This window comes from Antechinus flavipes, chromosome 1 (assembly GCF_016432865.1).
Source record: "Antechinus flavipes isolate AdamAnt ecotype Samford, QLD, Australia chromosome 1, AdamAnt_v2, whole genome shotgun sequence".
Classification (NCBI taxonomy): Eukaryota; Metazoa; Chordata; class Mammalia; order Dasyuromorphia; family Dasyuridae; genus Antechinus; species Antechinus flavipes.
Genome location: NC_067398.1, coordinates 673,184,119 through 673,243,984, shown reverse-complemented (window position 1 = coordinate 673,243,984; position 59,866 = coordinate 673,184,119). Strand labels below are relative to the sequence as shown.

Below are 59,866 nucleotides of genomic sequence, written 5' to 3'. Positions count from 1 at the left end.
TAAATCCAGGACTTATGCTCCCACCCTTGCAGCCTGTCCTCCAAACCAGAGAACGTGGGCATATTCCAGGGAGGGCCACAAGGTGTCGCCGCTACCACCAACTCTAAATCCAGGACTGATCCTCCCACCCTTGCAGCCTGTCCTCCAAACCAGATATAGAGAGCATGAACAAATGAAGGGAGAAGGCCACAAGGTGTCGCCGCTACCACCAGCTCCAAATCCAGGACTGATCCTCCCACCCTTGCAGCCTGTCCTCCAAACCAGATATAGAGAGCATGAACAAATGAGGGGAGAAGGCCACAAGGTGTCGCCACTGCCACCAGCTCCAAATCCAGGACCCTGGGATCCTCCCACCCTACTAGGCTGTCCTCCCCAGACCCGAAACGCAGAGATCAGGAACAAGTGCCGGGGGAAGGCCACGGGGTGTCGCCACTGCCAAATTTCCCGCGGCGGGCCATTTGGAAGAAAAGGAAAAATGAAGGCAGTAGGTGGGTCTCGGGCTGCGGTCCCAAGAGAGACTCCATTGCTGCCTTCCACCTTATTCACCAAACACTGGGCGGGCTTGTCGTGCGCAGAGCCCAAAGTGCGGGGCTGCGCAACTTGCCAAGTCCGGGCTAGGAGCTGGGGGCGCAAACGCCAAAGGAAGCTAGTCCCTGCCTTCAAGGGCCGCCGCAAGGGAGAAGGCCGCGTGGAGAGGGCGCTGGCTCTCGGAGGTCGGGGGTCTGAGTTTAAATCCCACCAGGCGCCCTTGCGCATTTGACACTTAAGCACTCCCCGACCCAGCGATTCTTTTTTCGGAACTGACGATTCATTTGGGGGGGTTGCTTTTTGGACTGCTGTATTTCGTTTATAACTATGAAGAATGATCATTTACTCATTTAATTAACAATGACTGGCGTGTATATGGAACTTGGAGGTTTGCAAAACTCTTGTATAATCTCATGTGATTTGTTGTCCTTTCTCCTTTGTTCTCAAAGGACCAGTGACATCCGGAGAGTGATAGCTTAATTTGCAAGTGAACTGGACTTAAGTGAGGCTGGGCAGAGTCGTCCGCCTCACTTTTTCCTCCAGAATCATTGGAGTCCAGTGGCAAAACGTAGGTCAGGACAACTGGCAATGACCCGGATGCACTGAGAGACCTGGCCCTTTTAAGCTAAGGGCTCAATCTGTCTAAGGCAATACCCATTCGATAATTAAAGGTGGGTAAGAACTGAGGCAAAACTTCCCAAAAGAATCAATCAGAGCGCGGAAGATTCTTAAGAGTTTTTGGCTAGTACAGGAACACTCCTATTTACTCTCGCTCTGTCATCAAAACCCAATGAGCAAGTGAGGGGAAACTACTACTGGCCAATCAGTGAGAGCCAGAGTGATTTGAGTTTCAAGGCTTAATCAATGATCCAACGATTTTGGAAAACAATTTGGAAGTGTCCAAAGGGCAATCAAACTTGTACATACCCTTTGACCCATCAATACCTCTACTAGGTCTGTATCCTAAAGAGATCATTAAAAAATGGAAAAGGACTCACATGTACAAGTATTTTTTTAGCAGCTCTCAAATTGAACATCAGAGACACCCATCAACTAGGGAGGCTGAATATGTGAATGCAATGGAATACTATTGTTCTATAAGAAATGATGAGCAGGAGGATTTCAGAAAAACCTGGAAAGTCTTATATGAATTGATGCTGTGTGAAATGAGCAGAACCAGGAAAACATTGTACACAATAACAGCAACATCGTGAGAATGATCAACTTTGATAAGACTACTCTTCTCAGCAATACAATGATCTAAGACAATTCTAAAAGACTCATGATGAAAAATGCTATACATATCGAGAAAAAAACTATGGAGTGCAAATGCAGATTAAAACATACTATTTTCACTTTTTGTTGTTTTTTTTTTCTAATGGTTTCCCCATTTTGTTCTGATTCTTCTTTCATAACATGACTATTATAGAAATGTTTAATATGATGGAAAATGTATAACCTATATCAGAATGATTACTGTCTTGGAAAGAAGAGAAAGGGAGAAAAAATGGAAATCAAAATGTTATAAAAGTAAATGTTACTCTGAAGTATTTTTCACACCTCTCAGATTGGTTAAGATAATGATAATTGTTGGAAGGGATGTGGGAAAACTGGGACACTGATGCATGATTGGTGGAATTGTGAACTGATCCAACCATTCTGGAGAGCAATTTGGAACTATGCCCAAAAGGTTATCAAACTGTAAGGCCTGGAGATATTTACATGAACCAATGCTAAATGAAGTGAGTAGAACCAAGAGAACATTGGCAACAACTAGATTATGTGATGATTAATTGTGATGGACTTGGCTCTTTCTAATAATGAGGTGATTCAAGGTAATTCCAATGGATTTGCTTTAATTTAATGACTATTCCCTGCTGAGGCAGCTGGGGTCAAGTGACTTGACCAGGTCACACAGCTAGAAAGTGTTAAGTGTCTGAGACCACATTTGAACTCAAGTCATCCTGACTTCAGGGCTGATGTTCTATCCACTGAGCCACCTAACTGCCCCTCCAATAGACTTTGATGAAAAGAGCCATCTCCATCCAGAGATAGAACTGTGGAGATTGAATGTGGATCAAAGCATAGTATTTTCACCTTTTTTTTTTTTTATGGTATTGTTTGCTTGTTTTTTTTTTCCTTTCTTGTGGTGTTTTTTCCCCCTTTTGATCTGATTTTTCTTGTACAGTGTGACGAATATGGAAATACTTAGGAGAACTGCATATGTTTAATCTATAGTGAATTATAGGGGCAGCTAGGTGGCGCAGTGGATAGAACACCAGCCTTGAAGTCAGGTAGGACCTGAGTTCAAATTTCACTTCATAAACTTAACACTTCCTAGTTGTGTGATCCTGGGCAAGTCACTTAACCTCAATTGCCTCAAGAAAAAAAACTATAGTAAATTACTTGCTGTTTAGAGGAGGAGGGGTGGGGAGAGAGGGGGGGGAAATGGGAACACAAAGTTTTGCAAAGATGAATGTTGAAAAATATTTTTGCATGTATTTTAAAAAAATAAAAAGCTATTTTTAAAAAAGGAAATAAAGTAAACCCCCAAAAAAATTGATGTCAAAAACTAATAAAATTTTTTAAGTAAAAGTATAGTCAAGTCCATTTGAATTCAATGTGCTTTATCAAAGCCTGGTTTATCAGAGATATAGTCCAATAAATATGGATGAAAACTATATGAGACAAAAGACTTAGTTGTCCCAAATTTTTAAAAATGGAATAAAAAATTAAATGTGGAAGAAAAAACTTAGCCCCCAAACTCCACGATATCTTGTGAAGCACTGTAAGGATATAAGTCTCCACTAAGAGAGGGAATAGAAGGAGAAAGCAGTAGGGGGGAGGCAGAAGAGGAAGAGGAGGAGGGAAGAAATAGCTGCAGTGTCAACTAGAACTAGTCAGTTGAGTCCCCAAAGAGGCAGCTATTATTACTCACAGCTTGTTTGTCCTTTGTTCTCCAGGAAAAAAAAATCTCATAAAATTTAATGCCATAGAGAATATGTATGCAATTCTATAAAACCCTCATTTATGCATGGATAGAGTGAGATATTATATACTGTGAATTAATTGCTGAAGCAGGAATGCTTAGAACTTGGTTAGACACCAAGACTATCCACTCTGTCCCCAACCATTGCCAATCATCCTGGGTCTCGCCACTGGTCTCTGAGGACTCTGGAAGAGACAGTGAAACAATGACTTTTCAAATATCTGCCTCACTTAAACCCAATTCACACAAAAGTCAAGTCTGTCACCTGATATTGTTCTTTTCTAAATGGTTCTTTTCTAAAATGAAGGACAAACAAAAGACTCCCTTGTCTTCAGGTTTATCACCTATATAGCTAAATATTATTGTTGTTTGTCCTTCCTTCTCAAAGAGAACCATGACATGCAAGTGAATTAGGATTAAGAGAAGGAGAGCTGTGCAAAATCACCAGCCCCACTTTTTCCACCAGAGTCATCTGGGTCCAGTAGAAAGAGGACCATGACATCAGAAAGGTTAAATCCAACTTACTTGTATATCATGACATCACCTCCTTGATGTCATGATCCTCTTCGAGAACAAAGGACAAACAATATCTATGATTAGAGTTGCTTCACTGGGAACCCAACTGAACAAATTAGTTGGGCAACACAATTTCTTCCCTCCCTTCCTCCCTTATTCTTCTTTTCTTTCCTTCCTATCTCCCTCCTTTCCTTCCTTCCTTCTTCCCTTCCTTCCTTTTCTTTTCTTTTTCTCCTTCCTTTCTTGTCTTCCTTCTCTCCTTCCATCCTTCTTCTCTTTTCTCCTTTCTTTCTTCCTTCCTCTCTTCCTTTCTCCCTCCCTTCCTTTCTTCCTCCCTCCCTTTTTTAACTTCCTTCCTTCCTTTCTTTCTCTTTTTTCCTCTCTTCTTTCCTTTCACCCCTCTGATCCAGGTCAGGGGTCCTCAAACTACGGCCCGCAGGCCAGATGTGGCAGCTGAGGACATTTATCCCCCTCACCCAGGGCTATGAAGTTTCTTTATTTAAAAGCCCACAAAACAAAGTTTTTGTTTTTACTATAGTCCGGCCCTCCAACATTCTAAAGGACAGTGAACTGACTCACTATTTAAAAAGTCTGAGGACTCCTGCCTTCAGTTCAATTCTTCCTTTCTTTTCTCCTTTCTTTTTTTCCCTTCCTCTCTCCCTCCTTTTATCACTCCTCTCTCCTTTCTTCCTTTCACCCTCCTTTTCTCCTCCCCTCCCTCTCTTTCTCTTTCCTCCCTCCCTCCTTCCTTTCCTTCCTTCATCGTTCTCTTGCTCTCTCTCTCTCTCCTTCCTTCCTTCCTTTCCTTCCTCCTCTTGCCTTGTATATTCTACTCTTACCATAAATCTGCAAGATACCTTGAGGTTCGTAAGCTAGATTTCTTTCTTAAGGATCCATGCCTTATACACCAAAGTCATCGGGCAAACTGAGACTTGTTAAAGATCTTAACTTTAAAAGGCTGATCCAGGACCATCTCCAGTCATTCTGATCTATATCCTGCCACTGGATCTAGTGGCTCTGGAGGGAAAAGAGGCAGGTTATTTTGCAGGGGCCACTCTTAAATGCACCTCACTTATATATCTATAAGCCTGTCTTCACAGATTAACAAATGACATAGTAATGGGGGAAGGGACATTATTAAAAATGGAGGATTGGAAAGGAGATGGTACTTGAGCTGAGCCTTGAAGAGAGTTTCAGGGCTTCCAAGAGTTGCTATCACCCTCTCCTAACTTGTACTTATTTCAGAGATATGTTGACTGCTCAATTTTCAGAATGAATATTTATACTTTAAAAGTCAGCAAATCACAAACCAGGGCTTTATTTATATGGTTGATTGTTTAGCCTTCAGCAAGTGATGGAGATGCAATCTTAAAGTGTGTCATGTTTTTCTTCAGAAAGGCCATTGTTAAACATCTACTGGCATATCCTTAACTTTTTATATTTGGGTGTACAGGAAGTTTTCCTGAAGATAAACTCCTTGAGTTGTCGTCACTATTGCTGTTGTTGTCATTATTGCTGTTGTTGTTGTTGTTGTTGTTGTTATTGTTGTCGTCATGACTGATTCTTCATGATCCCATTTAAGGTTTTCTTGGCAAAGATACTAAAGTGGTTTGCCATTTCCTTCTCCAACTCCTTTTACAGATGAGGGAACTGAGACAAACAGGGTTAAGTGACTTGTCCAGAGTTATAGAATTAGACAATATCTGAGGCTGGGATTTTAACTCAGGACGATATCTGGACTACTAGATATGGAGCTATTAGAAAGAGCTTGAAGAACAATCAGAGATAATAAAAGAACCTAGGCCGGTGATGATATTTGCTTCAGACAAAATTCTAAAAAATATTATTAAAAGGATGGTTAATGGGCATGAGGAAAAGGAAACAGTGGTCAGATTAAAATTTTCTCTCTTTTTTTTTGACAATTACAAAACTAGAAGATAAAGGGAATGATGCATCTAGAATTTGGTAAAGAGCTTGACAAAGTGTTTTCTGTTCTTCTTGAGGAAAAGATGGAAAGATGAGGAATGGATGATAGTATAATTAGATAAATCCAGACCTGATTAAATGGCTGAACCTCAAGTAGTAAGTTGTAAATGGCTTGAGATCAGCCTTGAGGTCAACCCTGGGGAGTGCCCCAAGAAATCTATTCTCAGATCAAGTTCTCCAAGGTATGTTATCATTGCTGCTGGAGATATCATATGTTATTGAATAAATAATGAATAAAAACATATCTGGCATACTTATGGAGGATGAAGCTGACACAGAACTCTAAGAGATAAATAACAAAGAGATTCAGGATCCAAAGAACATTGGGCCAAACTGAGTAAGATAACATTTCATAGGGAAAGTACCTGCTTCTTTCTAGGCTTCCTTTGCTGGATCTTTATCCTGATCAAGCCTACTGACTGTGGGGAGGTCCTGGGACTGTGTCACTGGCCATCTTTCCTTGTCCCTCTATATTCCTTTAGTTGATGATTTCATAAGCTTCTCTAGAGTTACACAGCATCATCCATATGTTGATGATTTTCTAATCTAGCTATTCTGCCCTAACAACCACTCTGCTGACCTCTAATCTCTTATTTGCAAATGCCTGTCAGATATCTCAGACAGATGTCCAGTATATATCTTAAACTCAATGTGTCTAAAAATGAATTCATTATCTTCTTCTACTCCCAAACCTTCTCCTCTTCAAACTGTCCCTATTACTGCTGAAGGGACCACCATCTTTCTAGTCATCCTTGATTCTTTACTCTCATTTCTTTCCCCCATATCCAATCTGTTTGCAAAACCTATGAATTTTACCTTCAAAACATCTCTGTCTTAGAACATTCTCTCATCTTACCACCATCCCAGCACAAGCCCTCATTACCTCACTACTACTAGACTACTGCAATACCTGAGTTGGGGGTGGGGGAGATCTTCCTGTCATAAATCTTTTCCTATTCTATTCCTAATTCTATTTCCTATTCTAGTCTTAGGCCTTAGTCCATCCTCTGTTCAGCTTTCAAAGTGATCTTCCTAACACACACACACACACACACACACACACACACACACACACACACCCCTTTCTCAATAAACTCCAGTGGCTCCCTATTGCCTTCAGGATCAAATATTATTTTAATTAATTTTTAAGTGAATAAAAATCTGTTTTCTTTTCCTTTTATCTATTCTCTCACTGAAGGGGGGAAAAAGGAAAAATAAAGTCTTTATAAGAAATATTCATAGCTAAGTAAAATAAATTCTCACATTGGCCATGTCCAAAAATGTTTCATTTTGCACTATAAGTCATCACCTCTCTCTCAGGAGATGGCTATCATGCTTCATCAGTGGTCCTATGAAATTATGGCTGGTTAGTATGTTGATCAGAGTATTTAAGGCTTTCCTTTGCAATATTGATGCTATTGAATAAATTGTTCTCCTCACTGTTTACTTCGCTCTACATCAGTTCATACAAATTTTCCTAGATTTCTCTGAAATCATCCCCTTTGTTATCTCTCACTACACAATGATATTCCATTATATTTATGAGTCACAATTTATTCAGCCAATCCCCTTAATTTTTAGGTCTTTACCATAGCAAAAAAAAAAAAAAAAAAAAAAGAGTAGCTATAAATATTTTTGTACATATGGTCATTTTCCTACTGTCTTTGATCTCTTGATTATCCTAGTAGTGGGAATGGTGGGTTAAAGGGGAATTTGTCAGACAAATTGTAGAAAGAATGACTGGCCAAATAAGGGCTGACTGAACTAGAAGCCTTCTGAGGTCAACTCTAGCTCTGATAAAGTAGGAGAGTAGACAAAGTTTTCTAGGAAAATTTGAGGAAAAAAGAATGGTAGCATGTGAAGGATTGTTGTTCAGTCATTTTCAGTTATGTCTGATTCTTCATGACCCCAGTTGGGGTTTTCTTGTCAAAGATACTGGAGTGGGTTTGGACATGTATACATATATTGTATTTAACTTATACTTTAACATATTTAATATGTATTGGTCAACCTGCCATCTGGGGGAAGAGGTGGGGAAGAAGGAGAAGAAAAGTTGGAACAAAAAGATTTGCAACTGTCAATGCTGGAAAAATTACCTATGGATATAACTTGTAAATAAAAAGCTATAATACCAAAAAAAAAAAAAAAAAAAAAAAAAAAAAAAAAAGATACTGGAGTGGCTTGCCAAATTCTTGTCTAACCCATTTTACAGATGAGGAACTGAGGCAAACAGGATTAAGCTAGTATCTGAGGTCATATTTGCCCTCCAGGCCTGGCCCACTATATACTGGGCCATCTAGCAGCAACCTTCAAGGAGCTTTATCACTGAATGGGTGTTGCCTCAGATCAATTGAGACCTGGGCAAGACCTTACCTGAGAAAGCTAAGGTCATTCACTGCATCTTGAACCGTTGGCTTTTGTCTTGTCCTTGGGCTCTGATGAATGTGAAGGATAGAGTGACTTTCTGCAGTTTTGCCCCATTTAGATCCAATCAGCTGGCAGCTCAAGACATCACCCTCCTGATGAAAGCCTCGAGGCCCCTCTTCCTACCCCGATCCTTTCCTCTCTCCCCCAAAATCCATCCCCTGAGAGGCAGCCTTGTTGCTGATGACCTCCTTATCTTGGGTAGTCCTTGGATCCCAGACACACCGTCTTGGTGCAGGCTTGGAGTTAAAGAAATTGGATAAAAACAACAATTATAATCTACTATTTTTCACCTTGGGCAAATGATCCTCTCAACTTCAGCTTTCTTTTCCATTAAAAAGGAGGTCTGGGGTCAGATAACTTTAAGATAAATTTTAAAAATTAATTATTTTTAATTATTTTAATAAAATAATTTAGTTTTAGTTCTAAACCTATGATGCTAGGCTGAGGCATAGGAACTGTGTGTCAGCAGAGAAGTGGAACACTGGTGAGCTATTAAAAAAAAACAAAACACAAAACACAAATCAAAAGTCCTGAAACAATTAATAAAAGCTGACATTTATGTAATCTCTTAAGGTTTGCTTTAAACCACGGTGTACATTTAAATGCTTGTTGATTGATTGTTTTAAGGCTTACCATATCCTATTTGATCCTTATAACAGTCCTGTGAAGAGTTATGATAGTGTGTCCCAAAAGTCTCAGTGCATTTTAAAGCTACTGAAACTGAGACCACTATATCACCCCCAATGATGGGGAAATTGATTTGTTCAGGGTTACATAATTAACAAAAGTCTACAATGGAGTTTGAATCCAGCTTCAAGTCCAGCACTTTCTGTACTATACCAGAGTCATGGAATTTTAGAATCTGAAAGGAATTCTAAGGCTAGATTCCAAGTCATATTTGGAACAAAAATTCCTACAAATAATAGCTAGTATTTGTAGAGTACTTTGAAATTTACAAAGCACTTTCCAAATATCTCATTTGATCTACAGAATAATCCATGTTATGGATGAAAAAAGTAATAAAAGGAGGAAAGGGAATAAACATTTATAAGTATGTGTGCATATACACATACATAGTATATATCTACCATGTACCAAGTACTATACTAAGCAATTTGCAAATATTAGCTCATTTGATCTGCAGAACAATCCTGGAAGGTGGGTGCTATTATTATTCCCATTTTATGGGTTAGTAAAATGGAAGAAAGAGAAGTAAAGGGAATAAATATATATAATATACATGCATTTCCTTTTTTCCAATAGTATTTTATTTTTCCAAATACATGCAGATAGTTTTCAACATTCATCTTTGCAAAAATTTGTGTTACAATTTTTCTCCCTCCCTTCATGTCCCTGAAATAGGTTTAACATGTGTAATTTTTCTAAACACATTCCCATATTGGTCATGCTGTGCAAGAAAAATCGAATCAAAAAGGAAAAATCAATGAGAAAGAGAAAAAAAAACAAGCAAATAAACAACAACAACAAAAAGGTGAAAATACTCTGCTTTGATCCACTTTCAGTCTCCATAATTCTCTCTCCAGATGTGGACGGCACTTTCCATTACAAGTCTATTGGAATTGCTTTGTTAAAAAAAGAGTCACATTGTGGAAAAGAGCCAAGTCCATCACAGTTGATTATCATATAATCTTGTTACTTAAAATCTTATTACTATGTATAATGTTCTCTTGGTTCTGGAAACTTTATTCGACATTAGTTGATGTTAAGTCTTTTCAGGCTTTTCAGTCTTCTCATCATTTCTTATAGAACTATATATGTGTGTGTATTAATAAATATATGTATATACATGCACACATAAGTATGTATGTATATGTGTGTATTTTATATATATATGTGTGTGTGTGTATATATATATATATATATACATATATATATATATATCTTACAAGCCATGTGCCAGGTACTGTGCTAAGCAGTTTCCAAATATCTCATTTAATCTTCAAAACAATCCTGGGAAGTAGGGGCTATTATTACCCCCATTTTATGGATGAAGAAATTGGAAAAAAGGGAAGTAAAGAGAATGAACATATACACATATACATATATATGTAGGTACTGTGATAAGATCTTTCCAAATATTATCTCATTTGATCTTCACAACAATCTTGAGCCCATCCCATTTCTTGAAGCTCTAATTGTTAGAAAGCTTCTCCTACCATCAACACTACATTTGCCCTTTATTGCAACTCTTACCAAAAGTTCTGGTTTTCTTCTCTGGGACCAGATAGAACAAGTCCAGCTCCTCTTCAACCTGTCTCAGCCTGGCAGAGACTCTCCGTTCTCCCCGTCCCTCCTTTGGATGTTTTCACACGGTGGATCCCTGCCCTGGCATTCCGGGCGTTGGCTCTCATTGTGTGACTTTGGGCACTCCCCCTCAACCTTTCTGGGCCTCGGTTTCCCTCTCTGTAACATGAGGGACCTGAACCATAGGATTTCTGAAGTCTCTTCTAGCCACACTCTGAAGCGAGATCTGAAAGGTCAAGTTAAATAACGCATATTTTTTTAAAAACGTGTGCTTGCCAACAATAATATTAAATGACAGTAACAAAACTTTGAAACAAGAACAAAAAGAGAATACAAGGGATTCAAAATAAATAGTTACTGTTACCATTTGACTGTTGGCAAGTTTGTTTTTATTGTTTTTCTTGTTGTTTTATTGTTATTCTTATTTGGTATTAGAGAAGTCCCTTCACTAATACAACTCAGCAACCCATCAGTCAACAAGCATTCATTAAGCTCCTTCTATCTACAAATAAAATGATTTAAAAAAAAAAAAAAAGGAAAGGAAACTAAAGGATTTAAGGGCAGCTTATGTGGTTGGATCTGGGGTCTTGACGACTCATCTTCCTGCTGAGTTCAAATACAACCTCAGACACTTACTAGCTGTGTTACCCTGAGCAAGTCACTTGACCCCTGTTTGTCTCACTTTCTCATCTGTAAAATGGTCTGGAGAAGGAAATGACAAAGTGATGGAATAGTACTGTCGTGCTATAAGAAATGAAAGGAATAGTTTGAGAGAAGCTGGAGAAGTTTTATATGAACTGATACAGAAGGAAAGTGAGTAGAACTGAAGAACAATTTCTACGATTGTTACATTTGTAACAACCCAACAAAACTCTGAAAGCCTTCAGATTTCTGATTAATGCGATGACCAACCCCCATTTGGGAGGACGGAAGGTGAAACGTGCTGTTCACTTTCTGAGACAGGTAATGGACTCAAGGTGCAGAAGGAGATATCTATTTGGATATGACCAATGTGAGAATTTTACTTGACTACATTTGTCCCAAGAATTGTGGCTTTCTTTCCCTTTTTTTTCCTCTTTCCACTGAAGTAAGAAAGTAGAAGGGAGAGAAAATAAATGCTTGTTAATTGAGGGGGGGATAATTTAGTTTAGAATTTAGTTGGGACTGTAGCCTTCATTCTTGTTTGCTTTGATGACTGCTGTTTGTTGAGACGTATTATTGAAAAATAAATTTCCTAAAATATGATTCCCTTCTGCCTGGAATATTCTCTTCCATCTCTGTCTTCGGGATTCCTCTTCTTCCTTGCAGGTGACCCTTATTCTGAGTAATCTTGCCCGGTTTCTCCCTGCCCCCACCCTCCAAGTGTTCTCTTTCTCCTCATATTCCTAGAACATTCTGTCTGATCTTTCTTTGGCCCACTTAAGCAAAAGCTAACATTTATGTGATACTTTAAGATATGCAACGAACTTTGCAGATATTTCATTTGAGATCATCTCAAGCCTCATTAAATTTAATGCAAGAAACATTTCTTAAGCCCCGGTCATGTGCCAGGCATTAGGGATTAAAACAACCAAAACCAAATCCCAAACCAAACGGCTCGTGCCCTCAGAGAGCTTATCTGCTACTTGAACACAGGCAAATAAAATACAAGGCAATGGGAAGTGGGGAGAGTACCGTCCCAGCCAAATCAGCCACCACCAACTGTGCCCCTCTTCTTGGCCTGCCATGATTTCCTTGTGTTCTTCCTTCCGTCTCCTTCCATCAGCACTTCAGGGTTTGTTACCTCAGGTCCCCAAGAGAGAGGAATTAATAGTGTTTGTTGAGTGGGGGGAATTTCTGCCCTGGGAGTAAACTCAGTCAAGCTTACCCGGTGGCTGGAACATAGAGGCTATTAGGGATGACTGATTGGTTCTGGGGGCAAAATCAGGACAGTGAGAGGAAGTGGCAGGAATCAGATTCAGCAAGATCAGGAAAGACGTCCTAAGAATCAGTTATCCCAGGACGGAACGACCTTAGGATCCCAGCAAAGACTGGACCAAACACAGGTTTGTTTAGCTATGGGCTGGCCAGGGTCCCCTTCCAGCCCTGGGCTGGAGAGTTAGCATGTGAGGGAAGGGAAGAGCCTAGGGAGATTATCATCCTCTCTTAATTCAACCCAATCCCTTTACAGATGGGGGGAAAAGGCTCAGGGAGAGGAAGAAATGACTTCCCAATCCAGGACTATTTGTGACACTAGTCTGCTTCTCCTGCCTACAAAAAGTGGGGGCTTATTGTGTGGGGAGGGCTGCCCATTGGGCCCAGCTTGGCCCATTCCCCAGATGGGGAAGCAGAGGCCGGCCCAGAGGCTCAGGATCCAACAGCCACGGCCCTGCCCCCTCCCTTCTGGGAGAAACAGCTGGAGGGGAGCAAGCTGGGCGGGAGTCAGCAGCCCCAGGCGTTGCCAGGCAACGTGGAGGGAAGCCCCAGATGGGAGGGGAAGGGGGGGCGCTGGGGAGAGGCTCTGAATAGAGGCGTGGGTGACACTTAGAGGAAGCCAGCTGAGAACAGCTTCCTACAGGCAGCCCCCTCCCCCTCCCCGCCTGGCCACAGCTGGGCCTCCGCACGCAGCCCCTGGCACTGCCCGCCCAGGAGCAGCCAAAGGGATCACAAAGGGCCAGGGACGGTTGGGCAGGGCACTCGCTCCTTCGCCCTCTGACTCCATTTCCCCATTTTTAGAAGGAGGAGCTTCGACTAGATGAAGGTCCCATTTCAGCTCTAAGAATCTCAAGTCTCCCTGGCCGAGTCCCCCTCCTCCCCGCCCTGGTGGCCGCTGGGACCCACAGGAAAGGCCGTCTCTTCCGGGGGTTTCCCCCGGCCCCCACCTCCTCCCCTTAATCTTTCCTGGCTCCTTGGCCACCTCCCTGGGGAAGATGGGACCCTTCCTGGGACCCTGAGCGGCAGGGCCATGGCAGCCAGCTTGCCCCATGGCCTCGTTTCACAGATGCAGGAGGGACCTCCGCCCCCCTCAGACACCCAACCCCAGGGCTGGCCTCTGCCCACTCCCACAGAAGGGGAGACAGCAGCGGGCTAGAAGGGGGCCGGCTCCCTGAGAGCAGGTGCCTTGTGCGGCTCTTTCCGCCCCCACGAAGCACAGGAAGCAATTACTGAGTGAAACCTTGGGACTCTGTGACCTCCCTTCAAGCCTGAAGATCTCCAGGCCATGACACGCTGGATTCCCTGCCACCATGAGCTGCGGGACCCCCAACATGGCTTTTCATCTCCCTGCCCCGTTCCCTCCTCAGGGAAATGAGAGGATTGGATTAAATCGGGGGCCTCTCATTTTTTATGTCATAAGCCCCTTCTCCAAATAACGTTTTCAGATGCAAGGTATTTCAAAGGAAATCAAAGGTTAAGTAAGGTCCCTTCCAGCTCTGACATTCTGATGTGTGGATAACGAGCAGATAAGGCCGGCTGAGCCATAGGTGGAGAACCTGACTCACAAACTCCAGGTCAGTCAGAGATGGGATTTAAAAAAATTTTATTTAAATACATCAATGATACCATGCTCCCATCCCACCCCCCCTTCAGTCTGTCCCTCCCGCCCCACCCACCCCCCTCTTCCAACAGGGAGGCCCTGAAGGACGAGCAATTTACACACACTCAGAGACACCCACACAAGCACACCCACCCACAGTTGCAAAGGAAAAAGAAAATTCTGTTCCTGGGTGACTTTCACCGAAAGGCCTTTTTGCAGGGGCGAGGCTTCAGCCCCACTCCCTAGGGATCTGTCACCAGACCGGACCCACTGCGGCCGGATTTAGGAAGCCAAGACTCATTCAGTACTGGGTCCCGGTCTTGGGCAGGCCTCTTACCCCTGAGCCTTAGTTTCCTCCTCCATAAAATGGGGGGAGGGATCTGGAAGGTCCATTCCCAATGACATGCTACCGTTCTGAAGGCCGGGCTGTTTCCCCAACCAGCCACTGCTCAGGCCCCTGTGGCCTCCCTCCAAGTTCCTCTTTCCAGACCACAGACCCAAAGCAGGCTGTTCCCCTCGGCCCCTCAACCCTCCCCACCCCCACCTCCCAGCCTGGTCTAGAGTCAGACTGAAGGCCCTTCTCCAGAGTCTTATCCTGAGTCTTGGAATTTGCCCCCTAAGGCTCTTCTAAAAGCACAGGAGGACAGAGGGCTTTGGGGCTCTCAGGTCTGGCGGGGAGGGGGCGCAATGGCGGCCATCCCACCCCTCACTTTACAGCCAACAGGCCACGCTCATTCCAACCAAGCTGAAATTCAGGGACACTGAAAAATGGCCCCGTTATCCCTCATTTACTCCAGTATCAAGACTTGATTAGTAATGGTAGACACAACGCTGGACTTGAGACTCTGGAATCCTGCCTCAGACACTTACTAGCTGTGATCCTGGGCAAGTCATCGACCTCAGGGGGCCTCAGTTTGTGAAAAATGAGGTTAGTGACAGTGACTTCTAAGAACACGACCAGTTCTCACCTGATGGCCAGAACCTAGTAAACTCCCAGTGACTGAAAGAATCTGGTCCCCAAAGGGGCCGCCCACCCCTCGCGCCTCCCGGCCAACCTCAGGGAAGGATTCTGGCTGAGCCAGGCCCAAGGGTGCTGACTGACGGGGGACAGTGGGAGGGGGAGGAAGCATCCCCCACGGCCCCCTCTCTGCCCCCAGCGGGCAGGCAGCACGGTATAGAGTAGAAAAGACATGAAAACTGCAAGTTGGAAGATCTGGCTTAGAATCCGGCTCTTGCCGCTGACTCCCTGGGGGAAGCTGGGCCTGTCTCCTGAACTCTCGGAGTACCAGGGACTCGTAATTCTCTGTTGCTGTCATTTGAGGGAGGCAGGGTTTGAAATGCTCCACTGGGAGTGGCAGGGCAGGGCAACAGCAGAGAACTTCCCCTGTCACGGGGAGCGGAGGTGAGAGCTACAACATGAAAGGGTGCCAGACACTCCAACTCATCCCTGGCCATGGCTTAATTTGGGGGGCGGAAGGGAGGCCTGGGCTCCCTGCTCCCGAGACAAACACAAAACGCACAGACACACACACCCATGCTCTTTCCCAACCCCCACTTTGTGGAAGACAGGTTCACTAAGGAAGGCAAGAGAAAAGATGGGGGCCAGAGTGAGGAAGGAAGTGTGGAATATCCTATCTTTTGACAACCCCAGTCTTCCACCTTGAAGGTGGGTTACCCGGGAAAACTAAATAAACCCTTTCCCACTGCCAGGCAAGATCCTGCCCCTGCCTTCAGACCCTCCTTCCCTGTTCTGGGATGCTCACAAATAAGAGCCCGACACAGTCCGCTCTTCCCAGAGCTTATGGTCAAAGTAAGTGGGTGGGTGGGGGACAGAAAACAATAAGTTACCCGACAGAACCATACACACACACGCTTTCCCCATCCCTTCTTCTCCCCCTTAAGACACCAGGGCACCAGCTGGCCCAAGGACTTGGGAGGAAAAAAGGAGGGACCCAAAAAAAAAAAAAAAAAAAGAATCCACTTTTACAAAATAATCTATTCTGTCCAAAACCCCCAGGCTCTTATGGAATATCGAAAAAGTCAGTGTTGTCCTGCGCCAACCTCTAGCAACTAAACTCTCCATGAGATAAAGGCCTTTTCGTCAACCCAGCAGCCACACTGTCTGAAAGAAAGCTACAAAGCCGAGCAGCTTGGAAGCAGACGGTGGGGAACTGGACGGAAGGAGAAGAGGAAAGGCAGGGGGTCTGGGGGGATCCTAGAGCAGCTAAGAAGGCCGGGGAAGGGGAGCGGGAGAAAACCTGCCTTGTGTCACCTTGGGCAAGCCAAGCCCCATTACCTCGTGGGGCCTGTTTTCCCCCCAATTTATAAAATGAAGGCACTGGGGCTCAGTAGTCTCTAGGGTCCACCTGTATTTTGGGGATTCTTTCATTGTAGGCAGGCCTACCTAGTGGAAAGAACACTGGATTTGGAATTCAGAGGCTCAGATTCGAATCCACCTCTGACACTTAGGAACTTGGAGATCTCAGGCAAGCCACCTCTGCCCGAGGAGCGGGCAGGCTCAGGACCTTGCTCCAAGGGCCCCTTTCTAGCTCTAAAATCTTAGGATTCTCAGGGGCTCAGTGGAAGTCGGTGGCTTTCAGGTCTGGATCTGATGCTAGGAATGGAGTAAGATGCTCCCTGACCCAGCCTCTTTCCCCACAAGTGCAGGGATTTTTATTGGACTATACTTTAAAACCTTAATATAGCTAACAAGGAGATCCCAGCCTCCCCCAAATAGGTGGGAGGGGAATTTACCATTTGGGGAAGGGGAAGGAATGATTTGGGGCAAACTAGGGAGAGGAGAGAGGGGGACAGAGAGACAGGGAGAGAGGGAAGGGGAAAGGGAGCAAGAATGAGAGGGGAGAAAGAAGAGAAGAGGGAAGGGCAGGGGAAAAGGAGAGGGAGAGAGAGAAAAAAGAGAGAAAGAGGGAGAGAGAGAAGAAAAGAGAGAAAAAACTGGCTTTGAAGCAAAGGTGCAGCTTCCAGACATGATTGGCTGTCGCAAGACCATGAGTGGGAAGGAGGGCTAAGAAGCCTTCAGGAAGAGGGCAGGGTGGAAGTGGGGGAGTGATCCCCGCCCCCGTCAAGGGTAACCCCGTGCACACCAAGAACAGGGAAGAGCCCGAAAGGCTCAGAAGACAAGGGGGCAGCCTGGGGCTCATGCCCTACCAGCACCACTGCCTGAGACAGGTAGAAAAAGGAAGAAAAAACCCAGCTGCCTCTCCCTCGGCCAACCCTGGGGACGTGCCTTTGGCAAAGGGCATGGGTTCCCATTGAATAAGAGCCCTCAAACCCAGGCCTGACTTGGAATCGTTAGTTCTTTGGAAGAAGCCAAAGTCTTACCCAGAGTCATCATCCTTTCCATATAACCCCCCTCCCCCCCAAGAGATGCAGACAGCTTCAGAAATAAACCCCTCGACCCCTGGGGGGGAAGAGGCAAGAGCTGCTGCAGCCCCACTGTGAGATAAACGAAACCTACAGACACCTGAGATTGCCTGGGGGTGGGGGGTTGCCCTCCCCCCTCTCCCAAACCCCCGTTTCCCTGAACATCTCCAATGGCTTCCCTTGGGGATCTGACCCGCCCCAGCCAGCCCCAGGGTGAGGAAGGACCCGGCAGCGCCGGCCCAGCCCCTCCTCACCCAGTTATTTTACCAGCTTTATCACCTACAGGCCTCTCAGGTGCTCTCCGAATCCCCCAAGTGCCGGCTCGCACGGGCCCGCTCCAAGCCAGCTGTGAGGAGTGAGGTCGGGGACCCTCCCAGGCCGTCCGGGTGACTCAGCTGGCTGCACTGTGCAAGTCCCGTGCCCCTCCTAGCCTCAGCTCCCCGGATGTCGCACGAGGGTACCAGGGGCCCTTCCCTCCAGCAGCGGATGCTCCGATCCAGCCGGCAGGAAAAAGCCTCCGAGGACGGGAGCTGGGGGCACGCGGGCGGCCTCCCCGCACCCCCGAATTCTACCCTGAGCCACGGCCCCATCCCCAACAGACAGAGAAGAGAAGTGGCCGCTCAGACCCTCGGCCCCACGACCCCCTCCTAGGCACCAAAGAGCTCGGAGCAAGCCCCTACCCCTTAAACCCTGAGGTCTGACGGCCCGCTCCCCCCGCCTCAGGAAGACACTGTGACTTATGGCTCTCCCAGCGCTGCTCTGGCCCCGGCCAGGCTTCTGGGGGGCGGCGGGGGGGCCTGGAAGGCCGGCCCCAGCAAAGGTTATGTGCTCTACGCAATGCTCCACACACACTTACAGTCTCCCACCTGCCGGGCTGGCCAGTCCGAGGCTCCTGCCCAGACCCCGGGCCTCCGTGCCGAGACGTCGGAGACAGCGGCCAGCAGAGAGGCACCTGAGGGCGGGCGGGGGAGGAAAGGAATGGCCTTATGTGTCCGCCTCTCATCAAACCTGGATTCCACATTTAATCAATATTAAAAAAAAATATTATTAATAATAATCATCATCATCACTATGTACAGAAATAGAAAGCATTATTTTCTGTCTCCAATGTTGCCAGCTGCCTTCAAGGCCCGGGCGTGGGGGGTGCCCCTCTGCCCCCCAGCCTGGGATGTGTGCTCTGCTTGGGGCTCGCCTTAGGAAGAGTCCGTGGGGCCTCCACAGGTTTAAAAAGGAAAAACAAGAATATTCACAGAGGCCCCAGAATTCTGACCCTAAAACTTCAATCCCAGAGCCCTTTCCCTCCACAGGGAAGGGAGGAGAGTCCTTAAGGATGCCGACAACTGGGGTTCTAGCTTCGCTGTTCCCCTCCCCCCAACCACCCACGCGCCCTCACCCCTCAGGGAATCCCTGGGGCAAAGATGGCCCAAATGGATGGCAGAGACCCCCGAGGGGCGGCTGCTGGGAGCGACCCCCGCTTCGCCCCCCAGGCAAATGCTGGTGCTATTCTCTGTCCCAGTCCCCAGTGGTCCGATACACCCACCCTCCCACCCTCCCATCAGCTCGGTGGTTAAAAATATAAAATCACGTGGCCCCGGGGGAAGGAAGGACGGTCCTCGTGTCCCAGTCTGTGCCCGGGAGGGCCCGGGAGCCCCCTTGAGGGGGCAGCCAACTTGAGGAGAGTCAGAAGGTCCGGGGGGCGGCTCTGCAGAGAGGCCCGAGGGGGGAGGGGGCGGTGGGCGATCGGGGCAGTGGCAGCAGCTTCCTGGGCCCTTCCCCCTAGAGGAAGGCGGCGGGGCTGGGCGCGGGGCTGGGGCTGGGGCTGCCCGCCAGGCTGCAGGGGGCGGAGGCCAGCGAGTCGCTGGGGGAGACGCTGCGGGCCCCCTGGCGCTTGATCATGCTGGGGTGGAAGGTGGGGTGGCGGCGGGCGTGCTTGGTCAGGTGGTCGCTCCTCATGAAACGCTTGGTGCAGATGGGGCAGGAGAAGCGCTTCTCGCCGGTGTGTGTCCGGTAGTGCCGGGCCAGCTCGTCCGAACGCGCAAACTTCTTGATGCAGCCCAACCACGTGCAGGGAAAGGGACGCTCACCTGGGGGAGAAGCACAGAGAGGTCAGCGGCGGCCGGCTCCCAGCCCCCAGGCCCCGGGGGTAGCGCGTCACTGGCGCTCGCTGCCAGCCCCGGGCGGCAGAGACGCCATCTTCCCTGCCCAGTCTTCCAAAGGGGCGAAACGCCGTCCGGGCCTTCGGGCCTTTCACTTTCTAAGGCCACCGCCAAATCTACAGCCTCTGAAGGGGGCTGCTGGCGTCCCCACCGGGTACAGCCCCGGAAGTCCATCAGAAACTCCCCCCCCCCCCCCGGGACGGCAGCTGAGTCGTCCCTGAAACTCCCGAGGGCCGTCTGAGCCCCATCCCAAGGAAAACGGGGAACGTTTCACAAATACACACACCCTACACGGCGGTTCCGTGCTTTTCTAAGTCAGCCTGAACCCATCCCGGTCTTTCTGACGGGCGCTGCTGATGTGGAGGAGAGCGAAAACCCTGCCTCCGTTTCCCACCCGCGCCCCTCCTGGGGCACGTCCCCCTTCCACAAGCTCTAGATCCCCGGAAACCCTAAAGCCCGTGAGGACCGGACGTTAACGAGTCTGTGCCTCCCCCAAGACCGGGCTTCTCCCAGCTGCAACTTCTCAAGGGTGAAAGGGAAGAAGGAGGCTGACGGCAGTGACGGCGGCAGCTGCAGCGCCCAGAGATTAGGAAGGAGGATTTCCCAGAGGCCAGATGGCCGAGGCTGCTGAGCCTGGACGGGCCCTCGGAACGGGGAGGGGGACACAAGGCCGCGGAGTGGGGGTGCCCAGGAGACGGAGCTGGAACCGGCAGCTCTCACCCCACACCCTTCATCTCTCCTCCCATATCCCTCTTAGCCCAAGGAGACCTCCTCCAACATTAATCACCTTCCCTTTCCCAGGGGGAAAGCCGGGCCACTAAGGGGCTGAAGAAATATGGCCGAGTCCTCAATGGCCACTCCTCCTTCCTCGGGGGCTGGAGTCCGTGCTGGCCCCCAAAATCACCAGAGCAAACAGCTACAAGAGCCCCCTCGGGCACAAAGCACGCACGGAGTCTTCTCCAGCCCCAACGGGGACGACCTCCTACAAGCCGCAACCTTCCCTGTCCTTCCCAAGAAATTAGGAGGATGGGAAAGAACCAGGATCCCAGATAGAAGATAACTAACAGTACCAATTCAACCGCCTTTATTCTCCAAGCCTAGATTATTCCTTGCTTGCCAAGAGGGATATGGGGGAGGAGAGAGAGAAAAGAAAAAGGGAGGGAGAGAGGGAGAGATAGACAGACAGAGGTGGGGAGGGAGAGAGACAGACAGACAGGTAAAGAGACAGATGGGGAAAAAGAAGGGGGCATAGAGAGAACAAACTCAGAGAAGTAGAGAGAGACAGACACGGGGGGCGGGGGGGAGAGAGAGATAGACACAGGGCGGGGAGGAAGGGAGAGACAGACAGACACAGAGGGGGCAGGGAGAGAGACAAGACAGACAGGTAAAGAGACAGATGGGGAAAAAGAAGGGGGCATAGAGAGAACGAACTCAGGGAGCTCCCACACTAGCTGGACTTGGGTTATTTTAGCAGGGCCCCTCAACTCCTCTGCCAGTTAGGGCTCCAACCCCCCCTTCCTAAGCAGCTTCCCTCTGGGACTGCAAACAAGTGCTCAGATCCCCAAACAAAAGGGAACGTGGAGTTAGCCATCCAGGTCCCCATATCCGCTGGCTGCCCAGGGAATCTGACAAGCTGCTAACTGCACCACTAACGAGACTCACACAAATACAATCACAAAATCATGGGTGCTTAAGAGGAGTATCATAGTACTACGATTAACAATATTCTGACAAGTATTTCTTTAGTGCCTCTCCTGAGCAGATGGAACTCTGGGCCTTCGAAGGAGATGCTAGCAGAGGCCGGGGTGGCTGGGCTCCCCAAGCTGGAAGGCTCCGAACGTTGGCCCAGGAAGACCTACACCTCTGCGTGTGGTCTGTCCTCCGACGGATAGTCTCGCCGGTCTAACCCTGGAGCTCAGCTTTGGGTTTAGCCATAGTAACTCACAAAGGCTTAGTATCAACAGCCTCCACCCAACCATACTGGGTGAGTGAGATGCTATAGGAATAATCCCCATTTTCAAAGATTTGGGAGAAACTCAGGCTACAGTCACAGAGGCGAGTTAGAGTTAGAGGCACGATTTGTTTTTTGCTGAGGTAATTGGGGTTAAAGTAACTTGCCCATGGTCACACAGCCAGGAAGTGTTAAGTGTCTGAAGCTAGATTTGAACTCAGGATCTCCTGACTTCAGGGCTGGTGCTCTATCCACTGCGCCTCCTAGTTGCCCCTAGAGGCAGGATTTAGAACTAGAACTTTCTTGACTAGGTGCAGTTTATGCAGTTCTTTCTACTATGGAAGGAGGAGTTTGGTGAAGTGGACAGATAAAATGATCGGTTTTTGGAACTCACCATTCTCATTATTGTTCGTGTCTGCTGTCAGGGTCCTGTGCTCTAAGAGTTGCATTTTACAGCTCTTGTGACTCTGGACAAGTCACTTGATCTTTCTCAGATTGAAGTTTTTCCTCTTTGCAAATGGGGATATTACTCCCCAAATGGTGGTGGGATGGTAAGGGGCCTTGTAGCTAGCCGCCAATGCCATTAGAACAGGAGATATTTTCCTCTTCCCTTGTGACGTGTGCTCTCCCATCCTTCCTGCTCCCAGCCCACGAAAATCCTCCGCAGAGGATTTAGCTTAAGAACAGCTTTCCTGAAAAGCTTCCCCTGGCAATTCCAGCCTGAAAGAAGACATCATGTCTTCAGAGCTGGAAGGGCTGGCTGGCCCTCAGAAGAGCTCTCGTCCAAGCCCAAACAAGAAGCTCATTCTAACTCACAAAGGGTCAGTACCAATCTCTATGGTCCCACCAGTTCTCACACAGGCTCCTTCCCTATAATACCACTGTTGATTCACTTGAATTTGTCCCAACTCCACAAATATTCCTAGACCTTACTCAGATGAGCGGCTTCATGGCCATTAGTTCTTTCTCCATATTATGCCAAAGGAGTTGATTTTTGGAACCCAAGTGTGAACATTTACTACATCATTACACTTAATATCACCTAAGTAAATCTGCCCCAACATCCTTGGCCAGCCAGAGTCTTCTTAAGCTTGGGGAGGGTATGTGAAAAATTAAAAAAAAAAAAAATCTAGCTAACTGTATTTCACTCGGTTTGACTTCCTTTGCAATCTTATGTATCCGATCTTGTTTATTTAACAATCTGATTCTGAGAAGGAGACCAGGAGATGCAAAAGGGTTCCTGTGCTCTAAGCTGCCAAGATCTCTTGATCCTTCCGGCCAGTCAAGAGTAACATCATCTGTAAATAGGGTGACTGAGAAAGAAGTGGAATGCCCCCAGCCCAGGAGAGCTCTCTCACACATGCTACTGGAGACCTCTTTCCAAAAGGACATCAAATTCTTAATAATTCATTCTTTCCAGTATTTAACCGGTTTCAAATCCACCTAATTGCTCTAGGCCACTTATCTCCCTTCTTCTCCTAAAAATAGCCCAAGATTTTGTCAAATACTTGGCTAAAATCGACAAACTCTATCCAAAGAGTTCCTCTCATCTGCTAAGTCTCATAACCCAACTGTAAGAGAGAAAATAAAGTTAATCCTGCCACGACCTGTTCTTTAAAAGAACAAGTTATCCACACTTTTTACCACTGTCCTTTCCTAATAAAAGGTTCTCCAACTCCCTCACCCCTTACTAAATAAAACCCTCCCTTGGAGTACAATAAACAACAACCAACATTTATATAATGCTGTGTGCCAGGCGCTATACTAAGTGCTTGGCAATTATTCTCTCATCTGATTCTCACAATTACCTCGGAAGGTAGGTGCTAGTATTATCCTCATTTCATAAATGAGGAAATAGGCAGCCAGGTTAAGTGACTTGCCCAGTTTCTGAGGATGAATTTGAATTCAGCCCTTCCTGTCTCCACTCTCTGGGCCACCTAACTGCCTCGGCTAATTGTCAAGTAAAACAAATAAACACACTGGCAGAGTCTGACCTTTATTAGAGGCAAGCCCTTTTGCTGCCATTTATTCTGTGCAATACCCAACAATATTCAGTAATTCTTAAGTTTCTCTGGATTCTCCAGTCACTATTTCTTATGGTTCTAATATATTTCATCACTTCCATGTAGCACAATTTATTCAGCTGTTCCCCAACTGATGGGCAAGTACCTTCTTGCCAGTTCTTTGCAACTATGAAAAGTACCACCCAAAATGTCTGCATTTAGAGACTCTTTCCCTTTATCTTTGACCTTTCCCTGAGCTAGAGGTCTAGTATTTGCTGGGTCAAAGTATTTCTTTCTGTGTGTGTGGCTATATACACACACACAATATAGTTATAGAATATGTGTGCACATACCTGTAGATACATCCCTATGTCCCCATCTTTACCTGAGTAATTTTAAAAAGCATTCATTCCAAATTTGCTTTCCAAACTCCAGGCTGGAAAAGCTGACGTGCCTGTCTTCCCACAGCCTCACCAACATTTATCAGTTGTGTCTTTTCTCACATCTGCCAATCTCATGTGTATTAAATAAAATCTTAATTTTCATTTCTCTTCTTAGAGATTTAGGGCATTCTTTTGTATGGATCTTTTACCTATTCTACTCTGTTCACGGATCATCCCTTTAATAACACGTTCTACAATGTTGCCAGGAACTAGAGTCGGATTTCTGGCCAGTAGTTTGTAGACTATATTATTTTCGGAGGGGGCGGTGCTCGAGACATTTCCCTTTCTCCAATTCTTTAACTTCAGTTCATGAGCTTTTTTGCTAAATTAAATCTGCTAGATCCCAGAGGAAGGAAGTGGTCGTTCTGGGGCTGAGGACCGACTCGAGGTGCTCTCTTATGAGAGCTGCCCCCCTCTTCCCTCTCCTTTGCCATGCGGGAGAACAAGCACTAAATCCTTAACCTGAGAATACTGGGGACAGAATGAGACCTAGTGAGGTGACTATGGGCAAGTCATTGACCCCCAGATCCAAAGAGATCAACGGACCGAAGCCAATAAGATGAAATTTAATAAGACAAATGTAAAATTCTCCCCTGAATTTAAATAGCCAACTATAGCAGTAGAGGATGGGAGAAGACCTTAATTAACAACAGTTCCAGCTCTTTTAGTGAGTCAATAGTATGACAGGGCAAGCTAAAGGGGAAAAAAAGTTACACTGCCCTAGGTTTCCCACTCAAAAGCCCTTTCCTGAGCCCTAAGGGACACTTCCTAGCAGTTGTGGGACCTCATTCTCCTCGAGCCTGTTTGCTCAGCCTGAAGAAGAGGGGTAGCAGAAGGAAGGTCAGGATGTGAGAACTTTCCTCCCCAGCGAGCATCTGAAGACCCTCAGAGGGGAGAGCCAGAAGCTACTAGGGGCTGATTTAGGATCAAAGGAAGGAAAACCCCCTAAACAATGAGAGCTCCCCAAAGTAGGGAAAAGGCCCCATCACTTAGGAGGCATTGAGTCCTGGCTACCTGTCCGCCTGATGGTGGGGGACAGGCCATTCAGGGACAATGCCGTGACATGGATTCTTGGGCCAGGCTTCCTCGAGTCACTCTGACCCTCACTCTCCTCATCTGTTAAATGGCCACAACAGTTCCCACATTCATGATAATGTCAGCTTCCATTTATAGAACTCTTTTAAGGTTTGCAAAGCACTTTACAACAACCCTGGGAAGCAGGTGATGTTATGATCCCCATTTAATGGAGAGGGGAATGAGACTGAGTGGGCTGCTCAGAGTCCCACAGCTGGTAGGCGTCTGGGGTTGAATTCGTACTCAGCTCTTCCGACTCTAGGTCTGCTGCTCAATTCACTGAGTCATCTAGCTGCCTCTCGGTTACCTGGGCAAACACTCACACTCTCACTCCCTTTCTCTTTGTCTCTCACTCTCACTGTCTCTAGATTTATCTCTCCTTGCCTCTGTTTCTGTCTCTTTCCCCACAGGCTCCTTCATTCCCCATTTTTAAAGAGACCCAAAAGGAACCTGCCTATTTGCCTTTCAGCTCTCTCACCTGAGCGCCGAAAAGGAAGTAGGGTAAAACTTCAGAAGCAGAACTAGGGCAGAACTTCGCCTTGGCCCCTGAGCGCAGGGTGGGCCTGGGGGGGGAGGGGTGGGCCTGGGGGGGGAGGGGTGGGCCGGGAGGGGCCCCCTCCCCGTCCTCTGTCCCCCTCCCCGTCTCTGCCCCCCCCACATTTGCACAGGCGCACACACCCAGGCTGGGGGCGGAGAGAGGAGGGGACGCAGTGGAGCTGGGGCAGGCCATGCTTGCATTTTCACTTTCATTTTGAGGAGCCTCTCACTACTTCCCTGTTCCCAAGCCTGGTCTGTGCCGGCCGGTGGGGGAGGAGGGGGCTCACTGAAGGCCATCCTAGGGCTGAGTGTTAAGTGCTTTGCCAAAAGGCTGGCGCCCCCTCCCCCCAGGAGCAGCAGGGCCGGGGTTCAGAAGCCCCTCGCGGGGAGCCCTCCCCGGCCCTGTTCCTGTCTGAAACCGGCAGCAGGCCCTATCTCAATAGGCCGCCTCCAGCTGGGTCAGGTAGCAAGAGGCAGAGGGGGTGGGGGGCTCTGGGGGACAGGATGTGTGAGGGCTGCGAGCCGGGAACGAGGCCCGGCTGGGAACAGAGCAGCAGCACGTACGTGAGCAGACAGAGCAGGGGGAATGCGCCTGGTCGCCCCTCCTCGCCCCTCCTCCTACCTCCAGGCTCTGGGAGCAGGGGCCCAGCACAGTCTAAACAAACCTACAGCAGTTCCTGTGCCCCCCCCCCAGGCCTCTGGGCCAGGCCCAAAGGGAAGAGTCCCTGCACCGCAGCTTGCTCTCCCTTCCAGTCCCCAAGCCCGAGGTGACCCTGCTCCGGGGCCCAGAGGTGCCAGAAACCCACGGCGAGCTCGGGGAGGGCCGGCCCGGCAGGAGGGGCTCCGGGGGAGGGGCCAGCCTCGGCTCCCTCCCATTTATAAAAGGGTGACTGCAGAACGAAACCGGGTCAGGTGATGGGACAGTACTTTTGAGCTGTTGAGTTGTGAGAACACAGACCCAGGAGTCTTAAGGGAAGGTCACCGGCAGAAAGCGGAGGGGGGGAGGGGGGACATCCAAAACCCCTCTAACGATTAGAGCACTAAAGAGAAGGGGGCTGCCTCTGCAGGGAGGGAGCCCCCGCCCCTGTGGTAATGGGGGGAAGAGGGACGCGCGAGATCTCGGGGACACATGGGCAAAGCGTCCTCCCGGCTAAATCCAGGCCCCTCTTCTTTAAGAGACTCCTCCTCCCCACAATGCAGACCTCACTCCCTTAATTAGGACACTAGGAATTTGGGAAACCTTTGTACAGAGGGGCAGAAAAGAGGCCCAAGGAGGCCGCCCAGCCTGGGCCAGCGCCTGGGTTCCCACGTGGGCCAGCCCAGACTCTTATGTCCCTCCCCCACAGCACCCAGCCCTCCGAGCGTCCCCAGGAGGAGGAGGGGGAGAGGACCCGCCGGCTTCAGGCGGCTTGAGGAAGGGAAGGGGAATCTGACTAGGGCCTGTCTGTCACTCCTGTGCTGCAAGATCTTGCATGGCCCCCCCTGCCTAAGGAGTCCAATCCAGACTTGTTCTTGCCTGGCATTCGAGGCCTTCCACAATGCAGCGCCCTGTGTCTATCCCCTTCCCAGGCTTCATGTCCTAGCCAAAGTGGTTGACTCTGGTTAGCTGTCTCCCTCTCTCTCATTTTTTTTGGCTGAGGCATTGGGGTTAATGACTTGCCCAGGGTCACACAGCCAGGAAGTGCTAAGTGTCTGAGGCCAGACTGGAACTCAGGTCCTCCTGACTCAGGGCTCTGCCCTCTGCACCACCCGGCTGCCCCTTTCTCCGCTCTCCTGCTGACACAGCTCCATGAGCACGGAACATTCTCTCCTCTCCCGAGTTCAATTCAAACTCCCCTCTTCCAGGAGCCTTCTCCTTCCCTTTCCCTGGGGGCACCATCTCCCCCCCCCTTCTCACGGCCCTTCCTCCGGCACTCCCTCAAAGGGCTCTTTCCCTGGCATCGCACATTACTGTTTTTCCTGCTACTAAACTATAAGCTCCATGAAAGCAGGAACTCTCATCTACCAAGAACGCTAACAGCTGGCATTTATTCAGCACCTGTGAAGCTTACAAAGCGTTTTAAGCCTATTTTCTCACCTGACCTTAATTACGCTCCTATGGGGGATGTGATATTGTCGTTTCTATTGGCAGCCGAAGGCCCGAGGAGGGTGGACACGACGTGTCCACACGGCCAGCAAGCCTCGGAGGCGGGGACTCGGGCACTGCCAATTCCGAGGCCTTCTCCAAAGGCAGGGGAAGAAGCAACGGCCGAACCCCTCAAGTGTTAAGGCTTAAAGCGGTATTTAGGTCTCCATCGAACAGAACAGGGACTGGATAAGGCGCCCAGGTATTCTGTGACCTGGGGCTTCCTGGGAACACAGCTCAAACGTGTACCAGAAGTAGAGACACGGGGGGTGGGATACCCCAAAGAAGCGCCCAGAGGCCTCCCAGGGGCCGCACTCTAGGAGGAGCCAGACCCCGGCATCTCGACCTCGCTCAGCAGAGAGACAGCGCCTGGGTTCCCACGTGGGCCAGCCCAGACTCTTACATCCACAGACTGGGGTAGGAACAGAGGGGCTGGGTCCCCCCAACCCTTTTACCCAGGGGTAATCCGTGTGGGCCCACTTAGCCCAGAACAAGCAGCAGAGGGGCTTATGAGAATCTGGACCAATGATACCGTCTCTGGACATCAGTTTCTTCATCTGTAGAGTGGGCAGACATGGGGACCCCTCCCCAATCTCCCCAAGTTCCATAGAAATTTTCTTTATATGTTCAGGGAAGTCTCCTTTTGAAAAGGAGATTATTGACTTTTCTAACTCTGAAGGAACGTGACCCGTACCCCCCTTTTGCCTTTTAGAAGCAGTTGATGGAAAGCTGGGTCCCCTCCTAGCCGTGTGATCCTAGGTAAGTCACTCTGACTTCTGCCAGCCTCAGATTTCTCAGCTATAAAAAGGGGGATTCACACAGAATATTTGTACAAGCGCTCAGTACAATTCCTGGCAGACGCTAGAAAAATGTTCATTCCTTTCCTCTGCAGGAAGGTGAAGGACAGGGGTGGAGGAGGCCCGTGACCTTATTCAATAGAAGGAAAAAGGCCATCTAGAATACAAGGTCTCCTACTTCCTCAACACCCCCTTTTTCTCCCCCCTCCCCACCAAGACCTTGACTGGTTTCTGAAGACTCAGAAGAGGCTCCGGAGCTGAAGCCGAGGCTACCCCGATGACGCCGGCTACTAAAGCCAGCCCGTCACTCTCCGCCTTCCCCCAACCCCCTGCCCTCCGGAGCCTTATCAGGGGAGCTCAGTATAAAGAAAAACAGAGGACTTATCTCCCCCACGGAGACACCCAGACACTCCCAAGTCCAAAGAGACGTGCCAACCACCACCTACCCCTCCAAAAAACTAAGCCCAGAGACAGACGGCCATCACTGATGCACTATACGGAAAACATTCACTAACTCACTCAACCTGCACCTACAACAAAGCCGAGTAGGAGCAGTCCCCATGTGGAGTATCAAGAGTACGCAAAGCAAGCAGTGGGAATAGGATGAGTCCCATTTCACCGATATGGAAGCTGAGGCCCGGACTAGCCCATAGCAGAAGCGGGCCAGGTACCCAGGTCTACAACTTATCAGGCACCTGCTGGTGTCCCAAGTCCCCGCTCCCCACTTTCCACACCCGTTTTAGGAAGGGAGGAGAGGAGAAAGCCTTCACGACGGCCTCCGGGCTCTTCTGGGCAGGGCCTCCGCCCACCCCAGGCTCCCCCTCCGATTAGGGCCCAGCAGCTCTCTCTGGCACTGCCCCACCTGGGAGAATCGCTATCAGCAGCTGGCCCGGCCTGAACCTCTGCCCGAGGGCCCAGGGCACTTCAGGCCAATGGGAGGAGGCGCTGGGCTCCCAGCCCCTGGGACAGAGGCGCAGGACGGGGTTTGGAGGAGTGGGGGCTGCCACACACAGGACCAGGGGCCCACCCGCCCAAAGCTGAAGGGATCCCACAGACAGCCCCCATGGGCGATCCTCCCCACCCCCACTTATTACAGGGGCTTCCACGAGGGCTCCGCGGTCCCTGCCAGGGCCCCGGCCGCCCCAGAGCCGCTCCACGACCCTCCCCATCAGGGAAGAGAGCTCTGAGCAGCTGTCCAAGGAGCAGAGCAGGCTTCCCTCCCGGGCTCCGGGCCCTAAACCTGGAGCAGCCGAAGCCGGAAGGGAGCGAACTGGAGAGCGGCGGGCAGCGCGCTGGACCTGGGGTCAGGAAGCCGGAAAGGCTGTCTCTGCCCCACAGTAACTGGCCCTGGCTCTCACTCAGCCCTCCATCTTACTTTACAAGCAGGCAAATCGAGGCCCAGAGAAAGGAGCCACCCGCAGTCACGGGGGCTCCCTCACCCCCTGGAGCGGCCGTTCGCTGGGCAGCTCGACAGAGGTGAGGCCGGCAAAGCCCAAGGTGTCATCTGGGTGCCAGCTGCCGCTTCCTCTTCTCTACCACAGGGATCCCAGAGACCCAAAGAGACCGGGTAACGTGCCAGATCACGACGGCAGCAAGGCACGGGGAAGGACTTGAACCCAGGCTTCTGGCTGCCTCTCAGCTCCACGGTCCCTGGGACGGAATGGGCAGCGCCCAGTGAATATCCCCAAACGGCAGAAAAAACACAAGTCAGCAAACTTGTGCTCTGGGCCCAGCTGCGGACAAGTCATTATCACTCAAAGCCTCAGTTTGTTCAGCTCTGAAACGGGGCAGCACATTACACAACCTTCTCTGCAAGGACAGCCTAAGGTTGCCGGGCAAAATCTAAGTGCAAATGTGAGCCATGGTCTGTCAAGTGAGGAAGTTGAGCTGAGTGAACACAGGGACCCCTCCCAGCTGACAGGGGGTGTTCTAAGACAAACCTGCTCCTTCAGCATGTGCCACAATCCAGACTACATATACACACACACACACACACACACACACACCCCCTCTGATCTTGCCACCCCCCCCAGACCTCCCCTTTCAGGCATCCAGACAGGCCTGCAAACCCAGACACAAACAAACCAGGGGGGCTGGAGCTTCCCCCACTTCCCAATAGTAATTAGCCCAATTATCCCCCACCTTACTTCTCCCCAGGGGCCCTAGAAGAAACCACCTGGTGGGGAGGAGGAAGAAGAAAAGGGAAAAAAAGGGGGGAAAAAATTTCTCTTTCAACTGTACAATTTTCCTCCTGAGTCTCAAAGCCAGCTTCCCTCCAGACAGGCAGTATTTACTTGGTGGGTACTGGTACTTAGTCAATATGGAACAAAACTAGCAGTCAGTGCCCCCTAAAAGGCCTTTCAGCCCCTATAAGGGAGGAAGGGGGGAAGGACACCTTTCAGGAGGCCCAGGTACCCTGCATCCCGTGAGGGAGGGAAGGAAAGGGTTATCACTAGCCCCATTTTACAGATAAGGAAACTGACCCAGAGAAGTGACCTCCCCAGTCAGACACACTGCCAAGGATCAGATCCAGGAACGGATCTTAGCATCCTGCCTGCCAAAAGAAACAACAGCCCTAGTCCAGAATGGTGGCTGGAGACAGACCTGTGATCTACGCCAGGATTGGTCACCACTTTCCGGGAGGGGGCGGGGGGGGGGGGTGAGTCCCCTTCTTTCTAAAGGCCTCCCTCCTCCTCGGTCAAGAGGTGTTGGAGCCAGAGGTAATGAGTTAAGTGGTCTAAGGTCCCTTGGAGGCCATGGGCAAGTGAAGTTAAGGCCATTTGGTTTTTCCTGTAAAATCAAGAGGCTGGGCCAGATGATCTTGTGGACTTCCTTAAGGTCACATCGATGGCCAAGTCAGGACCGACACTGCTCTCCTGACTCACAGGCCAGGAATCCATTCTGCTGAATTCTGAGGGGCCCTCGCAGCTCACCCCCACCCAGGCTCGAACTCCCTTTTTCAAGCTCTCTTCCCCCCCCCTCACATACACACACTACACCCCTCTCCCCTCCTCCCCCTCTCATCTCTCTCTCCCCAGTTTCATCCCCCCCCCCACTCACACACACTCTGTCACACACATTCTCACACTCCCTCTCACTGTCACACACACACACTCTCTCTCTCTCTCTCATTCTCTCTCTCCTTCCAAGAGGAAGGAAAAACAATCCCAAAATTTAGAGATTGGAGCTGGGGAAAGTGAGGCCTAAGAAGCAAAGAGGGAACAAGTAACCAGATTACAATGGGAAACAAGCAGGATTTGGTGTCCAAAAACCTGGGTTCAAATCCCACCTCAGCTACCTAGGAGACTATTCATCCATATGAAGGGACTCACACTAGAAAAGAAGAGTTCTTAACCTTTATAAATCAGGACCACCTCAGGAGGTTGATTAATGCTGGCATTTTAAAAAATTATGTTGGATTACAAAGGAAACCAATTGCACTGAAATAGTTATCAATTTTTTGTTAAAGCTCACAGGCTCTCTAAAGTAAAGAATCCCTGACCTAGATGGTCTTAAAATACTGTGAGCCTGAGGGCAGGAGGCCAGCTAGGCGCTCATCCCTGCTCCTGCCCCCCAAGAACCTTCTCCTCCATCCCTGAAGCTGGGATCCTGGACACGCCAGCTTCCTCTGACGCCAAAAAAGAAAGAACATTCTCTCCTCTTGATCTACACAGGGCATATCATCTGTACCCACGGATAACTGGGGAACAGCACACTGTTAAGAGAACCTGGGCTGTAACAGGATGGGGTGGGGACGGGAACACTCTGTTGTCTAGGATTTTTTCAGTCACGTTTGACTCTTAGTGACCCTTTTGGGGTTTGTTTGTTTAGGTTTTTTTTATTTGGTTTTTTTTTTTTGGTTGTTGTTTTGTTTTGTTTTTGCAAAGATGTTAAGAGTTTGCCTTTTCCTTCATCAGCCAATTTGATGAATGAGTAAATTGAGGCAAATAGGATTAAGTGACTTGCCCAGGACCTCACAGCTAGTCAGTATCTGAAGCTACATTTGAACTCAGGAGAATGAGTCTTGCAAGTGACTCCAGGCCCAGCTCTCCATCTTGCACCACCCAGTTGCCCAAAGGCAGGTAGAAAACAAACCACAACAAAGTCTCATGTTTCAACTCAAGGGATCATGGGATTTAGAGCTGGAAAGGCCCTAGAGACCTTCTAACATGGTCTTGATAATCCAGCCCCTCTTGTTTATGAATAGGAAATTGAGGCATGAAAGGTAAGAGACTCCAAGATCACCAAGTCTTCAGATTCCTAAGTGGAATTCTTCCTACCACGATACCACATAACAGGAGGCTTCTTTCTCACTGCTCACCCCACCTTTTCTCTTGCAGATCTAGCATCCAAACGGTCCTCAGAGCCACATTCCCTCGTTTTACAGAGGAGAGAACTGGTTAACCCGCCTGAGTCAATGGCAGAAGGCAAATCTAAACCCAGTTCAGCCAGCTTCCAATCATCCAGAACTCTTACATAACACCAGCCTATGCATCTACTTAAGCAGGTTCCACTCTGGGTCTCTGTAAAACGTGGATGGGGAGCTCAGAGTCTTTCCTGACTCAAAAGTGTTTCCATTTGCTGCCAGAAGCAGCTCGAGGCCTTCACATCCTGGGGGAGGGGAAAAGAGGGGGGAAGGGAATGGGAAGGGAAAGACCCTTATCTAGGCCCTCACAATATTCTAGAGGAGAGGGAGCATCAGGCAAGAACAATACCACCTTCTCACTCCAACCCAAGCTGACACCTTTCCAACTCAGAGTGTGTGTGTGGGGAGGGCGGGAGGGGGGGAGGAGAAGGAAGGTTGTGATCTTACTCTCTGAGCCCCATATGGCACCATTTAACACCAGAGTGCCTTGGGAAGGACACAGACTTTCCAGTAAGGCTTCTGCCTGACCCAGGCCACTATGAACAAGTACTCTGCCTCTACTAGCAATGGGCATCTAGGAGGTAGAGTGAATCAGAGTCATGGAGCCCAGAGTCATGGAAACCTGGATTCAAATCCTGTTGTGTGACCCTGACATGTCATTTAAAATCTCATTTGTAAATTGAGGGAATTGGACTTACTGACCTTAAGGGTTCTTTAAATCTTTAAATCTATGACCCTATAAGCCCTGGTTTTCCCCTTTATGAAATGGAGATAAAACTCCCTGATGCCCTAGAGTTTCATAGTTTTGTATACTAAGATGGATATGACCATAGCAATTATCTAGCTCAATCCACCCATTTTACAGATGAAGAAAACAGAGAGGTTAAGTTACAATTACAGACACACAGCTTTCATCTGGGTGTTATTAAAAAGAACCTCACTATTCAAAGTTCTTGCAAGTAGGGATCCCTGGTTCATGGGAGCAAGCTGAAGAGAATACAGGGAGGTAAGAGCCTACAATCAGGCCACATTTGTGGCCCCCATCTTCTTTACTGCTCCTTAATAATACAGAGAATCAAATGAGCTAAAGGAAAGCCAGTAGTGAGCAGAAAGCTTATGGGACCTCAGAGTCAGAAGGATGGAGGTCCAGGGTGCACCTCTGAGATCCTGGGTCAATTACAATTTCTCAGGGGCACAGGGTGGATCAGAAGGCTTCTAAAGAGCCTGCATTCCAACAGGAGGGTTTGAGTGTCCTCAACCAAAGAATTTCCATATCTAAGCCCTCTCCCCAATAAAGGGGGGAGGTTCTCCTAGCCCATTTTCTATTGTCTCTGGATGTTCCTCAGGAGAGATTGGGTAGGTCCCTGTGTCCTCCTGCCAAAACAAACCAAAGGAGGAAAACTTGATCACTAACCTTTTCCCTTCTGAAGGCCTCAGTTTTCTCATTTATAAAATAATGAGATGAGAATTTCCAGAGCTCCATTCAAGCTCTTCCAACATTCAGTATTCTCTGTTCTAAAAGCCCTTGAAAAACCTATATTCATTTCAAACTCTTAAGTGCCTACTCTGTGACTCAGCAAGCATATAGGCACCTACTATGTGCCCAGGTACTAGAGATCATAGTTGGATCAAAATGAAACAATTCCTGCAATGGAGTATCCATTCCATTTCTTCATATTAATAAGAAAGAAACAAAGTTTAACTAAGAAGCAATAAGCCTGGCCTCATGGAGCTGATATTCTGGTAAGGGAAATAACCCAAGGGATAAGTACTGGAGAAAGACAAAGGGTTAGCTATCCTTGGAGGGATAATGGCTTTAGTGGTTCCATTTATTTGTATGGTCAGTAACTCCTTGAAGGCCTACTCAGTGCTATGTTTAAAAGTCTTACAGTCAGAAGGAGATTGTAGAATGGTTCTAAAGGCAGGTAAATTATACTAAGATCCCAAGATAAAATTAAAATTTCAAGGGAAAGGGTTAAAAGGGGAAAAAATTCCCCCCAAAATTAGTTTTGGAGTCAAAAGGCCTGATTTCAAATCCTGTGCTGTCCTTGATTACTTATTAGCCAGCATAAGGTTGGTCAAGTCTCAAGTCCAACCCCTCGGGCCTCAGTTTCCCCAACTATAAAACAAGAGGGCTGGGCTGGAAACCAGATCCAGTTGTAATCCTGAATCTATGACACTTCACTAGTCACTAATAAAGGATTGATCTGAAATAGTGCAATTGGATCAAAGAAAGGGTACCCATCTTCAGTTCTGCCCGAGATCCTGTGTGATCTTAGGCAAACCACCAGCCTCTGGGCCTAGATTTCCTTCGATTTCTACTATATTCAAAGTATTGTAAGAGATTATGGGCAAAATAGAGACAGAAGTAAGGTCCTTGGCTCAAGGAGTTTACAGTCTAGAGGTAAATATACTACACAAATAAATGCAACATGAAATACAAGATGGAAGGGAGCCTGATACAGATAGAAGGGCAATGAATTTGGGGGTCAAAGGGCCTAAGGCAAGTTCCTCACACTCTCTCTGGGGCTGAATCCTCACCTGTAAAATGAGGGACCCACCAGATGGATCTCAAAGGTCCCTTACGGGGCTGACATTCTCCATTCTCAGGTTCTACACCAGACGCCTGGCCCCCTCCTCACTCCCCCTGCCCCTAAGTCAAACATTCCCCACCTGGTGTCTCCCAGGCTGCTCAGCCCCACCCAAACAAGATCACCATATATTCGAAAAGACACAATCCGAGGAGGTTTAAAATGCAAAATGGGTTTTGGGTTAACCGCCCCCCCCCCCCTCCAACTTCAGGCAGCAGTTTCATATCCTCCCCCAGCCATGGCCCCACCCCTCCATTCCCGCTCCCCCACCAGCCCGAGGACTCTGCGAGGAGGGGAGGGGCCGCAGGCAGAGTGGATCAGCTGGGAGGACAGGCGTCCCACGCCCCCCTCCGCCCCCAGTACAGACTCCGGAGTCCACCGCCTCCCAGCCTCCCCTTCCCCACTCGAGTGCTGCCCGCCTGCCTGCCAGCCCGCCCGCACGCCGCCCCCCCCCCACCCCGGCCCCCGCGCAGGGCGCTGTGCCAACCTCGCGCTCCCAGCCGGCTCCCTGGGCGCCGCCCACCCGAGTCCCCTCCCCTCCCCTCGACTCGGCGGGCAGCAGCGGGGGCGGGGGTCGCGCCAATCGCACCCACTTAACAAACTTATCAGTGTGCCCCCAATACACACATATACATTAATCCGAGCAGGAAGACCCCCCCCAAATCCCGCGCCTCAGGAAACGCTAGAAGGGGGGGACCGCGTGGGGGCGGGGTCCCCACCCACGCCCACACAAAGCCGGGGCACGCGAGCTCGCGGGGGCCACAGAAGGCACCCACCGCCCCTCAACCCCGGCTCCCCGCCCCCAGAAGACTGAACTGTGCCCGCCCCCGCAGGGAGGGGGGTTGGGAGGGAGAGGAAGGGTAGGAGCCGCGTGGAAAATCACCGATCCCGCCTCCCGACCTTTCTCCCTCCCCCCCAACCGCCCCCACCCCAGCCCCCAGCTGGCGGGGAACAAAGGCGGGGGACCCCCGAGGGAGAGGAGGGTCAGGGAGCCGGGAAGGGGTGGTACGGAGGGGGGAGGGGAAGCAATGGTGCTAGGGGGAGGGCAGACAGAAAGGGGGAATCAAGGGCCCAGGATTGGGGGGGCGGGGGCAGAGACCGCGGGGCGCGAAGGAGAGCTGAACGGGGGTGATGGGACTGCCAGCGGCGGGGTGCGCCGAGAGAGGGGGTGGCGACACGCGAACCTGCGGAAAAGAGGAGAGGGAAGGGATATGGGGAAGAGGGCGGCGAGCCGAGCCTAGGGGCCAGCCGAGTGCAGCGGGGCAGCAGGTCCCAGGCCAAGGGGGGAGGCGAGGAGGCGGGGATGGCAAGGGACTAGATAGGCGGGGGTGGGGGGGCCTCTCACCTGTGTGCGTCCGCATGTGCGCCTTGAGGTGGGAGGACTTCCCGTAAACTTTGCAGCAGCCCTCGAAGCGGCACGGGTGGCGCTTGCTGGGCGGCGAAGGGCTGTGGCAGCGGCGGGAGGCGGCGTGGGCGGCGGCCGTGGGGGCGGGCGGGCCGGCCGGGGGGGCGCCGTCGGGGTCCCCGTTGCAGGAGCAGGACGAGGACGACGAGGAGGTGCTGCTGCCGCTCTCCGAGTGAGCCGAGGCGGGGCGCGGCCCGCGCAGGTCCGTCAGGATGTTGGCCACCGCCAGCAAGTTGGGGGGCTCGGCGGGGCCGGGGCCCGGGGCCGGGGAGCCCCCGCGCGCCGCGGCCGCCTGCAGAGCCTCGCGCACTTCCAGGTCCTCACGGCTGCAGTCACCCGGGGCCGGCGGATCCGGGGCTGGCGGGGCCGGGGGCGGGGGCTCGGGCCGGGGCAGGGCCGCCGGGTGCACCACAGCACCCGTGGAGATGGACACCAGGCACTCGGCGGCGAAGTAATCCACGCAGGCCACGGCCGACATGCCGGCCCCTGGGCGCCGGGCAGGCGGGGAGACCGAGGGGAGAGAGAGAGACCCGAGCTAGAGCCCTCGCGCTGTCGCCGCCGCCGCCGCCGCTGCCCACGCCTGTCCCCGCCGCCGGCGGCCGGTCCCTCCTTCTCTCCCTCCGGCTCCGCGCTCCGCTCTCTCCGGCTCCGCCCGCCCCGCGCGCTCACTCACTGACGCGCCCCTGACGCACCGGAGACCGCGGGGGCGGGGAGGGGACCCCGCCCAGAGGGGGGGGCCGGGCCACCGCGTGCGCCCCCTCCGGTGGGGGGAGGAGAGGGGAGGGGCGACCCCGCCCCCCTACGCGCGCCCCACTCCCGCTGCGGCGGCACAATGGCCCCCGAGGGAAGGGGGCAGAGAGGGGGAAACGCCCCCGACCTCGGGTCGCTACTGGCCGCCCCGCCCCCCTCGGCCCCCTCTCCACGTGGGCCCGGGAAGGGGTAACGCCCCTCCCCCCTCAATTTCCCTCCTCCCGAGGCCATGCCCCACCCCCTCGCTGGGCACTGCCCCTCCCCCTTTGTGGGGCGGTGCCCCTTCCCCTCCCCCCTGCCTCCCTCCTGGCTTGTAGGGCGGTGCCCCCCTCCCCCCCTCGTCCCCTGGGCACTGGCCCTTCCCCCTTCTCAGGCTGGCACCACCACCCCTTACTGCTCCTTCTTTCCCCTTCATCGGGCTTATTCCTTTTCTGTTCCCCTCCCCCACTCAGGCCATTCCCCCACCGTCTCAATTCAGACCCCAGCCTGGCTCTGACCTCCTTTCCCTCCCCTTCCTCACCCCGGCCCTCAACCCGGGCCCGGAATCATCAAAACCCAGTCTGACCCTGCCTTTTTGGAGATGCTTGCTGTTTCCCTCGCCCACGCCTAGGGCTTTGGGAAGTATTTTCTAGCCCCAGAAGCTGAGAGTTCTTTCCACTACCACTACCCCCCTCCCGAAAAGTAAAGGGAAATGGGGGGGGGGCGCTACAATGACCGTGAGGGTAAATGGAACCCTCCCCTTATTGGCCAGAAGAGTGAATGGAATCCCCCCATTGGCCAGGAGGGTGAATGGAATCTCCCCCCTTTATTGGCCCTGAAGGGGTTCATTATTTCCCCCATCCCTGGCTCTCTCCAGTTGGAGTCTTTCCTACCAGGACGGCCCCCCTCATCCTTCCGCAGATCGAGTAAGTACTGGAGGGGTTATGGGTGGCTGGATGGGGACACTTCGGCATGGAAAATTATGGTGGGTATCACACCAAAGAATATTTATATACAAATGCCCCCAGAAGTAGCCCTCACAAACCTAAATGACCTCAACCCTCCCAGCCTAGCACACCTCCAACATCCAAAGCCCATAGCCGAATGCCACCATGAAGAGGCTAGGTACTGTCTCTGCCTGTCTGGCCTCCATGAGAGCTCCTGGGACCACCTGGGACCACCTGCTTCAGAGTTCCAGGCTTATGCCACAGCTCCCGTGTGGGCACCTAACAGTCCACTGAAATTCTAGAGCATTTCTATTGCCGTGGGGTAGATTATTCATGAACCAGATGTGGATTCTCCTTTGTCCCTGACTTTCTCTGTGACTCTGGGCAGATATGCTCCTTTCTTGAACCTCATTTTCTCCACTTGTAAAATGAAGAGTCGAATTAGATCATCCCTGGAAATTTCTTCCATTTTGGATTTTCCATGTACTGAAGACTCTTCCAGTTCTGACATCCCAGATTCTATGTTCCAAGAATCTTCCCAACTCTGTCAATCTATTGTATCTTCTAAGGTTCCCCACAATGGTCCAGTAGAACCTTGAAACTGGAACCAAAGGAACCAAATATTTGAATTCAAATATTCTGCCATCTTTGTTGTCCTGAACAAGTCACTTAACCTCTATGACCCTCAGTATTCTCCTCTGTAGAACAGGGACTCTAAGGTTCCTTTCTGTTCTGACATTCTATGTTCTAAGGGCTCTTTCCACTCTGGTACCTTATATTTTATGCCATTAGGTCCCCCAGCTCTCCCTGACTGTATTTCAAAGTTCTTTCCGTGGCTAATAATTTTGTGGTTATTGTTTAGCCATTTTCAGCCTTGTCCAACTCTTCATGACTCCATTTGGGATTTTCTTGGCAAAGAGACTGGAGTGGTTTGCCATTTTCTTCTCCAGCTCTCTTTACAAATGAGGAAATGGAGGCAAACAGGGTGAAGTGACTTGCCCAGGGTCATATTGCTAGTAAGTATCTGAGGTTGGATCTGAACTCAGAGTATCCTGAGGCCAGGCCTGGCCATTCTATCCACTAAGCCATCTAACTGCCCTCAAATATTTTTTGTGACTAATTTTAATGGCTTAAAGCACCTTCTAGTTCTTGCTCTGTGTTTTAGGAACTTATCTCACCTCTGCCCACTCTCCCAGGCCCTGGTCACCAGGGCAGTGCTGTTCCAAAGGGATCAATTAAGCCTTCAATTAAATGTTTAGGGAAGGAATAAAGCAATGAATAGTGTGACTAAGTTCTAGGTGACCTGGGCAGATGTCCATGGCATTCAAGGCCTTCCAAACCTGACTCCCAATCTGCCTTCCTACTCTCACCTAGTCAGTCAAAGAATTGTTGTTGCTCGTCCTTTGAAGATGGCCATGACATCATGGAGGTACTGTCTTGACATGTAAGGGAATTTGAGTGAGGGCAGGCTGAGCAAGGTCTCCTCAGCACATCAGAGCTGGAAGGAATCTTGACTGGTCCAGTTCCCCTCATTCTTTTTTTTTTTTTTTTTTGGCTGAGGCAGTTGAGTTTAAGTGACTTACCTAGGGTCACACAGGCAGGATGGTTAAGTGTCTGAGGCCAGATTTGAACTCAGGTCCTCCTGACTTCAGGGCTGGGGCTCTACCCACTGCACCACTTAGCTGCTTCTCAGTTTCCCTCATTCTGAAGCAAAGGCCCTTGCCCTAAGTCTGGAATCATGGGATTATAGATTTATAGCAGGGAAAGGACTTGAGTGATCATCCATCCAGTCCATCTTTTTCAAGGTATAATTGAAGAAACAGCCCCATTCTGTCTTCACCAAACTGGATACTTTTAGCTCCTCATCAGAGGCTCCTGATCCTTTTAATTTCTCACCCACTGTTTCCCAGTTCTTGGATTGGCTCCCAATCCACATCTTTGCTTATAGAAATCTATAGACTTTCTTTAAGGCCCAATACCAATGCCATCTCCTCTAATAAGTCTGCCCTGCCTTCCTCTTAGAACCCCTCATGATATTGTCGGCACTTTCTCTCTGTGCTCACTCACATCTTGCCTTCTTGTGCATTGGCTGTTTGGACAAGGCATCGGACTTGGGGGGACTTGGGGTGGGGAGCAATTTTTTTTTCTCTTTGGGAAACTTTTTGCTGTTTTCTGTGGGCCCATTTTGACTCTCATCTCCACAGCTGCTATGCCAGGCCCTAACTCCATGATCTCCAAGCAAGAAATAATTAGTAACACATTTCTGTAATAAATAACCAACATTTAGACAGGACTTTAAAGTTGACAAAGCACTTTACCGACTATGTTTTACTTTAGTCTCATAACAACACTGTGAGGTAGCATCTATAGGTCTAACTTCCCCAGTAAGGGAACTGGGATTCAGAGAGTTTGAGTGACTTGCCCTCTGACCAATAAATTTCAGCTGTTGAATTTGAATTTAGTTCATAGGTCTAGATCTGATGGACTCTAAGACCAGCTCTTTCAGGAACCTGAGAGAGGCCTCCGAGGATTTACAGAATATCACAGATAGAGATGGTGGAAATAGGGTTGGGATTTGTATTGGACCCCTATGCCACGGTAGCATACCTCCAATATCCTTCCTTCTCACAATCTGCAAACCTTCAGGTGCTTGATAAATCCTAACTAGGATTCCTAGACTATTCCTGAATTCAGCTTAAGGCAGCCTCCCATAAGGGGCTTCTACAATCCCTTCAGCTGCTACTATCTCTCTTCCCAGATGATTTTCTCTTGACTTGGTTTACATTTTATAGCTTTGTAAACAGGTTCATATTTTGTTTATTCCAATAGAATGGAAACTCATTGAGGTTAGGGACTGTTTCTTTGAGGAAGGCAGTGTAGAACCATGGAAAGAGCATTAATTTTGTAATGCTTCCTATCAAATGTGAGAATATTTGTAAAGTACTTGGCACAGTGCCTGGCACACAGTAGGTGCTTAATAAATGTTCCCTTCCTAAATAAGTTCTCTTCCCTGCCCCAACTACCTGTGTAAGTAAATGCTTTGCTTCCTAGGTCTGTTTCCTCATCTAAAATGAGAGTATCTTTCTGGGGTCCTTCCCAGATCTAAATTTATGATTAACTTCATGCATGGAGACTGTTTGTCTCATTCCAGAGAGATTAGATGAGAGCACAAGGATTACCCCAGCTCAGTGTTCCCTATCTAGCCCTAAGGTAAGCTCCTTGAGCTCAGGACTGATCCTAGCACAATCTTTTTAGGGTTCTAGTCAATAACATCTAAGAGAAACACCCTGATTGCCTCCTCCTGCCTGCCATTGCTGACCCACTCAGGGCCAGCACTGAAGAGGTTAAGTGCTGAGGCTTCCCAAGCTGTCACCTTAGTTTCCAGCTACTCTAACAACCTAGAGTCAGGGAATAGTTGGGGGTCAGGGCCAGCTGGTGGCTTCAAGTTCACCTGAGGGAACACTGAGGAATTCCCCAGAACTGGCAGATGATATGTGACTGAGCTGGGTAAGGTGAGAAACCCAGGAAATAGCACCCTTGGGTTTCTAGATTATGGAATTAAATTCGGGGTGATCTAACTAAGGTGTGGCCATATTGGCCTGAAGTGGGTATTATATCCCAAGACTGTAGTGTTTGCAAATGCAAAGTTGGCAGAGGCAGTATTGGTGTTAGGAAAAGTCTGAATTTAGATTCTGGAGGCCTGAGTTAGAATTCTAGTTCATAATTTTACACACATTGGGTATGTTACGCCTCCTCTCCGAAATGTTAATAAGTATCCCCATTTTATAGAAAGGAATAATTATAATATCTGCCTCACAAAATTATTGTGAAGAAATTTAAACCTTAAAAGCCACCATAGAGGTATCACTCATTGTTTTATATGTATCTGGAATAAGCACATGTGCTTGATTTTATTTTTATTTTTTCTCAGTATTATTTTATTTTTCCAATTACATGTGAAAATAGTTTTCAGCATTCATCTTTGTAAGATATTGAGTTCTAAATTTTTTCTCTCTCCTTTCCTTACCTCCCTCCTCCACAAGATAGCAAATAAACATATATAGTTGATTACATGATCATTTACATAGATACTTATGAGGCTGTCCCATAGTATTTGTTTTTGTCTGCCACGTGTGTGAGTTCACAGCCTGTCTCAAGATGAATATGTATGTATACAAATAATTCATATTTCTTCAGTCCTTTAAGTTTTGAAAAGTGCCTCAGGGGTACTACTATAAGTAGTTATTGATTATCCCCATTTTATAGATTATATAGCTGAGGTAAGCAGAGAAATTAGTTGTCCAAGGTCACACTGTAGGCTGATCAATTCTCAAGTCTCTTGAATACAAACTCCAGACACTCTTTCTGGCTTATTCATCCAACAAATATGTTTTAAAGCCTTGCCATTTGTCAAGTACTATGCTTAGAACTGAGGATACAAAGATAAAATTCTTGCCCAAGGATGGGAGAACAAAGGGGAGCTCAGATGTCATTTAGTGCAACCATCTCATTCTTCATGAGGAACCAAGGCTCTGAGAGTTTGCCCAAGACCTAGAATCTTTTATTAATTTTGTACACAAATTCATTATTTCTCCTTTGCCACCCCCATCCCTCATTGAACAATAAAAAATAAAAGTAAAACACTCAGAACAAATGTGCATAGCCCAGTAAAGCAAGCTCCCACATTGGCCGTATCCAAAAATGTCATGTTTCATTCTGCATTTTAGGTTCATTACCTGCCAGCTCTTGCCAAAGACGTGGATGGCGTGTCTTGTCTTTGCTGCTGGAGGACAGTAATTGATCATTGCATCTACAAGTGTTCTAAAGTCTTTCAAAGTCATCCTCATCATCTAAATTGTTCTGCTTTTAAGTCACTTCAGTCGGCATCAGTTCATAAATTCATAGAGGTTTCCCCCAGATTCCTCTGAAGCTGGCCATTTTGTCATTTCTCATGACACTGTAATATTCCATTACATTCTTGTTCCAAAATTTGCTTAGCCATTCCCCGACAGATGGGCAGCCCCTCACTTTTCAGTTTTTTGCCAGTACAAGGAGATCTGCTATAAATATTTTTGTGCACGAGGGTCCTTTTCCTCTTTCCTGGATCTCTTTGGGGCAGAGGCCCACTAGTAATCCCTAAGAGCCCACACAGGGTAGTCACTCTGCGGACAGCTTTCAAAGATGGAATTTGAACTTGGAGCCTTCATTTCCAAGTTTGGGGCTGCTGCTTCAGCACTTTACAAATGTATCAGCTAGGCTTTCTCAAGAAACTTACATCCTGTTGGGGATAAAACCACATTGTAGCAAACATGTAGAAAAATAAATGCAGAATACACGGAAAGCAGACACAAAGTTATTTCCACGTCTGGGTCTGGGTACGAGGTAAGAACAGGGCTAGGACTGTAGGAAGTAGTACTTGAACAGTTCCTGGATAGAAACTAGGGATTCTTGCAGACACAGATGAAGATTAGGGAACTTCTCAGGCCTCTTTTCAAGGTCTAGAGAGCTAACATTTGTAAAGCACTTTATAAGTCTACAATCTAACAACCCACGAGGTAGATGCTGTTATTATTCTCATTTTGCAGATGAGAAAGCTGAGACAGACAGGTTAAGTGATTTACCCAGGGTAAATAACCAGTAAGTGTCTGGGGCTGGATTTACATTCAGGACTTACTGATTCCAGACCCAATAATCTATCCATCAGAGTAAATCTGTATCAGCCCTGAAGGACAGACTATACAAATGGAAGGACAAGTAGGCCAGTTTGAACGGAAAATACAACCCCAAAAGGGAACATGTATTTAAGAAATGGAGAGAGAGAAAGGAGAAGGAGAAGAGAAGAAGGGAGGGAAGACAGAAAGAGGCAGAGACAGAGAGAGACAGAGACAGATTGAGGGAAGAGAGGGGGAGAGAGAGAGAGGAGGAGGAGGAGGAAAGAGAGAGAGAGAGCTATATTTCAGTCACTGTGTTAAACACTAGGGATAAAAATAAAAGCAAAGATAAATCTCTGCTCTCAAGGAATTACTCTGATAAGGGGGACAGACAACATAGAGAAGGAAACTGGAAGGTGGGCAGGGTTCCCACTGGGGTGAGGAAGCTAGTGAAGAGCAAGAGAAGACCAGAGATGGCCATGCTGAGAGGTTGGGTCTCTCATGCAATGGTGGCCTGGATTTGGAAGTCATTATTCAGGAGAGCAAAGAGAGACTGAGTCAGGGGAGAAGGCCTTTAAAAGCCAAACAGAGGAGTTTGTGTTTTATCTTTAGGTCAAGACAGAACCATTATAACTTCTTGAGTAGAGGAGAACTAGTATGAAGCAGAAATTTGGGGAGGAGCCTTTAAGACTCAGGAAGTATTGAAATGGATAGAATGGGACTTAGGGTCAGGAAAACTTGGGTCCATATCCTGTCCAAATCACTTATTAGCGCCATAACTTTAGGCAAGCAGCAATGCTTGGTATTTCTATATTGTTTTTATGCCCTTAAAATAGAGATTTCTCTGAATCTCAGTTTTCTCATCTATAAAATACAGGAGTTGGATTCAATGGCTCCTAAAATCCCTTTTTGCTCCAAATCTATGATCCTATAATTCCTGAGATTGTTAGTCATCAGTAGAAATGCTAAACTAAAGGCTTGACTTCTTCAGGCAAGGAAGCTTTCTTTCCTTTCTTTCTTTTTCTCTTCCTTTTCTTCCATCTTTTCCTTCTCCTCAAATTCAGGCTTCTACCAGATGTCCAAAAAGGGATGGAGTTGGGGAAAGGATCCCCCCCAAGATTACATTTGGTCTGAATCTCAAAATTAAGGGCCCTAGCTGCTTCATCAAATAAGGAATCAATCAAGAAGAATTTATTAAATTACTAGGTACTAAGTATGATCTATAGTATCACTCTTGGCTAGGGAGGAGTGACTAGTAGGGGAAATAGCACAACCCTCATGGGTTGAGGTGGGAATCCATCCTGCTTCCTGGTTGTTATTTTGTCCCCATTACTTGTTGTTCAGTACTTTATTCCTCTGTTTCTTAGGACAGAACAGGCCCCCCCCAAGGACTCCTAGGCCAACCTGTGCAGTGGCCACTTCTCCTAGGGTGGCCACCAGAGGGCAAACCTTTCCATCTTGTTTATGTCTTGAAAGGAATCCTAGACCCTTAGACTATCAGAGTAAGAGGATTTTTTTTTTGTTTTATTTTTTTTCGCCAATGGTATTTTATTGACTCCTCTTTTGTGCCATCTTTATGGTGGACAGATAGTTTCACATCTTGTTTGTAACTGAAATCTTTGGTTTTAATGAGAGCATTTTAACATTTCCTATTTTTAATGTCTGCATATGCCCCTCAGTCCCATTCCTTCACTGGAGAAAGAATAATGAGAATGAGATTAAATTAAAATGTATATTGCCATAAAATGTATCTCATGTATTTGAATGTATTCTTTAGATACTTTCCTTTGTAGACTGATGGTCTTAAAATGTACAGATAGTTTTCAACTTTTAAGTAGAGAATTTGGAATAGACACATGGCTCTTAATTATCTAATTCTCCACTAGAATTGGCCTAGGAGGAACTTTAGAACAGAGAATGTGAGAGTTGAAAATGACCTTAGAATACAGAATGTCAGAGGTAGGAGAGTTCTTAGGACCCAGAATAACAAAGCTGGTAAGACCCTCAGAACATAAAATATCAAAGCTAGGAGAGCTTTCACAATAACATCTGTCAGAGGTGAGATGGTCCTTAGAACACAGAATATCTCAGAAAGAAGGGCCTTTAAAACCCAGAAGAAAAGGATTAGGAGAGCTGCTGGGGGGGGGCCCTTAGAACCCAGAATATTAGAGCTGAGAGGGCCCTTGGAACACAGGATTTCTGTGCTGGGAGGGCCCTTAGAACACAGAGTATTAGAGCTGGGAAAGCCCTTAGAACATAAATGTCATGACTTTATATATATAATAATGGTGATATTTCTTGCTTTCTCAACAAGCATGGGGAGGGATAGAAGAAGGGAAAGAATTTGGAATTGAAAACAAAAATTAAAAATAAATAATTTTTGGGGAAAAAAAGAACATATGCCAGAGGTCAACATTCAAGCTGGGTGAGTCCTTAGAACATGGAATGGCAGACACAGAAAGGATTTAAATGGGATATAGTTGCAGCATAGTGGAAAGAGTGACAGATTTGGAATCCCGGGACCTGGATTTGAATTTTACTGTTACTACTTGTGTAACTTTGACCAAGTCAATTATTTGTTTTCCTCTTTAAAATGAAGGTGAGCTTAAATCAAAGCTTCTTAAAACCATTGGGTCTCAAGCCCATATAGTGAAATGTAATTGAATGTGGGGTTGTGAAATTATGATTTATTATTGGCAAATGATTGATTTGTATATCACTTTTATATACCTATACATCTGGGATCACATAAAAATTTCTTGGGGTGAAAAGGGGTTCTAAGTGGAAAAAGTTAAAGAAGCCCTATTCTAAATGGCCTGTCTGCTCCCTTCTAGCTCCAACTCTATGATCCCGTGGACAAAGAAAGGAAGAGCTTAAACATGCTAGAACACAAACTCTAGAATGGCTGAGGCTGAGGGAACTTAACCCCACTGAGTTGAAAGAGAACTCTTCTTCTAGGTTTGACAATCTCCCCTTCACCCTAGAACTTTTCCTTTCATCTTTTTTTTTTTTTCCATTTCAAGAACTCATGGAAATCAGGCCGTGTCTCTAAGAGTATGTAGATCCTCCCTCAGTCATTCTCCACAGGATTGAGTGTTTCTTCTCTCCCAACCCCTGAGATTTGCACTGAACTAGCAGAAGATGCAAGTGGACTCTCCCTAGGTCTGCACTTCCATTTTCAGCCCTCCCCTCTGATACTAGCATTCAGTAATTCTATGGGTTTATTCCAGGCAATCTTCTCTTTATTTTTTTGGAGATTAGGTCTCCCTCGCTCCCTCACATTGGTTTAAACCATGCTCATTAGCACAGAAGCTTTAATCTGCTCTATTTCCCACCCGGGTCAGTTTGTCCCTCCTTAGACAGCTAGTGTCATCTCCCCCACCCCCCACTCTTCCTTGGATACCTAGGGATCCAACAAAATGGCACTAGCCTTCCAGTTAGCTCAGGCCACTATAACTTGGAGTAGGCAACTCTATATCAGTGGAGAAGTCATGAAGACTCTTCTTCCTGCATTTAAATCTGGCTTCCAACACTTGTTAGTAGTGTGATCCTAGGCAAATCACTTAATCTATTTGCCTCAGTTTCCTCATCTCTAAAATGAGCTAGAAAAAGAAATGGTAAACCATTGTAATATCTTTGCCAAAAAAAAACCAAATGGGGGACATGAAGAGTCAGATAAGACAAAATTTTCATATATATATGCATAATATATGGGTGGGTGTATGGATGTATACACATGTGTATATAAAATATACATGTAATTTTAAAATTTTAATAGCTTAAAATTTTTTCCAAATATAGGCAAGGATAGTTCTCAATATTCACCTTTGCAAAACCTTGTATTCCAAGTTTTTCACCCTCCCTCTCCCCTCCCCCATATAGATTAAACATGTGAAATTCTTCCAAACATATTTCCATATATGTATTATATGTATATATATATATACACACACTTATAAGTATGTATATATATTTCTTTACAGAAATATTCAGAGTCCTCCCAAATCTGACTTTCAATGTTCTAAGATTCCTCCCAGCTTTGACATTCTTTGTTCTAAGGACTTTTCCAGCTCTGACATTTTCTGCCTCTAAAATGAGATAATTTTTTAAAAGCACTACACAAGTGCTAACTGTTATTATAGATGACTGGGTAGCTCAGTAGATAGAGCACTTTCTGCTGTCAGGAAGACCTGAATTCAAACATAGCCATTTTACCTCTTTGCCTCAAATTCCTCAGCTGTAAAATGGGAATAATAACAGTGCCTACCTCCCAAATTGGGGTGGGGGGGAGTGGTTTAAAGCTATTGCTTTTGTTATATGCCATTTTAGTAAATATCTTTTCTTTGAGATTTTTTTTTTTAACCAATAATGATTATCATCTTAAAGGTAAGGTCACTTCCACAGCCTAGTCTTGGAATCATGAGATAGAAGTAGTGAATGTCCTGGGTATGCACTTTGCAAACCTGAGTTTTGAGCTGGGCAAGGAACCACACGAGTTGCCCTGCAAAGTGATTAATGGCCTTTGACCTGGAGATCTCACTGCTAGACATATACTCTAAGGAGTTTGATAACAGAAGATTAAAAAAGAGACCCCCATATACATCCAAAATTTTATAGCAGCACTTTTAGTAGCAACAAAGAACTAGAAACAAAGTAGATGTCTATTGACTAGAGGGTGGCTTAACAAAGAAGGTGATCGATTATTGTTCAGTTGTGTCTGACTCCTCCTCATAGATCTGATGGATACTTGCCCTGCTATCTTCTACTATGTGTCTGTCTCTCTCCCTTTCTTCCCTTTCTCTCTGTGTGTTTCTATCTTTTCTTCTCTCTCACTCTCTCTCACTCACTCTCGCTCTTGCTCTCACTCTCTCACTCTCCTCTCTGTCTGTCTCCCTCCCTCTTTCCCTCTCTCTCTGTCTTTATTTCTCTCTTGGCTATACATGTACATTAATTTTTTACATGTTTCCATATGAGTCATGTTGGGAGAGAAAAATTAGAACAAAAGGGAAGAACAATAAGAAAGAAAAAAACAGGAAAAAAAAAAAGGTGAAAACAGTATGCTTCAATCCACATTCAGTCTCCATAGTTCTAACTCTGGATGCAGATGGCATTTTTCATCCAAAAGTACCAAAAGGTACTGTGCATACCCTTTGATTCAGCAGTGTTTCTACTGGATTTGTATCCCAAAGAGATCTTAAAGGAGGAAAAAGGACCCACATGTGCAAAATGTTTGTGGCAACCTTTTTGTAGTGGCCAGAAACTGGAAAATGAAGGGATGTCCATCAGTTGGGGAATGGTTGAATAAGTTGTGGTATATGAATGCTGTGGAATATTATTGTTCTGTAAGAAATGATGAGAAGAAGGACTGCAGAAAAGCCTGGAAAAACTTACATGAACTGATGCTAAGTGAAGGGAACAGAACTAAGAAAACTTTGCACATAGCAACAAGATTATGTGATAATCAAACCCTAGCTTTGGGATAAGAACTCATTCTTTGACAAAAACTGCTGGGAAAATTGGAAACTAGTATAGCAGAAACTAGGCTTTGACCCACACATAAAGAATGAGATTACAAATAAATTAGAAGAACATAGGATAGTTTACCTCTCAGATCTGTGGAAGGGAAAGAAATTTTGCGAACAAGGAAGAACTCTAGAGATCATTATTGATCACAAAATAGATAATTTTGATTACATTAAGTTTAATGCAGACAATATTAGAAGGGAAGCAATAAACTGGGAAAACATTTTTACATTCAAAAGTTCTGATAAAGATCTCATTTCTAAAACATATAGAGAACTGATTCAAATTTATAAGAGTTCAAGCCATTCTTTAATTGATAAATGGTCAAAGGATATGAACAGACAATTTTCAGATGAAGAAATTAAAACTATTTGTAGTCATATGAAAAGGTGCTCCAAATCATTATTGATCAGAGAAATGCAAATTAAGACAACTCTAAGATACCACTACACACCTGTCAGATTGGTTAAGATGACAGGAAAAGATAATGATGAATATTGGAGGGGATGTGGGAAAACTGGGACACTGATACATTGTTGGTGGAGTTGTGAACAGATCCAACAGTTCTGGAGAGCGATTTGAAACTATACTCAAAAAGTTATCAAACTCTGCATACCCTTTGACCCAGAAGTGTTTCTACTGGGATTATCTCCCAAAGAGATCTTAAAGGAGGGAAAAGGACCACATGTGCAAAAAAAAAAAAAAAAAATCCACACAAAAAAATGTGCCATGTGTGGCAGCCCTCTTTGTAGTGGCCAGAAACTAGAAACTGAGTGGATGCCCATTGATTGGGAAATGGCTGAATAAATTATAGTATATGAATGTTATGGAATATTATTGTTCTATAAGAAATGACCCCCAGGATGATTTCAGAGAGGCCTGGAGAGATTTACATGAACTGATGCTAAGTGAAATGAGCAGGGAACCAGGAGCTCATTATTCATGGCAACAAGAAAACTATAAATGATCAATTCTGATGGACGTGACTCTCCTCAACAATGAGATGATTCAAACCAGTCCTACATGTTCAGTGATGAAGAGAACCATCTACACCCAGAGAGAGGATCATGGGAACTGAATATGGACCACAACATAGCATTCTCACTCTGTTGTTGTTTGCTTGCATTTTGTTTTCTTTCTTAGTTTTTCTTCCTTCGTCCTTGATCCAATTTTTCTTGTGCAGCAGGATAACTGCATAAATATGTATACGTATATTGGGTTTAACACCTATTTTAACATATTTAACATGTATTGGACTACCAACCAGCTAGGGCAGGGGGCGAGGGGAAGGAGAGAATACTTTGGAACAGAAGGCTTTGTAAGGGTCAGTGTTGAAAAATTACCCATGCATATGTTTTTTAAATAAAAAGCTTTAATTAATAAATAAAATAAAAGATTATGTTTTGGTTAATTGTGATGGACTTGGCTCTTTTCAACATTGAGGTGATTCAGGCCCATTCCAATGGACTTGCAATAGAGAGAGCTATTTGCATCCAATGAGAAGACAATGGGAACGGAATGTGAATTACAACATAGCATTTTCACCATTTTGTTGTTGTTTGTTTGCATTTTGTTTTCTTGTTTTTTTCTTTTTTGATCTGATTTTTCTTGTGCAGCATGATAAATGTGGAAATATATTTAAAAGAATTGCACATATTTAACCTATATTGGATTACTTGCTACCTAGAGGAGGGAGAAAACTTTGGAACACAAGATTTTGCAGCAGTGAATGTTGAAAAATATCTTTGCATGTATTTTGAAAAATAAATAATAATTATTGTAAAAAAAAACCAACAAAGTTTATCAGAATTTCTTTGGATCATTGAATTGCTGAGGATTAAATTTATCATAATTCGTCACCACACAATCTTGCTGTTGCTATGTATAATGTTTTCCTGCTTCTGCTCATTTTACTCTTCAGCATCAGTTCATGTAGGTCTTTCCAGGATTTTCTGACACCAGCCTGTTCATCATTTCTTTCTTTTTTTCTTTACAGAATTTTCTCAAATTAGCCTGTTCATCATTTCTTTCTTTCTTAATTTCTTTTTTCTTCCTTCCTTCCTTTCTTCTTTCTTTCTTTTCTTCCTTCCTCTCTCTCTTCTTCCCTTCCTCCCTTCCTGCCTTCTCTTTCTTTCTCTATTTATCTCTCTTCCATCCTTCTTTCCATCCTTCCTTCTATCCTTCCTTCCTTTCTTCTTCCTTCCTTCCTTCTTCCTTCCTTTCTTTTCTTCCTTCCTTTCCCTTTCTTCTTTTTCTTCCTTTCTTCCTTTTACTAGTTTTTATTTATTTTTCCAAATACATGCAAAAATAGTTTTCAACATTCACCTTTGCAAAATCTTGCGTTCCAAATTTTTCTATTTCTTTCACCCTTCCTCCTTCTGCAAGGCAGCAAGTAATCTGATATAGGTTAAATATCTGCAGTCCTTCTAAACATATTTCCATATCTATCATGCTTCGTAAGAAAAATTAGATCAAAAGGGGAAAAAACAAGAAAAGGAAAAAACCAAAAGTGAAAATACTATGCGTTGTTCCACATTCAGAATCCATAGGTCTCGCTCTGAATGAGAATGGCACTTTTCCATCACAAGTCTGTTGAAATTGCATTGAATTACCTCACTGCTGAAAAGAGTTGATCATCACATCATCTTGTTACTCTATACAACGTATTGCTGGTTCTGCTTGTTTCACTCAGTATCAGTTTGTGCAAATCTTTCCAGCCCTTTCTAAAATCAGCTTGTTCGTTATTTTTGTAGAACAATAATATTCCATTACTTTCATATATCATAACTTATTCAGCCATTCCTCAGTTGATGGATATGTACTCATTTTTCAATTCTTAGCTACTACAAAAAGAGCTACTACAAAATTTTTGCATATGTAGGCCTTTCCTTTTCTCTCTTTTATGATTTTGTTGGGATACCGACCTAGTAATGGCACTGCTGGATCAAAGAGTATGTACAGTTTGATATCCCCTTGAGCATAATTCCAAGTTGTTCTCCAAAACATTTTCATCGTTCATAGCTCTACTAACAATGAATTTTAATGTCCCAGTTTTCCCACACATCCCCTCCAATATTTATCATTATCTTTTCCTGTCATCTTACCCAATCTGAGAGATGTAAGGTAATACTACAGAGTTGTCTTAATTAACACTCCTCTAATCAATAGCTTCATTGTCTCAAAGTAAATATTCGTTGCTTCCTTGACACCATCAATCCATGCTATCATCTGTCATACCCTTTTCCTTTTGCCTTCAGTATTTCTCACCATTCGTCTTTTTCATTAAGTACCGTCTTCTCATTATGTAGCTAACGTATTTAAACTTCAACTTCAGTATTTGACACCTTCGAGTGAATAACCTGAATTCATTTCTTTAAATTTTGAATGACCTGATCTCTTTGCTATCCACGAGACTCTCAAAAGCCTTCTCCAGCACTACAATTCAGTGTTGAGTTTATAGTTCAACTGTCCTAACCATATGTTGCTATGGGGAAAAAAAAAAAAAAACCAATCTATCTCTGACTAAATGGACCTTTGTCAGCAAGGTGATGTCTCTGCTTTTTAGTCCAGATTTGCCATCACTTTCCTTCCAAGAAGGAGGTCTCTTTCATTTTAGGGCTGTACTCAGTGATCTTTGAGCCCAGGAATACTAAACTGTAAAAAAAAAAAAAAAAAAAAAAATTAAATTAAAAAAAAAAGTTGCCTTTGAAGAACACGGGAAAGAATGGGAAAACTTATGTGAACTGATACAAAATGAAGTAATTGGAACCAGGAAAAAATATATGTAATCATCACAACAGTGGAAGTGAAAATAATGATAATAGGAAAAAAAGGAGAAATTGAATTTTAATTATGCCCAAGGTTGGTCCCAAAAATGAGATAAAAGAATTCAAGCCTCATTGACCCACACTTTATACTGTACACCACGATAAGGTCAAAATGGGTTAATGATCTAGGCATAAAGAATGAGATTATAAATAAATTAGAAGAACATAGGATCGTTTACGTCTCAGATCTATAGAGGGGAAAGGAATTTTGTGAACAAAGAAGAACTAAAGATCATTATTGATCACAAAATAGAAAATTTTGACTATATTAAATTAAAAAGCTTTTATACAAATAAAACTAATGGGAACAGGATTAGAAGGGATACAATAAACTGGGAAAATATTTTTACATTCAAAAGTTCTGATAAAGGCCTCATTTCCAAAATATATAGAGAATTGACTCTAACTTATAAGAAATCAAGCCATTCTCTGATTAATAGTCGAAGGATATGAACAAACAATTTTCAGACGAAGAAATTGAAACTATTTCTAGCCATATGAAAAGATGCTCCAAGTCATTATTAATCGGAGAGATGCAAATTAAGACAACTCTGAGATACCACTACACACCTGTCAGATTGGCTAGAATGACAGGGAAAGATAATGCTGAATGTTGGAGGGGATGTGGGAAAACTGGGACACTGCTACATTGTTGGTAGAATTGTGAACACAGCCAGCCATTCTGGAGAGTGATTTGGAACTATGCTCAAAAAGTTATCAAACTGTGCATACCCTTTGATGCAGCAGTGCCACTACTGGGCTTATACCCCAAAGAGATGCTAAAGAAGGGAAAGGGACCTGTATGTGCAAGAATGTTTGTGGCAGCCCTGTTTGTAGTGGCTAGAAACTGGAAACTGAGTGGATGCCCATCCATTGGAGAATGGCTGAATAAGTTATGTTATATGAATGTTATGGAATATTCTTGTTCTGTAAGAAATGACCAGCAGGATGATTTCAGAGAGACCTGGAGAGACATGAACTGATGCTGAGTGAAATGAGCAGGACCAGGAGATCATTATATACCTCAACAACAATATTATATGATGATCAATTCTGATGGACGTGGCCCTCTTCAACAATGAGATGAACCAAATCAGTTCCAGTTGTTCAGTGATGAAGAGAACCAGCTAAACCCAATGAAAGAACTCTGGGAAATGAGTGTGAACCACTACATAGCATTTCCACTCCCTTTGTTTTTGTCCGCCTGCATTTTTTATTTCCTTCACAGGTTAATTGTACATTATCTCAAAGTTTGATTCTTCTTATGCAGCAAAATAACTATATGGATATGTATACATATATTGTATTTAATATATACTTTAACATATTTAACATGTATTGGTCTATCTGCCATCTGGGGGAGGGGGTAGAGGGAAGATGAGGAAAATTGGAACAGAAGGTTTTGCAATTGTTAATGCTGAAAAATTACCCATGCATATATCTTGTAAATAAAAAGCTATTATTATTATTAAAAAAAAGAATTCAAGCCTTCCTTTCTTTTTCAAATTGGGATCAAGCAGCTACTATCAGGATATGTTGGAGCCAAAATAGCAAGTATTGTTGGAGTTGGTTGCTTTGTTGGTTGGTTTTGTTGAAGGGCTGTTCTGGCCACTCTCTTTTGTTTTCTGTTATAAGTAATGGCTTTTGGGTTAGAGGATATGATTTCTCAGTCACCTTGTTTTCATTTATTAACTGCTGTATGTGCTAGGCACTATATTAAGTCTTGAGGTGGCAAAGACAAAAGGAAATAGTCCCTGCCCTCAGGGAGATAACAGTCTGTGGGCGAAATTATATTCACATGTAAATATGTACAAAACATAAGTATGTACAAAACAAATAGAATAATTTTGGGACAAAGCACTAGCAGCTGAGATTCTGGGAAGACCTCATGTAGAAGATGACACTTGAACTGAATCTTGAAGGAAATTAGGGATTTTAAAAGGTAGAGTTTAGAAGGGAGGGCATTCCAGGCATGGGGAAAAAAGCTAGTGCAAAAGCCCAGAGGTGGGAGATGTGAATACTCTGTATGCAGATAGCAAGGGATCACAAAGTATGTGGAAAGGAACAATGTGCAGAAAGACTAGAAAAGTAATAGAGGACCAGGTTGGGAAGAGTATTAAATACTATACTGAAAAGTTTATATTTGGTCTCAGAAATAATGGGACCTATTGGGGTTTACCTATTGGAGAAAAGAAGTACCATTATCTGACTTGTGCTTTAGAAAAATCACTTTTGCCACTGTGGAGAGGGTGGATTGAATTTAAAAAAACAAAAGATATCCATTTTTAAAAAATAAGATGGGGTTTTTAAATGTCTAGCAGACAACCAGAGATGTGGAGTTTGAGAGAGATTAGGGCTGGATACATAGATTTGTCAATCATTTGCATAGAAAAGAACATTAAATCCATTCTATCTAATTTATTTACACAAACATCTATTAAAAGCTTGCTATATGCAATAACTGCCTTGGGAGGATAATATGAAAAACAGATCTGGACCTCTAGGCCATTAAGTGGACATAACATTTGCAGAAGATAAGTCCAGTATCACTTGAGATGAACTAAACCATGACACTGAGACAGACTAGATAAATAGAATATGAAAAGACCCAAGATGGAACTCTCAGGAAGCCCTTCAGGAGTCATGATATGGGTGAAGAGCCAGCAGAGGAGGCTGACATAGCCCAGTCAGGTGGGGAGGAAGACAATGGGTAGGAACAGCCGTGGGCTGAACACTAAGGGAGAGAAGAGTATCTGGAAGTGGGGGTGGTCAATAATGTCATATGATGCAGTGAGATCAAGGAGAATGGAGATGAAGGAAAAGCCATCAGATCTGACAATTAAAAAGGTCACTGGTAACCTTGGAGAGAACAACCTTCATGGAATTAAGTGGAGTGGAGTTAACAGAAGCCAGATTGCCAACAGTTGAGAAGTGAGTGAGAAGGAAGGAACTAGAGACAAGTGTTTTTTTCTAGAAGTAGTTGGCCCTGCCCTTTCCCTCCTCCCCACTCCTTTTCTCTCTCCTTTCCTCCCTCCTTCCTTATTTCTCTCTCTCTGTCTCTCTCTGTCTCTCTCTCTTTCTCTCTCTCTCTCTCCCTCCCTCTTCCTCTCCCACTTCTTTCTCCCTTCCCCTCCCTCGCTCTCGCTCTCTCTCCCTTTCTTTCTCTCCCTTTCTTTTTTTCTCTCTCTGTCCCTTTCTCAACCTCCCTTTCTTTCTCTCTCTTCCTCCCTCCCTCTCTTTCCCTCTGTCTCTGTCTCTCTCTTCCCCTCCCCTCTTAAGGCTTTCCTTACACATCTTTCTTCCCTGGCTGTCAACAAACATACATACTTGACTCTCTCACTTTAAAAAAATTATTCACTTGACTCAGCTGTCCCCTCAGACTATCTTCCTCAGACTACCTCCTTCCTTTTAATAGCAAGCCATACTCCAAGAATAATAGGTTATTTAGCTGTCCATTCACTTTTCTCCTTCCTTGACTTGACTTCCCAACTCCAGCATTCTACTACAACTCCAAACTTACTATTTCTTACCTGTTTAGTTCCAGTGGATTTTACTTAGTCCCTATCCAACTTCTTAGGGTTTTGAAATTGCTGACCACTGACTCAGTCCTCCCCTGGCTCCCATGGTACTAATCTCTCCTGGGTCTTTGTCTCTGAGTCTCAGTTTGGAATCATTATCTGTTTCCTGTTCCCTTGGTATGAGTATTCTCCAGGGCTCTTTTCTGTCTGAGTGATTTCATCTGATCCTATGGGTTCTTGCATAATTTCTTTTTTTTTTAATTTGATAAACTTCTTTTATTTATACATATATATATATATACATGCACATATATATATACTTATATATAAGTATTTATTTATTTTTTGTTTTTATTTTTTAAACTAAAGCTTTTTATTTTCAAAACATATGCATGGATAATTTTTCAACATTAACCTTTGCAAAACCTTGTCTTCCAATTTTCTCCCCCCTTCCCCTACCCCCTCCCCTAGATGGCAGGTAATCCAATATATGTTAAATATGGTAGAAATAGATGTTAAAGCCAAAATATGCATATGTATTTGTCCAATCATTTTGCTGCACAAGAAAAATCAAATCAAATAGGAAAAAATGAGAAAGAAAATAAAATTTTGTATAATTTCTATGCAGATCCAGCTATAGGTAGTTTCACTTTCTCTTCTTCAATTCACATCTCCAACCATCTGTTGGATGTTTCTACCTAGATAGTCCATCTTAATCTCGGCCTCATCATGTCTGAAGCAGAATTCATTATCTTCCCACCTCAGTGCTAAGTCTACCCTCTCCTCTAGTTTTCCCTGAGAGTTTCTCTGACTCCTAGTCTTGGAGCTGTTCCTGACTTCCTTTTCCCTCTTCTTCCCTTCCATCAAATTCTACCAAGATTTTGTATTTGCCCCTCCGCTCCTGGCACACTTGGCCACCAGTCTAGTTTAGTTCCTCATCACCTTCCACCTGGGCTATTTGAATAACCTAATTCATCTCTCTGATAGCTGTCCCTCTGCTTTCTAATCCACCTTCTGTGTAGCCTCCACCATAATCTTCCTAAGACATCGGGCTGACAGTGTCATTCTCCTGCTTAAAATCTAAAATGGCTCTCTTGCCATTGGGGACAAAATATAAAACTTCTCATTAAAAACCCAGGACAATCTAGCTCCATCTCATTTTTCAGATCTCTGCTTCCCAGCCAAACTTGCCAACTAGCTATCCCTGAGCTTTGTGATACTAGTCCCTCTCTCTGTTTGTTCCCCTTTCCTAGGGAAGCCCTGTGTCCCCAGCTGTACTTCTTAGAATCCTTGTTGCCTTCAAGAGTCAGCTCAGCTACAAGAAATCTTACTAAATCCTCTCGTATTTCTTCTCTGTATACATGTTGTAGCCCTTCTATAGTAGAATAGAAGCTTCTTTTAGATGGGCCTTGAAGTATTTCATAATAAATATATTTGTTGAGAATTAAATAAATAGAGAGAAGCAAAATAAAACCATGCATATGTTTTGAAAATTAAAGGATTCAATTAAAAAAGAAAGAAAGAAAGAAAGAAAACTATTAGCAGGATGATTTCAGAAACGTCTGGAGAGACTTACATGAACTGATGCTGAATGAAGTGAGCAGAACCAAGGTAGAGAACATTGTACATAGTGATGGCAACATTGTATGATGATCAACTGTGACAGCCGGGGCTCTTTTCAACAATGAAGTGATCCAGGCCATTTCCAATAGACTTGGGATGGAGAGAGCCAGACTGTGGGGACTGAATGTGGATCACAATATAATATTTTCACCTTTTCTGTTGTTGTTTGCTTGCTTTTTTCCCCTTTCTCATTTTTCCCCTTTTGATCTGATTTTTCTTGTGCAGAATGATAAATGTGGACATATATATATAGAAGAATTGCACATGTTTAACATAGATTACTTGCTGTCTGGGGGAGGGAGGAAGGGGGAGAAGGAGGGAGAAAATTTTGGAACACAAGGTTTGCAAGGGTAAATCTTGAAAACTCTTTGCATGTATTCTGAAAAATAAAAAAGCTATTATAATAAAAAACAATTAACAACTGGGGCTGAAATTCCAGAAAGTAAACTGCAGGAAGCCAGCTGGGACCACTTTATGGAACTCCTAGACAAGAGAGCTCCAGGGCTCTATATCCCCTTCAGAGACAGCCTCCTGTAGCTCAGTCCCTTTCAGAATTCTCCCCACAGAGACTGCTTTCCTTCTTAACCCCTTGGGCAATCACTAGGGGGTTGAGGGCCTTGTCTTGGGGCTGCCCTGGGGGGGAGGAGTAGGAAGTGGAGGGGGAGGGGAGGGCCTGGGGTGTGGGTCTCTGAACCCCAGATAAGGGGCAGGAAGCTGGAGCCTCGGAGGAGGTCTGAAGCACTCTAAAGGGAAGGGCTAGGTAGTGGGAGGGAATTGTGGATCTCACAGCACCCACACTGAAAGGCAATGGAGAGAAACCTAAAGCCAACCTTAATGCAGCAGCTCCCATGAATGCCGAAAAGCTGCCACAGGGGGACTTGCCCGACAGAACCACCCAAGCTCTGCCACAGCCCGCGCCCCTCTGGCGCAGTGTCCCAAGGAGACACCCCCAAAGTGGCAGGCGACACCCCCTGACATGGACGGCCCCGGA

The 59,866-nt window shown here is 46.3% G+C and overlaps 1 protein-coding gene across 1 annotated transcript; it reads right to left on the bottom strand.

Moving 5' to 3' along the window:
• Nucleotides 1-18,608: 18,608 nt before the first annotated feature.
• On the bottom strand, nt 18,609-37,740 carry KLF16 (KLF transcription factor 16). The gene is made up of 2 exons (XM_051972262.1): nt 36,998-37,740; nt 18,609-19,693 (listed from the first exon to the last, which is right to left on the bottom strand). The coding sequence occupies exons 1-2, from the start codon at nt 37,533-37,535 to the stop codon at nt 19,386-19,388; spliced, it is 846 nt and encodes a 281-aa protein (XP_051828222.1). The 5' UTR covers nt 37,536-37,740; the 3' UTR covers nt 18,609-19,385.
• Between the last annotated feature and the right edge of the window lie 22,126 nt (nt 37,741-59,866).

What these genes read in the sequence shown, in the direction of transcription:
- KLF16 (XM_051972262.1), bottom strand. Translation starts at nt 37,535, where the DNA reads ATGTCGGCCGTGGCCTGCGTGGATTACTTCGCCGCCGAGTGCCTGGTG. An exon ending in GCACATGCGGACGCACACAG is followed by an intron (nt 19,694 to 36,997) that starts GTGAGAGGCCCC and finishes CTTCTCCCCCAG; the next exon opens with GTGAGCGTCCCTTTCCCTGC.